The sequence below is a fragment of the Chenopodium quinoa genome, unplaced genomic scaffold (genome assembly GCF_001683475.1).
Source record: "Chenopodium quinoa cultivar QQ74 unplaced genomic scaffold, ASM168347v1, whole genome shotgun sequence".
Taxonomy (NCBI): domain Eukaryota; kingdom Viridiplantae; phylum Streptophyta; class Magnoliopsida; order Caryophyllales; family Amaranthaceae; genus Chenopodium; species Chenopodium quinoa.
Window position 1 is genome coordinate 566343 of NW_018742523.1, and position 62226 is coordinate 628568.

The 62226-nt window shown below is 40.8% G+C and overlaps 1 protein-coding gene across 5 annotated transcripts; it reads left to right on the top strand.

The window, feature by feature from the left end:
- Positions 1–48129: 48129 nt before the first annotated feature.
- On the top strand, positions 48130–60558 carry LOC110719949. Of its 5 annotated transcripts, none has more exons than XM_021898932.1 (10): positions 48130–48449; positions 50746–50834; positions 50952–51818; positions 51890–52019; positions 52130–52255; positions 53267–54043; positions 54167–56846; positions 59241–59434; positions 59524–59583; positions 59775–60558. In XM_021898932.1, the coding sequence occupies exons 1-10, from the start codon at positions 48389–48391 to the stop codon at positions 60158–60160; spliced, it is 5370 nt and encodes a 1789-aa protein (XP_021754624.1). In that variant the 5' UTR covers positions 48130–48388; the 3' UTR covers positions 60161–60558. The 5 variants fall into 5 exon arrangements, with proteins under 5 accessions (XP_021754624.1, XP_021754625.1, XP_021754627.1 ...); XM_021898933.1 differs by having other exon boundaries at positions 48131–48449; positions 53270–54043; XM_021898935.1 differs by having other exon boundaries at positions 48131–48449; positions 52130–52177; positions 53270–54043.
- Positions 60559–62226: the final 1668 nt, after the last annotated feature.

The following is a 62226-nucleotide window of genomic DNA, read 5'->3' on the forward strand; positions in this document are numbered from 1 at the left end:
TTGCCCCGGCCGGATGCTGCGGCCGCAGGCTTGACGTCCGAGAGATAACACTCTTGAGCCGTCTTTTGGTCCCCATTAAGGGAACCAACTGTTCCATCATCCTTCTCATACTTGAGTAGCATGAGAGCAGGGATGATGACAGCCTTACACTCATTAAGAGTGGGTCGGCCAAAGATGAGGTTGTAAGCCGTGAGCTCTTCAACCACTAGGAAACGGATGGTCATGTGCCGACTGTCTCCCCTGCTTCCGAAGCGGACAGGTAGGTCAATTCGTCCGACTAGGTGCACAAGTCCTCCCCAAAACCCAACTAAGGTGTGGGTGACCTCCATCATGCTATTCGGTTTGTACTTGAGATTGGACAAGCATTTGAGGCTGATGAGGTCAGAGGAACTTTCTGTGTCAATCAGAATTCGGCCAACCAGCTGGTTGGAGACTTTACACTCAATGACAACAGGGTCATCATGCGGCCGACGGACTTTGCCTCTGTCCTGTTCGGTGATGACAACTTTAGGGAAGGTGGATGTGCTAGTTGTATCCCCCTCCTCAACAGAATTGACCATCTTTCTTAGATGGTCCTTGGTACCCCGAATGGTTGGGCCACCACCGGCAAATCCGCTTGCTATGGTGTACACCGGTTCTTCATCAGTTTCGGCACTCACAGCAGGCTGGGGAGTCTTTTTCTTGGACTGCCCTGGATTTGCTTTTGAAGTCACTTTGGACTTCACATAGGACTTCAGCTGTCCTTTGTCGGCCAGACGGTCGAGCTCCCGCTTGAGACTAAAGCAGTCGTTCGTGTCATGGCCAACATCCTCATGGAAATGGCAATGCTTGTTCTTGTTCCGATTTTCAGCGGAACCTTTCATAGTAGTCGGCTTTTCAAGAGTTAGCCGATCCTTAATTTCCAAAAGGATGGAGCAGCAGTCCTTGTGGAATTCGTTCCTCGGGACGTACGATTTCCACTCTTTTTTCTTCTTCTGGGCTGGTTGATCAGAGTTATCAATGGCCCAAACTTGCTTTTTCTTTTTACTCTCTTCTGACTTAGGAGCCGGCGGAGCAGGCTGACTCTCTTTCTGCCGGTCGGACTTCTTATGGTCCGACTGCTTATTAAAGGAGCAGAGTTCGGTCGCCTGTATGTAGGCTTCCGCCTCTCGCAAGGCTCCTTGTAGGGTAAAGATTTGTTTGCGGACGAGTTCTTACTTAAAAGTAGACCCATCCTTCAAACCCTTAAAGAAGTCTGTGAAGGCAACCTCATCAGACAGCCCATGAATCTGGATTCGGACCAGATTGAACCGCCTGACGTAGGATCGCAAACCTTCTCTATCTCCCTGCTGTACATTTCCCAAGTCAAGACTTGTCTTTTTGGCAGGGATGTTCATAGAGAAGTTTGATGCAAACAAGAACGCAAGCGTCTTGAAGCTATTTATGCAGCCAGCCGGCAGGTTGCCAAACCACTGCTGGGCTATTCCCTTCAGGTTGGCTGGAAAGCAACGACACCATGCGGCATCATCCAACCCCTGTAAATACATGAGGTGGGTGTATGCCAACAGGTGGTCCTCTGGGTTGGAGGTCCCGCCATAGGCTCCAACCAGAACGTTTTTAACTTTAGCCGGCTGCACAGCTTCAGTTATTTCTCTGGAGAAAGCAGAGGGTTAATCTCCAAGGTGTTGCAGCCTAAGCTGCCAGTCCATCGGCTGATAGCCGTATGCCGCCTGTCCTCCATAGAGGGTAGGTTGCATGTAAGGTACGACTGGCGCCTGGTACAATGGTTGTGCCATGTACTGGGCGGACTGAATCACATGCGGCCCAGACTGAACCCTTTGGCTGCTTGCTGGGGTCTCATGTACAAACTGGGAACACTTCACAGAGGTATTCCGAAAGCTATCAGGATAAGTCCACGTTGAAGCCGACTCTGATTGCTGGGTTCTCCTCTCCTTAATGTATTGCCGAGCGTCAGAGAACGTTTTCTTGCTACCATCCGGCTGTATGTGCCGGATGGGTTTTCTTGCGCCCGTTTCTGGAAAACGGAGCCGGCTAAGGTCAAATTGGGGCCTGGCCTTCTCCTTAGGAACAGGATGAGGAGTCGGCTGACGGTCCCTGACCGACTTCTGTTTGCCAGCTTGGGCTGGCTTCTTGGCCGACTGCTCCTTTCTAGGAGTAGGCGACTTCTTTGAGGCGAGCTGCTTGATTTCACCCCTGAGGCTGCTCAGGAGTGACATTAGCTCATCCCGAGTGACGGGAGTTGATCCTGCCGCCTAGGAAGGATCAACCGGCCGCCCCGAGGGCTTCTTTGGCTGACCAGCAGTTTTGCTTGGTCCTGCCTTAACATGGGGACGCTCTCGCCGTTCCTTACTACGGATGCATTTAGAGATGAGGAATCCATTTGGATGCGTGGTCGTGGGTTCGATCCCCACAGATGGCGCCAAATTTTTCGGGGTTTTTGTCCCTCGGGAGAGTTACAACACTGAAACTGGATTCAACTGAGGACGCTTGTACCTGCAAAGCAAACGGACCTCCGGATGGTTGGGGGTCCGCCTTCGAAGATTAAGTCAGTAAACGTTCGAAAATAAAACGTGCGGAAGTAAAGTTATCTGCTTGGATTCCAAGCTCAGGTAAAGTGAGATAAGTGACGTATTGTCTCGTATTGTGTGTCAAAAATTCTCCTTCTGTCATAAATGACATAATGTCCCTATTTATAGGGTCCTTTTGAAAAGTGTGCCTTCCTAGGATCTGGTGACCTAATAATTAGGTCACGCCGTTTTGCGGCGCCTCGAGATTTGGGCCTTAGAAGGCCGCCATCCCAGGGCCAATGCCTGAGTGACACGTGTCACTGTGCCCAAAGGATTTTGAAGCACTTTTTGTGTGACACGTGTCGCCACCTGAATGGTCCCTGCTGGACCTTCAGTCCACGTAGGACGGAGAAGAGTCCACCCTCCACGTGTCATCATTCCATAGGTCCAAATGGCACCTATACGGAGGACACGTGGCACTTTCTGATTGGGCCACCTGGTCGGGTATTAAATACCCAAATCAAAACCCGCCTTGAAGAGCTCTCCATTTCTCATCTCGAAGCTTGTTGCTCGCTTCTTCATGACGGCTGCCTCTTGTGGTGAATCAGGAAGCGTGTCGTCTGTTAAATATGCCAGGATGCCATCCATCCAGGTAGAGCTTCAGTCCAGGATTCCAATGGGCTCTTCATATATACTTCTTTTTTCCAGAACTTCCCAAAAGACTGACCGAGGCGTATCACAGCAGGCGAAGATGCTAATTTGGACAATGCATCCGCTTGGTTGTTATCTGACCTGGGCACTTGACTCAGACGGAATTCTTCAAGTGCCCCGGCCTCTTCTTTGACTGCCTGAGATACTTGATCATAGGCGGATGAGTTGCCTCATATTTTCCCTCTACTAGCTTACGACCAACTACGAATCAGAGTAGGCGTCAATTTTTGTTGCCCCTACTGCCTTACACATGCGGATTCCGGCTAGCAGGGCTTCATATTCCGCCTCGTTATTTGAGGTTTGAAACTTAAACCGCGGTGCATATACAAATATGTCCCCCTCAGGGAACTCATATATAATTCCTGCACCGTAGCCGTTCTTTGTCGAGCTCCCGTCTACATACACTTTCCAAACCTGATCAATGTTATCCAGAGGAATCGGTCGTGTCATTTCAACAATGAAGTCGGAAAACGCCTGACCCTTCACTGCCTTTTTAGGTTCAAAAGTGATTTCAAGGCTTTGCATTTCAATAGCCTATTTCAGCATCTATCGGATGACTACAAGGTAGAAATTGGCTGCTTGAGAGGTTGATCGATGTAAATTACAACCGGATCTGCCAGAAAGTACGGCTTCAAGTTCTTGAATGCCATGTATAGAGAAAGGCTAAATTTTTCAACCATGGGGTACCGTAGTTCAGCATTTTTTAGCACATGACTAATAAAATAGACCGAGAGTTGGATGTCGTCTCTCTCAGCAAGGAAAACAGCACTAAGGGCATGGTCCAAGATGGCTAGGTACATGTATAACGTCTCTTTGGGAAGAGGGCTAACAAGCCTTGGCAAAGAGTGCAAATTCCCTTTCAGCTTTTGAAAGGCCGCCTCAGCATCATCCCCCTATTCAAATCTGGTCTTCTTCCTGATTTCTTGGAAGAAGTAAAGGCATTCTTCACCTGACCAGCTGAGGAACTTCCCTAGTGCCGCTAGACAACCGGTTAGTCTCTGTACTTCCTTGACGGTGCGGGGTGACTTCATGTCAATTACCGCCTGTATCTTCTCGAGGTTAGCCTCTATCCCCCTTTGATCAATCAGTAATCCGAGAAACTTTCCAGACTCAACACCAAAGACGCATTTATTAGGGTTTAACATGACCTTATGCCGCCTGAGTGTGGTGAAGATTTCTCGAAGATCAGCAAGGTGATCCGCCTGCTGCTTGGATTTGACTATCATGTCATCAATGTACGCCTCCACATTCCTCCCAATTTGATTAATGAAGACCGTATTAATCATCCGTTGGAATGTAGCCGACACATTTTTCACGCAAAACGACATCACAGTGTAACAGAATAACCCCTGATCAGTGACGAAGGCCGTCTTCTCTTGATCTTTTTTCCACAGGGGTATCTGATGGAAGCCAAAGTAGGCATCCATAAAACTCGTCAAGGCATGCTCGACTGTTGAATCGACCAGACTGTCGATCTTTAGAAGCGGATAACTGTCTTTGGAACATGCCTTGTTGAGGTCTGTGTAATCAACACACATACGCCAGGTACCATTCGGCTACTTTACAATCACAACATTTGCCACCAATCGGGGAAATTGCATGGCTGAATGAACCCGGCATCCAGCGGCTTTTTTACTTCGGCAGCTGCCGCTTGACTTCCTTCCTCACCGTGATTTCTTTGTTGGGGTTTGGTAAGTCCAACTTACCGCGGAAACGACCCCGACCCAAAGAACCACTCGTAATTAATAAAACCATAAAGCATAACAAATAAACATAAAAGGATAAAATCGGAATTTACCTTTAACGCGTGCTTCGCCCGACCTAATTGGCTCTTACTTGAAAGCTTTAGCTCCGAAAATACCGAGCCTCCAACGGTATCCACCCACAAAGGACGAACACCGACTTTTTAGGTCCGCTACCTTGGAATTAGCAAGGTCCGACCAAAACCCGAGTGATTAAATGAGTTCAAAGGTTTTCACAATGGTGATGCCTTTTTCAACTCTCACTCAAGTGATTTTCCCAATACCCCAACTTGGGTATTTATAGGGAAAACGAGTGAAAAAGCTCTCCCATCAACGTGGGAGATTTTGATTTTTCCATTTTATTTTAAAGCTTAAATAAAATAAATAATCAAACTAGTAATAAATCAACAAGTGGCAAGCTCATGAGAGAGGTTAGGTGAGGACCATTTGGAGGAGGGGGGACCAAACTTGCTCCCCACTCCCTCTCCAAAAACAAGCCAACTCAACCCTCAAGCTTCCTCTTACAATGCGCTACATAGCACCACACTTAAGCACCAAGGCACCCAAGGTGGGCTGCCATGTGCGGCTGCCAGCAGGCCCGGCAAAAGCGTGCGGGCTACTAGGCGCTGCTGGCCAGCAAGCCCAGCATGGCTTGTGCGGGCTGCTCGTGCACTCGGCAAGCAAGCCGCGCATCAAGGATGCGGGCTGTTGCTGAGTGCCGATGCTCCTTGCGTGTGTTAGCCAGCGCTGCTAGCATGCGATGCTAGCATTGGTGCGCCAGTACGCACCAACCAGCCTAGGCTCGGCTTGGTGCGCATGCTAGCCACCCTGCTATACCAAATGCCCCTAGCACTCGATTTGCTCGGGGCATTCTGATGCTAGGGGTATTTTGGTCTTATTGATTTATTATTATTTTCATGTCTCGTCTTTTATTATTTTGAATCGACTTCCGACGCTCGGTTTCGACGCTCTAAGCTCGAATTTCCGACGTCTAAATATTAAATACTCGGGCGACGAATTAATTTCTTCCGAATTAATTCGTCGAGTCGGTTCATATATTTGCTAGGGTGTGACCTGAAGGGTTCAGTCAAGATTAAGATGTAATATTAATTATACATTAATATTACTGATCGGAAGCGGCCTCCACCCATGCATTCCAGTCACTTGACCTTGTTGAATATATTATCTTTCTAATAATTCTGAACCTGCTATCAAAATAATACACTTGTTCGAAGGACACCATTCCTTTCAATCTCCCACTTATCCTTCTAGACAAGTGAGCATTTAGTGTATCGCCTTTTTCCTATGTCTCTTCATGTCTTCTTCATGAACTATAAGGTAAGATTATTTCGTCATACTTATTACGTCCAGAAGTGTTTGTCGATTCCAAGTCCGACTGTCAATAAACAGATGATTTCTAAAATCCATCCGAGCACGGCCATGCATTTTTACAGTCTCGCTCTACGAGAGGCCTTGTATAAAACAAAGACATCTTCCCTATTTTAGTAGGGGGACATTCCCAGTCTTGTAATGTAGCTCCTTTTACTTAGAGGACTTAGCCGCCCGAGTGTTGCTGTTATAATCCCCTATTACGGCAGACGTTTGACAACATTAAAATGGACTAGTACTCAAACAAGAGAACTCACAATACTCATGGTCAAGGAAATAGGTTCCAATAGCCATGATGAGTATACTTTATGACGATTTTTAATCTCTTAAAGTATTCTCATAGGTCGATCCAGTATGGTTCTAAACCAAAACCTGTGCAAATGATTTATGACAATCATGTCCTCGTAGCACAAGAAACAGTGCTATAAATCAAACTACACACTAATCTCAATTGGTCATTAATCGTCCATCGTTTAAATGACCTCGATTATGGACAATTTTCGATTATAATATTCAATGTTCACTTAATAGGTGTTTCTTTATCAAGACTGGTCTTGATACCCTATTTCAAATATTCCAAAAATCAAATGGACTGATTATTTAATCCTAAACCACAATTAAATAGCAAACGGAGTAATAAAATATTGCATGAAATTTATATTACTCCAAAACTTGAATGATTTTTCTTAGTGTCTTACATTAAATGTTCAAAATTTTAACTAAGACACTAAACAGGGAAATCAAAGCCAGTCTCCTACATGCCTGATTCCCATTGCCTTAACGTTCTTATTGTGTTTCACTTGAGGCAAAGGTTTAGTAAGTGGATCGGCTACGTTGTCATCCGCTCCAACTTTGCAAATTCTGATTTCACCTTCTGATTTCCATTCTCGAATCATGTGAAACTGTCGTTTGACATGTTTAACTTTCTGATGTTCCCTCGGCTCTCTGGCCTGAGCAATAGCTCCATTGTTTTCACAATAGAGGGCTATTAGACCCTTTATGGAGGGTACAACATCAAGTTCACCAATGAACTTACGAATCCAAAAAACCTCCTTAGCCGCTTCAGCAGCTGCTAAGTACTCGGCTTCAGTTGTAGAATCTGCAGTTGTACTCTGCTTGGCACTCTTCCAACTGAACGCTCCTCCATTTAGACAGGACACATATCCAGATTGTGATTTGAAATCGTCTCTGTCTATCTGGAAGCTTGCGTCGGTATAACCTTCAACTACTAATTCTTCTGAACCACCATATACCAGGAATTTATCCTTGTTCCTTTTCTGGTACTTTAGGATATTCTTGGCCGCAGTCCAATAGGCCTCTCCTGAATCTGATTGGTAACGGCTCGTAGCACTCAAGGCATACGATACGTCTGGCCTAGTACATATCATGGCATACATGATCGATCCAATAAGCGAAGCATATGGAATCAGATTCATTCTTTCCCGCTCATCAGGTGTCTGTGGACACTGCTTCTTGCTCAGGGTTATGCCATGTGACATCGGCAGGTGACCTCTCTTGGCCCTTTCCATGCCAAATCGAGCAAGTACCTTATCAATATATTTGACTCAATCCAATCATCCTTTTTTATCTATCCCTATAGATCTTGATGCCTAGTATGTACTGAGCCTCTCCTAAGTCTTTCATTGAGAAACATTTTCCAAGCTAGGCCTTTATAGACTCTAACAACGAAATGTTGTTTCCAATGAGCAATATGTCATCGACATATAAGACTAAGAAGGTGATGTCACTCCCACTGACCTTCTTGTAAACACAAGATTCATCTGGATTCTTGATAAAACCAAACTTACCGATGGCTTCTTCGAACTGCAAATTCCAACTTCTGCTAGCTTGATTTAGTCCATAAATGGACTTCTTAAGCTTACAAAAATTCCCAGCATTGTTTTGGTCGACAAAACCTTCTGGCTGTGTCATGTACACATTTTCTTCCAAAATACCATTTAAGAAAGTGTGTGTCCCCAGAAAGAGATAGGAAGATCACTAAGACCCATTGTTGATCGTACCATGTCCAACAAGGTTCGATTTCTCCTTTCGGATACTCCGTTCCATTGAGGAGTTCCTGGAGGTGTCAATTCTGAAAGTATACCTTTTTCTTTCAGATGGTCATCGAATTCTTGGCTCAAGTATTCACCACCTCGATCCGATCGAAGGGTTCTTGCCAAGATGATTTTCAACTTCACTCTGAAATTCTTTGAACTTTTCAAACGATTCAGATTTATGTGACATTAGGTAGACATAACCATATCTACTATATTCATCTATGAAGGTGATAAAATATCAGTGTCCATTTCTTGTGGTTGAGCTCATTGGTCCACATACATCAATATGTATTAGACCTAATAAGTCTCCTGCCCTTTCTCCTAGCTTAGAGAATGGCTGCTTAATCATCTTTCCTAATAAACCTCCCTCGCAATTCTCAAACGATTCTAAATCGAAAGAGTCAAGAACACCTTCTTGTAGAAGTCTCTTGATGTGTTTAATGTTAATGTGGCCAAGAAGACAATGCCACAAGTAAGTTTAGTTTGACTCCATGGTCTTAGCTCTTTTCGTAGTATCATAAACAATTTAGTCTAAACACACAAAAGGTGTAATTTCCATAAATATAAACAAGACATTTAAATAAAAGGTCTTGTGATCAAGGTTTAAAATGACGCCCAACGTCGCAAGATCAAAGTATGGTAGATAAAACTTAAAAAGTTTTAGACAAAATACATGAGATTACAAGCTTTCTTTGGATAGACTTTCTTCATCTTCCACTTGTGTACTCATGACCACTTGAAAAACATCGCTCATTTCGTTCCTGAAATAAGAGCATAAAATGAGTCAATTTTTTTGTATCTAATACCTTATAAATTGCTTATTTTCAAGTGTGTGGATGATACCTGAGATTGAGGATATCTTTCCTCTTGCCTCATCTTCCAGATACTCGCTACATTCTCTTTTGTAGTGGCCTTGCTTAATACAATAGAAGCAGCGCATCTTTGCCTGGTTTTTGAACTCCTTTTTCTTGAGCCTCAAAGCAAACATAGCCGCCTTGCAAGAATAGGTTTTCTGCAGCTCTTGGACAACTTCCTTGTAGGACAGTTTATTCCGATTGTTGGTAAGTCGCATCTTAATTGCAACATACCCCGAGTGGAGTGAGCTTAAAAGCATATGAGCCGCTTGCTCTTCCTCCACCGGTTTACCAATCAGTTCCAGATGGTTAAATAACCTTGTCATCTTTTGCACATGGGCTTGAAGTGGCATCCCGGGTCTAAGTCTTGCACTATAGACCCTAGCCCATACTTCTTGCCTTTCTTTGCTAAGACATCCATCTTGCGGTGTCTTGATCCTCATGTTAGACAATAACCTAGTCACTTCTTCCACAAGTCCATCATAGTTGCCCTTGTCGCTCTTTGTTACCCTCAAATTGACCACATCTTCTAGAGGCTTGAGAAGTACATCCAGAAGGTAGTTGGAGAATTTCTTCTCCTACTGTTCCGGAATGGAGTTTGCCATGAGTCGAGAGACTCTCTTGCAATCATAACTCCACTCCTCATGAGCCATATCACTCATAATCCCTTTTGAGTAGAAACTCTGGATGGGAGTATCCAAGATATGCTCTAGGTAGCAATTGCGGAGGGTTAAACGGAGTTCCTCTTCCCATTCCTTGAAGTTTACCAAATTCAAGATTAAGATAACTTCTCGGGAAGTTCTGGGAACATAAGATTGTTGTCGATAGTTGAAGACATAATTCTACATTTGAAATAATTTTGAAATGAAAAACCATTCATAAAATTTAAATAAGATTGAATTCATGCATTTTAATCAAACTTATAGAAAACGCCTTATTCACACATTTAAAGTTGTCCCCAATTTGGTGAGAATAAGTCGATTCCAAGATCCGAAGAAACAAAGAGTGGTTAAGCATGCTTTGGCTTGTCTCAACACTCAATCTCCTAAGGTAAGCAACGCTTTGCTAATGGCTCCAAGCCACTCTTGGTTGAATAAATCGTCGCATCTAATGCTCTCTAAACAATTTATTCACTTTGCCACGACATGTTAGGACTCCATCACTCATATCGTTGAGTACAACCAAAACCAACTTACATACCCGGTACGCCTTACTTCCGAGGAGAGGTAGTGATGCCTCGCTTTGGCATAGCCCACCATTACCCTCGTTCGGCCGGTAAGTGTTGTTTTGGAATGGCAAGTTTTTACTCAATATTTAGGTACCTAGGGTTTCTATGTTGGTTGATTTAAGTTAACTTAATTAATCATCACAACATTCGAAATCCTAAACATGCATCTAACATATAATTCATATACATAAACATATATATATATACATATACATATATATATATATATATATATATATCGAAAAACATAAATATAGATGCATTTGGCAACTAGCATGACCCCTTGAGATCTTCAAATCTTCAAAAGGTCTTCATTTGCAACTTCATGGCTACATCTTCCAAGAAACTCCATCTTCAAGACGTGACCATAATTAAATGCAACTACTAGTATCTACGATTAGGACTAATCTAAATATTAAGGTACAAAAATACTCAACGGTACGCATACCGTATTTAGATTTACAAAAATACATCACGGATCGCAGTCTGTATATTCTATCCTAATCGGGCCCCACTAGTTGCCATTTCATAAAACCTGTGAGAGAATATACATTCTATTCATCCATTCACTATCTGTGAATGGCCCATGCATTTTACAACGATAAACAAGTAACAATGAAAAAACACGCGTGAACTAGTAATTAATCTAGGTGGTTAATCCAATTAACACGCCTAATTAAAACTAGCAAAGTTGTTTTAACCAGTTATGTAAATAAGCGCAATTTAACATTTGAAACTCCCACTAAATTCTGCATCCAACTTAATTAATCCAATTAATCAAGCCGGTAATTCCCAATATTTGTCAAAATAATTTTTGCCAATGCCGCTCAAAACCGAGGCCTAGCCTTTAAAATTTATTAAAATAATTAAAACAAATTAGATTAATAAAATAATTAAAATAAATTAGATTAATAAAATAATTAAAACGACAATTATTAAGCAAAAATACGTAGTCCAAAATGTATAAGTGCCTAACACTAAGACATTAAGACACGGAGTGCTCACATTTCGCACAACCGTTAGATGCTCAATGAACGTGGGAGTGGGCCCGATGTCGCTAAGCGTTACACCGCCCACATTAGCGAACTTTCACACATCAAAAACGCGGCCCTTGATGGCCCATGTTGAACGAATTCACTGCACTACATTGCTTCGCAAGCAACGTCTACGCATACCCCTAATTACACGATGCATGCACCAAGTCCCAAACGATGAACCATGTCTCGTGCTCCACATAACCGCGCCACAGCAGCCCCAAGTACATGCAACACAGCACACACGCACGCACGCACATGGCAGCGTGCTGCGTAGCTTGTGTTGGTGCTTGCGGCCGTGCGCACCAGCCACGCAATGGCTACACGCACAGGGCATGGCAGCCACATGCGGGCTGCTATGCCGCCCGACTAGCCAAGTGCGCTCATGCCTTGTTTTTGCGTGCCATTAGCTTCGGAATTTGATCCCAAAATTTAGTGTGACTTATACAATTAATTCTAAATTAATTTTAGAACTAATTTAATGAGCAAAATTAAAAAATTTAAACAAGTCTAATTTAAATAAAATTTTTAAAGTGCATGTAACCAAAATAATTCCCAAGAACCATTCTTTAATTAAATTGGTTTAACTTGGTGAAACAAAATTAATAGGACAAATACTCACTATTAATTTAATTAATTTAAATTAACTGAGTTTTTGACAAAATAAGAGAAAGTTGGAAAAATGAACATAAACTCAATAAAGATTCCAACTTTAATACTTGTGAATCCTTGAAAAATTATATCTTCCAATATGAAGATAAACAATTTTTCTATCACAAAGTTTCAAACTTTATGATTCCAATCAACTAAAAAATGGTTAAATCAATAAAGTTTAACAAAAATTCATAGAATTTAGTAATATAAAGTTTCGATCACTTAACATAATTTAAGATTGAATCTTTAATACTTGGAAGCCTCAAAGAATAACAATTTCACACTTAATGCAATTAGTTAGCAATTATGTGAAAAAATAAAACCAAGCATTCAAGCACAAATTACTACAAAGTAACCATGCCTAAAGAGGTTTAAAATTGCATATAATATATGTATTGAACCAATTACATAACCACCATCAATATGCAATCAATTTTCAAGGTTAGAAAGACTTAAGAAATTTTGTAAAAACGAAAAAAAACCCTCGAAAATAGCATTTCTGGTCGTTTTTTGGCTAAAGACCGCCCCCTGGAAGAATAAAACCATTTCCATAACATATTTTCCACCCAAAATTCACTATTTTTGGGTCGAAATCTGGGTTCGGGGCTGAAGGTAGCTTAAATACGAGGTTAAAATAGATAACACGAGCTACTAATCTAATTAGCAACTTAAACCAGAAAAATTAAGCCATAAATATCACTTTGAAAATATTATGATTTTAAAAATAAATGAGCGTGGCTCCGATACCGCTATTGGGGTTTGGTAAGCCCAACTTACCGCGGAAACGACCCCGACCCAAAGAACCACTCGCAATTAATAAAACCATAAAGCATAACAAATAAACATAAAAGGATAAAATCGGAATTTACCTTTGACGCGTGCTTCGCCCGACCTAATGGGCTCTTACTTGAAAGCTTTAGCTCCGAAAATACCGAGCGTCCAACGGTATCCACCCACAAAGGACGAACACCGACTTTTTAGGTCCGCTACCTTGGAGTTAGCAAGGTGATATACGTGTTTTATACAATGGTTTTCCCCGGTTTTACTTAGTAATTTTATATGGTTTTGAGCTCTACGGAGCCATTTCTTGCTAACAATCTCTTCTTTAGTGTATTCGATTGTTTTAGTAAGCTTTTCAGGAATATGAAGCGTTTCTAGGCAATTGGACGTGTTTTTAGTAGATTCGGAAGAGTTGATAGCCAAGAACTGCAATTTATGTGGAGTGCCCGACCGGGCATGGCTTGCCCGGGCAGACCGGGCAATGAAGAGTTCACAGGAAGAAGCCCAATTCTGAACGGTGCAACGCGCGCCCGATCGGGCAGGCTTCGCCCGGTCAGACCGGGCGATGAAGAAGTCAAGTTATGAAGATGCAATTCTGGAAACGTGTTACGCGCGCCCGACCGGGCGAGGTTCGCCCGGTCTGACCGGGCAAAGAAGGAAAACTGTCGTATTTTACGCAGCCTTCCTCCGCCCGATCGGGCGAGGTTTGCCCGGTCTGACCGGGCGATGTTCAAGATTGCGCGATTTCAGCTATTTCCGAATTTCTATCTTTTGAGGGTATAAATACCCTTTTGTAATTAACTTTTAAAGAGAGTTTTTCATTAGTTTTTCTCCTTAAGCCCTAGAAAACTCTCAAGAACCCTAGTTTTATTTCCTTTAAGCAATTTCAATCTTTTAATCCCAGATTAATCAATTGTTCATCAACAATTTGAGTTCTTTCAATTGGAGTAATTGGTATTTATCTTACTTCACTCTTTTCTGATATTCACTGTTCTCTAAATATGTTTTCTTTACTGTTTCTTGTTTTTGAACTTGATTTTGATTTTATTATGATGTGTGAGTAGTTTCCTTAATCCGGGATCTTGCTAAGCCCGATTATGATTGATGTATAAAGTAGATCTTTAAATTCCCCAATAATAATCCCAATTGACATGCTTAATTGATTGTGTTTATGCCAATACTAGATTAGGAATAATTAGTATTGTTATCATCCCTTTGTTCTTATTGCAACGGAAGTTGGGTATTAACGGGATTAGGTTATTCCAATTAAGGGTTTGAAGATCATCACGGAAGTAGATGATTGAATAATTAGGAATCTAGGCATGGTGTTTAATGTCCCTTATTCGCTTGATTCCACGGAAGTAGGCTTGATAGTTAATTTGGGAAGCCATTGATAACTTGGAAGAGACCTTTGGTATTATTATTAGGGATTGCTTTTCTTCTTGTCAATTGATTTATATATTGGGGGTAGATTTATTAGTTTATCAATCATAATCGTGGTAATGCTTGATCTTGGATGCTTTAGTTTATTGATTAATATTTCCTCTAGTTAATTGTGTTATTTAATATATTAGTTGATTATTATCATCCATTATTGATTGGTGACGTGCTTAGTGATTAATTGAGTCTGATTAATTGAATGAACCATAGTCTCTTGGGATTCGATCCTTACTTGCCCTACTACACAGTTAGAAGGAATAGTTAGGTTATTTTTGTTAGGTACGCGATAAGCCTATCAAATTTTGGCGCCGTTGCCGGGGACTAACGGTTTCATATTGATTTTCCGTGATTCGTTTTTACTAAGCGTTGTTTGTTGCTTCGGCTATTGCCTCCTGTGTTTTTGATGTTCTTTGCCTAGTTCTTTGTTGTATGCAAACACGTCGCTCAGGGTCAGACGACTTAGTGCCTCTCGATTCAGAAATTGAAGCGACTGCAAGAAGACGAAGAAGTAGAAGAAGAGCAGGTAACAGAAATATGGAAGACCAAGCAACAAAGTCTCTTTTGGAGTACGGTATCCCTGACACAACAACCGGACTCCTTTCTAGCATTGTTAGACCACCTATCACCGCTCAGAATTTTGAATTGAAACCGCAGTTTATTCAATTCATATCCAATGATTCATTTACTGGCACACCTCTTGATTGCCCAGTGAATCATATAGATGGTTTCTTGGAAAAGTGTGACACTATGAAGCTGAATGGTGTTACAGATGATGCTCTTAGACTTCGCCTTTTTCCATTCTCATTACGGGATAGGGCGAAGGAATGGTTAAGAGATGAGGGTTCTGGTTCCTTTGATACATGGGATAAACTAGTAAAAGCTTTTCTGGTCAAGTTCTTGGGACAAGAAAAGACTGCAAGATTAAGGAACGAGCTATCCACTTTCAGGCAATCAGATGAAGAATCCTTATATGACGCATGGAGGAGATTCAAGAGATTACAGAGACAGTGCCCTCATCATGGCATACCTGAATGGATGTTAATCCAAACCTTTTATAACGGTCTAACCCATGAATTCCGGATCTATATCGACGCCGCATCTGGAGGCTCCCTTTTAACTAAAAATCCAACCGAAGCAAAGGAGCTGGTTGAGAAGATGTCAGCCAATGACAACTATCACCCAGGCGGCCGAAATAGTGTCAAGAAAGGAGGTAAATTAGATGTTGATGCTCTAACTCTTTTAACTAGTTCTGTGCAGGCACTTTCAAGCAAGTTCGATAGATTACAAACTGGATCTTCTAATAATGTGCTAGAAACTTGTCAAATGTGTAATACTCAAGGTCACATCGCACCTAATTGCCCACGAAATTCGAATGAGGTATCAATTGAGGAAGCCAATGCCTTCTACAATTCCAACCCTAAAAGACCATACGATCCCCATTCTAATACTTATAATGAAGGTTGGAAGAATCACCCAAATTTCTCATACAAAAACACCCAGGCTCAGCAAAATCCACCTCCGCCCCCACCTCGAAACAACAATTATAATCCACCTGGTTTTCAACCAAGACCACCCCTAGTACAACAACCCATGCAACCTATGCAACCACTCCCTCAAAAATCCAATCTCGAACTAATGATGGAGAACTTCATCAACACCACAAATAATTCCATCCAACAGTTACAAGCCCAGAATAAGCTCATGGAAAATCAAATAAGCCAACTTGCTCATCAAGTCGGCCAATCTTCAAAAACACCAGGTACGTTTCCTGGCCAAACAGAGCAACCACAAAAGGGGCACATGAATGCTGTAATTTTAAGGAGTGGAAAACAGTTGGAAGACCTTCCCGTAAGGGAACCATCAACGATAGATATTTAGGGAATGAGTGAAAAACAGGGGATTTTGCAAAATTCTTCTTCGCCCGGTCAGACCGGGCAATGTCCGCCCGATCGGGCGCGAGAAGCAGTCGACGAAAAACAGGGGACTGTGCGAATTTCTTCTTCGCCCGGTCAGACCGGGCAAGGTCCGCCCGATCGGGCGCAAGAAGAAATTCCAGACAAACAGAAGAACATAAGCAGCTCTTCTTCGCCCGGTCAGACCGGGCAATCACTGCCCGACCGGGCGGGAGATCCAGACAGCCTAATTCCAAGGAATGATGTTCAAGAAAAGCCACGGGAACCGATCCCACCTCTCGCCCCATACATGCCAAGAGTCCCTTTCCCACAGAGGTTAGCCCAGGCTAAGTTAGAGAAAAAGTACGGTAAATTTCTAGACATCCTTAAGAAACTTCACATTAATATACCGTTCTTGGATGCAATTTCTGAAATGCCTTCTTATGCAAAGTTTTTGAAAGACATGCTATCTAACAAGAAGAAGCTTGCAGAGAATGCTACTGTTTCTCTAACTGCAGAATGTAGTGCCATTCTGCAAAACACTCTTCCTAAGAAACTAGGTGATCCAGGCAGCTATTCAATCCCAGTGAAGCTCGGAGATATAGAGATCAATAGAGCGCTATGCGATCTTGGTGCAAGTGTAAGCCTTATGCCGCTCTCCATCTGCGAAAAGCTTCAAATGGGTGAGCTAAAGCCTACAAGGATATCTCTGCAACTTGCAGACAGGTCAGTTAAATTTCCCCTCGGTATACTTGAAGATGTTCCATTGCGAGTTGGTAAATTCTTTATTCCATGTGATTTTGTTGTTATGGAAATGGAAGAAGATGCCCATGTCCCTATTATTCTTGGTAGACCATTCTTAGCTACTGCAGGTGCAATTATTGACATGAAGAATGGGAAAATAACATTTGAAGTAGGGGATGAGAAAATGGAGTATTCATTACTGAATGCTATGGGAAATCCGTCTATGGGTGAGACTATTTGTCAAGTGGATGTCCTCGATGATCTACAACAAGAACAACTTCCCCTGATCAAAAAGGAAGATGCTCTTGAAACGGTGTTGATAGGGAGTATCCATGATGAAGATTGGGAAGTAAGGGAGTACACGAGGCTACTAGAAGACGCAAAAGCTAATCCAATCATCGCTCCAGTCAAGGAAGTCCTTAGTACATCGAGTGTTGGGGAGAGTTCGACGCCTCCCGAGGTAGAGTTGAAACCCCTTCCATCTAATCTTAAATATGCATATCTTGGTCCTAAAAATACATACCCTGTTATTGTTAATGCTGAGCTTAATAACATTGAATTAGAGAAACTTCTCGCTGTTTTAAGAAAATATAGAAATGTTATTGGGTATACCATTGATGATATCAAGGGTATTAATCCCTCTTTTTGTATGCATAAGATCATTCTTGAGGACGATCATGCCTCCTCTAGAGAACCTCAAAGAAGGCTAAATCCAACTATGATGGAGGTAGTCAAGAAAGAGGTTCTCAAATTGCTTGCTGCAGGAATAATCTACCCTATCTCAGATAGTAAGTGGGTTAGTCCTGTACAAGTAGTACCAAAGAAAGGAGGTATGACAGTTGTCAAGAATGACAAAGGCGAGCCTGTTGCCACAAGAACTGTTACAGGGTGGCGGATGTGCATTGATTACAGACAATTAAATAAAGCCACCCGTAAAGATCATTTCCCCTTGCCTTTCATTGATCAAATGCTCGAACGATTGGCTAACCATTCCTTTTTCTGTTACTTGGATGGATATTCCGGTTTTTTTCAAATCCCCATCCGCCCTTGTGATCAGGAAAAGACTACATTCACATGTCCATATGGCACCTTCGCATATCGCAGAATGCCATTCGGACTGTGTAATGCCCCAGCCACGTTCCAACGGTGTATGATGGCTATTTTCTCAGGTCTCATAGAAAATTCTATGGAAGTTTTTATGGATGATTTTTCTGTTTATGGTTCATCTTTCGATATTTGCCTTGATAATCTAACAAAGGTGCTCCATAGATGCCAGGATGTCAATCTGATATTGAACTGGGAGAAGTGCCATTTTATGGTACAACAGGGAATCGTTTTAGGCCATGTAGTTTCAAACAAAGGGATTGAGGTGGACAAAGCCAAAGTAGAGGTAATAGAGAAACTTCCCCCTCCAAATTCTGTGAAAGAAGGAGAGCAAGTCCTTCTATTCAATTCAAGGTTGAAACTATTTCCAGGGAAACTCAGGTCAAGATGGTCGGGCCCTTTCACGGTCTACAAAGCATATCCTTATGGCACCATTGAATTATGGAACAACACCGGGGGCACCTTCAAAGTCAATGGACAAAGGGTGAAGCACTATCGAGCGGGAGATCCTATTGAAGAAAAGTCAGATATCACATTCTCTTCCTCACCACAAACTCAATGAGGATGAATACGGTCAAGCTAATGACCTTCTAAACAAGCGCTTGCGGGAGGCAACCCGATTCTTTTTGAGGAGCCGTCGAGATTCCTATGCTCTCCTTAAGCTGCAATGAGGCCATTGCCGCATTTAGCTTGGGGGAGTTGCTTCGTACATGTGGTATTCTCTCTCCTTATCTCTCTTATCTTTCTTGTTTTATTTTAGTGTAGTTATTTTAGTTTTTTTTTTTTTTTAAAAAAAAAAAAAAAAAAAAAACATACAAAAAATACGATCCAATGAATAATAAATCATGCTTCCCTGTGCCCCATTCATGAAAATTGTTTTAATTCTTGGTATATGATGACGAGTATTGTGGATAGGTTAGCCATGATTTGATGTTTGATTACTTGGATGTCTTAACATGAGTCAATTTTGCCCAACTACTTGTGAATATAGTGCTTGACTAGTTGATTTGGTTAGGAATGTGTGTTAGTTCCTGGTATGTCAATGAAGTTGAGTATTGGTTTATAACTTTGAGTAATGTTTGCATGACTCATTAATATGCACATTGAGGAGGACGAAGGCATTTGTTCCTCTAGGTGGCTTTCAGACGATATTAGATACATTTGTTCCCTTCTTGCTACCCATGTTGTTGCTTGTGCCCTTTTATTGTTTATTTTGCCACATTACAAGCCTATTTAAGCCCCATTGGTTACTAGTCCCAAGCTTGGCTTGGGGGAGCTAATAGTGAGTGAGGTGAGGGAGTTGTAGTGTGCATGTAATCTGCACAATTTTGGGTGGATTTGAGAAGTTTTTATTTGTTCTTATTGTTGTGGATTGAAAAAATTGAAAATTTATTGTGCAAAGAAAAAATTCCAATGTGAGATGAAAAAAAGGGAAAAGAAAGAGCAAAAGAAAAAATTGTTTCAATGTTCAAGTGTTCTAATTGAAGGCTGCTCAAGAAAAAAAAGGAGAGTTCAAAGTTTGTTTGTTCACTCAAGTTCTATAATTTTATATTTTGTATATATGAGTGAAATTTTAAGTGTTGGAAATTTTTAATATAATTGGATGTTTGGTGAATTTTTGGTAGAGTTGAGTTGTGTTGGAGATGATTTGGTCATTAATTCATTTTGACCTTGGTTTTATTTATTAGGATTTTGGCTCCCTTAAGCATAGCTTTACTCTTACATTTTCCCAAATATTTCCTACCTTTTATCCTAGCCTTACATTACAAGCTTTGAAGACCTTCTGACCTTTGTGCATAGAGTTGTGTGAATGTGAAATTAGTTGTTTTCCAATGCAAAGAATGATTTGATATATTTCGAGTCGACTGCTAGGTTGAGTGCTTGTTTTCTTTAAACACACGAGTGCGTGAGTTTGGGAGGGCATTGTTCACATTTAAAGGAGTTGGATGGAGAGCGATCGAGTATATCTTTTACTCGCCACATAAATGAGAGTTGAGTGTGTGAACACTAGTCTTGAATTCTATATGCTCTTGTGGTTTGCTCTATTTGACTATTGTCAGACAGGATGAGTAGTCAGATGGATTTGATTGGTTGACTTTGATGCATAACTGTCGAGTTTACCTTTAATCGTATTTATTGATTTGAATTGCTTTTGGGGTGAAGTATTGATTTATTTATTCATTGCTTTGCTTAGGGACAAGCAAAGGTTTAGCTTGGGGGAATTTGATATACGTGTTTTATACAATGGTTTTCCCCGGTTTTACTTAGTAATTTTATATGGTTTTGAGCTCTACGGAGCCATTTCTTGTTAACAATCTCTTCTTTAGTGTATTCGATTGTTTTAGTAAGCTTTTCAGGAATATGAAGCGTTTCTAGGCAATTGGACGTGTTTTTAGTAGATTCGGAAGAGTTGATAGCCAAGAACTGCAATTTATGTGGAGTGCCCGACCGGGCATGGCTTGCCCGGGCAGACCGGGCAATGAAGAGTTCACAGGAAGAAGCCCAATTCTGAACGGTGCAACGCGCGCCCGATCGGGCAGGCTTCGCCCGGTCAGACCGGGCGATGAAGAAGTCAAGTTATGAAGATGCAATTCTGGAAACGTGTTACGCGCGCCCGACCGGGCGAGGTTCGCCCGGTCTGACCGGGCAAAGAAGGAAAACTGTCGTATTTTACGCAGCCTTCCTCCGCCCGATCGGGCGAGGTTTGCCCGGTCTGACCGGGCGATGTTCAAGATTGCGCGATTTCAGCTATTTCCGAATTTCTATCTTTTGAGGGTATAAATACCCTTTTGTAATTAACTTTTAAAGAGAGTTTTTCATTAGTTTTTCTCCTTAAGCCCTAGAAAACTCTCAAGAACCCTAGTTTTATTTCCTTTAAGCAATTTCAATCTTTTAATCCCAGATTAATCAATTGTTCATCAACAATTTGAGTTCTTTCAATTGGAGTAATTGGTATTTATCTTACTTCACTCTTTTCTGATATTCACTGTTCTCTAAATATGTTTTCTTTACTGTTTCTTGTTTTTGAACTTGATTTTGATTTTATTATGATGTGTGAGTAGTTTCCTTAATCCGGGATCTTGCTAAGCCCGATTATGATTGATGTATAAAGTAGATCTTTAAATTCCCCAATAATAATCCCAATTGACATGCTTAATTGATTGTGTTTATGCCAATACTAGATTAGGAATAATTAGTATTGTTATCATCCCTTTGTTCTTATTGCAACGGAAGTTGGGTATTAACGGGATTAGGTTATTCCAATTAAGGGTTTGAAGATCATCACGGAAGTAGATGATTGAATAATTAGGAATCTAGGCATGGTGTTTAATGTCCCTTATTCGCTTGATTCCACGGAAGTAGGCTTGATAGTTAATTTGGGAAGCCATTGATAACTTGGAAGAGACCTTTGGTATTATTATTAGGGATTGCTTTTCTTCTTGTCAATTGATTTATATATTGGGGGTAGATTTATTAGTTTATCAATCATAATCGTGGTAATGCTTGATCTTGGATGCTTTAGTTTATTGATTAATATTTCCTCTAGTTAATTGTGTTATTTAATATATTAGTTGATTATTATCATCCATTATTGATTGGTGACGTGCTTAGTGATTAATTGAGTCTGATTAATTGAATGAACCATAGTCTCTTGGGATTCGATCCTTACTTGCCCTACTACACAGTTAGAAGGAATAGTTAGGTTATTTTTGTTAGGTACGCGATAAGCCTATCACAAGGTCCGACCAAAACCCGAGTGATTAAATGAGCTCAAAGGTTTTCACAATGGTGATGCCTTTATCAACTCTCACTCAAGTGATTTTCCCAATACCCCAACTTGGGTATTTATAGGGAAAACAAGAGAGTGAAAAAGCTCTCCCATCACTGTGGGAGAATTTGATTTTTCTAGTTTATTTTAAAGCTAAAATAAAATAAATAATCAAACTAGTAATAAATCAACAAGTGGCAAGCTCATGAGAGAGGTTAGGTGAGGACCATTTGGAGGAGGGGGGACCAAACTTGCTCCCCACTCCCTCTCCAAAAACCGGCCAACTCAACCCTCAAGCTTCCTCTTACAATACGCCACATGGCACCACACTTGGGCTGCCATGTGCAGCTGCCAGCAGGCCCAGCACAAGCGCGTGGGCTGCTAGGCGCTGCTGGCCAGCAAGCCCGCCACGGCTTGTGTGGGTTGCTCGTGCACTCGGCCAGCAAACCGCGCATCAAGGATGCGGGCTGCTGCTGAGTGCCGATGCTCCTTGCGCGCGTTGGCCAGCTATGCTAGCATTGGTGCGCTAGCACGCACCAGCCAGCCTAGGCTTGGCTTGGTGTGCATGCTAGCCACCATGCTATACCAAATGCCCCTAGCACTCGGTTTGCTCGGGGCATTCCGATGCTAGGGGTATTTTGGTCTTGTTGATTTATTATTTTTGTGTCTCATCTTTTATTATTTTGACCCGACTTCCGAGCTCGGTTTCGACGCTCTAAGCTCGAATTTCTGACGTCTAAATATTTAATACTCGGGCGACGAATTAATTTCTTCCGAATTAATTCATCGAGTCGGTTCGTATATTTACTAGGGTGTGACCGGAAGGGTTCAGTCAAGATTAAGCTCTAATATTAATTATACATTAATATTACTGATCGGAAGCGGCCTTCACCCAGACATTCCGATCACTTGACCTTGCTGAATATATTAGCTTTCTAATAATTCTGAACCCGCTATCAGAATAATACACTTGTTCGAAGGACACCATTCCTTTCATTCTTTTCTTTTGAGAAAGTAGATGTTATAAATGATTGAATGTGTCCCCAAAATGGGGAAATATCTCCCTATTTATAGGGTCATTAGTAGGAGTGCCCCTATCTAGGTCACTTGACTCAGATTTTAGTGGGCTGCGCCGAATTACGGCGCTTCTTGGGATTTGGGCCCTTGAAGGCCGCCATTTCTGAAGCTTATCTGAAGGGGACACGTGTCAAGAGGCTATTATGCCACTTGGGCCATCCTGACCTTGACAGGTGGCCTTCTCTCATTGGTCCACATGTCTAGGGTATTTTACCCTAAACACAAACCTTCATTAATCACTTTAATCTCAACAATCAATCAACACAATTCCCAAATTAATCACAATCAATCAATTATACAAGTTTCACCCAATTCCTAGCCAAACAACTACTCAAGAATCATCATCAATCAATAAACAACTAAGGAAATCAAGAATCGACAAAATATCAAGAACAATTACACTATCAAGAATCAAACATCAAAATTAAACCAAACAAACATGAAATTGAAAAAAGCAATAAAGATGAGATAGAGTGAGAAATGCTCATTGATTGATTAAGAAGATCTTCAATACAATTGTCACCAATGAATCTTCAATCTCTCAAACCACCATTGAAATCCCTCACTTTCTCTCTCTAAAACTACTCCTAAATTATCCCTAAAACTAGAGAGAGAAGCTCTCAACCTAACTTAAGATATGAGAGAGAAAGTCCCAAAGCAAATCTAAAATTCGTCTTCTAAAATAGAAATGACAAGGCTAATATATATTAAAACGAGCGAAGGAAAATAGGGCAAGCCGTGCGCACGCACCACCTCTCTGTGCGCACGCACAGCAGGCCACAGAAGATCTGTGCGCATGCACCACCAAGCTGCGCGCGCGCAAAGCTGGGTCTGCGCGCACGCACCACCTATGTCGCGCGCGCACCCTTGCTTAGTGCTCATGGCCTTGCTTTCCTCGCTTGCTCGAACAATCTCTGCGCTCTTGAGCATCCCTATCATTGGTGCACTCCAGGCGATGGTCGTGAGAAGGCCAGCTCCTTTATCTTCCAAGCACTTGAACATTCCAAGCCAAAGCATTGCTTCCAAAGTCGTTGTGCTTGCGAAGCTAGCTTGAATTACATGTTTGGATCCCCGAACTTAGGTCCATCAACCTCCTTGAATGCGCTTGAGCTTCTTCCTTGATAATAAAATCCTGGGAAACTCGACACACCTACAAAACAAGTCAAAGAAACGGAGAAGCGAGAGAAATAACCGAGAAATGATTAAAATAATAAGAAAACCATTAAAAGCACGTATTTCTCTAAACTAACACGCAAATCAAGCATTATTCCCTAAAAACACGACATAAAAGACTAAAAGTGATCATAAAAATAAGAAGAAAACCTAGCCTAAGAGTGATTTAAATGGCACACATCAAGTTCCCCCAAGCTAGACTTTTGCTCGTCCTCGAGCAAAACAAAAATCAAACTTACAAGGAAAATGCTAAAATTATTCAAGCAAAGAAAGAAACAAGAAAGAGAAAGGATGGGAATATACACTAACTCACTTTCGTAGGAATCACTGTCAATTTTAGCAACTAAAGACAAGCCATTTAAACCCCTAGATCGCCTTTGAGGACGAGTGATGCTCTCGTAAAGGTTTCCTAAGAGATTAACCTATAACTCTCATAAAAAAAACAAACAAGGCAAAGCATGAGAAGGAAATCAAAAGAAAAGAAAAGCAAACACATGTTCATGAAAGGACTTTTTAAATGTACAAGCACAAATGAATGCAAATATTTCTAAACAAGTAAGGGAGTGCACGTTCCAAGATACTCAAGGTTGATTGAAACATAAATATGCTAAGCATAGGAACTAGTTTTCGCAATCCACTTTCATCCCAAACGGTCTTACCACGTTCTCCCTACTAGTCTAATATCTTCCCCTAGTGAGCATCTCAAAAGTTCCACGAAGGAACCGGAAAAGAGAATATTTTGGGCTACTCGACGTCTTGACTATGCATCCCCTCTCCTTAGGGTATGACTCATAATTCCCTCCCCCGATAGGTGACTCAACCTCTAGGTCAAAAGGACTTTCAAAGGTTGTAACATAAGGCAAAATGGGTAATGGGTAGGCTAAAATTTAGTGGTTTTCCTAATTAGTGAAGCAAAGGATGATCAATCCTCAACACCATAATCAAGTAAGCACCAAACAAAAGCACCAACACTCCCAAGCTTATTCAAAGCTAACATCATAAACATATACACAAAAAGCGTGAGAACGCTTCCCCCCAAGCTTAAATGGAGCATTGTCCTCAATGCTCTAAATAGGGAGAAGGATACTCACATCAAAATATTTTTGCATTTTTTTCATTTTTCACTTTTTTTTTCTCTCCTTTTTTTTATTTTTATTATTAGTACTTTGTCCTCGCCTCTTTTAACTTTGGACGGCTTTTTCAACTTTGCACTTGCTTTGTCCTTGCCTTTTTTTAACTTTGGACGGCTTTTTCATTTATTCATTTGCCATTATTCACACAAATATACAAAACACAAGCTTGCTTACAAATATGAACCAATATCCAAACTCATACACCACAAACTCCAATAAAATGATCGTATGCTTCACAAAAACCAAAAATGGAACAAAAATGATATAAAGGCTCAAAATTCTAAAGATGTGAGTTGAAAAGAAGGGAAAAGGCTCAAATGGTTAGCAAGTAGGAAAATGTAAACCCAAAAACAAAAAATAAGAAACTATCCTAGAAAAGAAAAATTACCACCCCGAAAAAATGCCTTTGTCCTCCCTAAATGGTTTGGTCTCGTGTTTGAGAATTATGAGTCAAGATTCAAGATTAGGTCCGCAATAGTCAAGGATCCATGCCGCTCATGCAATTATATGTTGAAGGCTTGAAAAATAATGAACCTCACATGGATGTAGCAAAAACTCACTATTGGTGTCAAATCGACTATAGGAAGCAACTAGCATCATGCCACAAACAAGTAGAATCCAGTTTCATGGTCCCACTAGTTCTAACCAACTTCCTTAGCAGGCTTTATCCTAGAACCAACCAAGCATACTCTCAAATCGTGCACACCATTACCATTTAAGAAGAAAAGCATTCAACTATACAAATCCAAAAGTATTATGTCCAAAGCAAGAACAAAACAAAACACAATGCAAATTTGCCTTGATAGAAACAAAAAAACTTTTTTTTGGAGTTTTTCAAAATAAAGGAACATGGAAAAGCATATACAAAGGTGCATAACATATATGAATCAATATCCCACCAAACATGATAGAATACCCTCCCCCAAGCTTGAATGAGACATACACTCAAACATAAATCAAATAATCCATGGGAGGGGAAAACAAGGAGATCAAACCAACATATGTCCAACAAGTCATCATCCACTCGAGAAAGAGCAAGGAAGGATATTACCGGATATTAGGTGGGTGTAAATACCCACAAATGACCTAATTAAACCTTTCAAAGCTAATTTCCTCAAAAATTGAAACTTGCCTTCCACATGCTAGCAAAAATAGGAGTCAAACTTCCTTGATTCTTAATTCAAATCGAAACACCAAAGTATATCAAGTCATGTACCTAGCAAAAGGCACACAACATTTCCATGAGAGAAAATTTATTCTAAAAAGAAAAGAAAATGAAAGCAATAAAACATGGTACTTCCCGGGAAAGGCTTGGTTAAGGTCCAAGCTTGACCGCTCTAGTAAAATAGTATTGCAACGATCGCAAGAGCTTGTCAAATGCACTACTACACATTTCATATGATAACAAGTAGGCAAATGATATAAGAAGGGCATGCAACAAGATTAGTGCACGCAAAATAAAATGAAGGAGTTGCCAAGAAGAAGAAAAATCTAAAGAAAATTTAAGAAATTAAGAAGAAGAATAGAAAGGCAAACTCTCTTCACAAAAATCTTTTTGGGTGGCAAAATCACCCTTTTCCTCAATAGGGGACAAATGAGGCACAAATGAATCATCATAGACAAGGGGGTCCCCAATAGGCTCATAAACAAAGGAAGGGAAGGATATAGGAGTGTAGGGGATATGGTTGAAATATCTTGAAAAAGGGACATGAGAGGAGGGAATAAGGGCTATGGTCTCACTAATGAACTCTTCCTCACCACCATGCCTCAAATCACCATTAAGAGCATGAAAATCAATCATAGAATCCTCAAAAGAAGAACACTCATGATCATCATCTCCTTCAAACATCCAACTTCCAAGAGGAACTACATAATCCCCTTCACTACAATCATGAATAACAACTCCCTCAACTTCTTTAAAGCCTAAAGTCCCAAAGCCATGCATGAATGGATGCAAATTCATTTCAAACTCATCTCTCTCCCATGAAGCATTCTTAATGAACTCACTCAAAAGACTATGGGTTTTCATTTGACACTCAAAGAAGACATTGGTCATAACCTCAATCGAGTCCAAATACTCATGGATAGAAGAATCACCATCATGCATAAGAGACTCGTTAAGATGGGAAGTAGAGTTGAGGTTATCAAAATCAACACTCTCTTCATTCTCAACTCTTTCACCATCACTCAAATGCTCACCAATAGGATCCTCACACTCTCTTGGTTGCTCAAAATCATCATCATCATCATCATCCTCAACACACACATTAGATTGGGGTTTTTTCGCGTACAAGAATAAAGGATGACTATTGCTTTCTAACTCATCTCCTCTTCTCTTTTCCTCCTCAATACGCTTCTCATTCTTTTTCATCATCTCTAATTGACTTCTCATAGAATTAAGAATTGACTCCTTACTAGGCCCAAGCTCATTACTAAGCTCAATATGCCCAATTTGAGTTTCAAAAATAGCAACAAGAGATTCAAAAGGTGTAGATGATTGAGGTTCAACAAAAGAAGAAAAAGTACAACAAAGATTGGAAGAATCAACATTAAGATCATGAGCATATACATCACATTGGGGAGTGGGGGCACAATCAAACACATGAGATTCATCATTAAGGGAACGAAGCTCATCACAAGAAGGCATGGTAAATAATGAAGAATATTGAAACACACCATTAGCATCAACTTGAGCATGTACCTCATCATCATGAGCAAAAGCGGGAATAGAGTTGAAATCGTGTGTTCTAGGTTCACTTAAGGGATCATGTAACAAATCATGGGAAATTATGCTAACATTAGAAGAATCAAGACATTGCACATTAACATTAGAATCATGATTACCCCTATTATAAACATCCCTAGCAAACCAAACATAAAATCCCAAGCATCATTAATTGACAATGCTCTAAATTCACCATCATGCATGCATTCAACTTCATTCCTAGTTTGCTCCTTCAAACCAAAATAACAAATCTCACAAGCCTCCCAAATATTACAACAATTATAGTCTAAGAATCCCTCAAGTTTAATGAAATATTTACAAAAAAGGCTCATTGTCATATTGAGAAAATGATAGACATGCCATTTTTTTCACAAAACAAACAAAAATCAAATAAAAGAAAAGTATATACAAAGACCTAGACTCAAGCAATAAAAAACACTCGAACATAGACACCGTTCCCCGGCAACGGCGCCATTTTGACAAGGAAAAAACTAGGTCGTTATCTAATCTTCCCTCGGTCAAACTAAATTTACAAACACTTAACAAACCTAAATACGAGTATAGAGGCAAGTCAAGGGTCGAACCTAAAGGAACGGTAATGTTCAAGCACTTTCAATTACGTGCCTAAGCTAGGTCAAAATCGAAGGTAAGAAGTTACACTAACAACTAACAAAACAAACAACCAAACTAACGAAAAACTAGGAACGGGAATTAACAAGTAATCATGACAATTGCAACAACTTGGGAAGAGAATGCCAATCAAAGGTTATGAAGACTAATGATAAGAGCTATAATTGGAATCAAAGAGCTATCTCCTAATCGTTAAGCTAGGGTTCACTATGAATAACAACTAAGAGAATCACAATCCAAACCAATCAATAATTGCAATTCCTAAATCAATTGGTCGTGTCATTAGCAATTACGACAATGCAATCTAGCATAATTCTCAAGGCCTAAACGAATTACACACATGCAAACCTTCATTAATCACTTTAATCTCAAAAATCAATCAACACAATTCCCAAATTAATCACAGTAAATCAATCATACAAGTTTCACACAATTCCTAGCCAAACAACTACTCAAGAATCATCATCTATCAACAACAACTAAGGAAATCAAGAATCAATAAAATATCAAGAATAATTACACTATCAAGAATCAAACATCAAAATTAAAATAAACAAACATGAAACTGAACAAAGCAATAAAGATGAGATAGAGTGAGAAATGCTCATTGATTGATTAAGAAGATCTTCAATACAATTGTCACCATTGAATCTTCAATCTCTCAAACCACCATTGAAATCCCTCACTTTCTCACTCTAAAACTACTCCTAAACTATCCCTAAAACTAGAGAGAGAAGCTCTCAACCTAACCTAAGATATGAGAGAGAAAGTCCCCAAGCAAATCTAAAAATCGTCCTCTAAAATAGAAATGACAAGGTTAATTTATAAAAAAAAGAGCGAAGGAAAACAGGGCAAGCCGTGCGCACGCACCACTTCTCTGTGCGCACGCACAGTAGGCCACAGAAGATCTGTGTGCACGCACAACCTATGCCGCGCGCGCGCACCCCTGCTTGCTGCTCGTAGCCTTGCTTCCTTCACTTGCTCGAACAATCTCTGCGCTCCCGAGCATCCCTATCATTGGTGCACTCTAGGCGATGCTCGTGAGAAGGGCAACTCCTTTATCTTCCAAGCACTTGAACATTCCAAGACAAAGCATTGCTTCCAAAGTCCTTGTGCTTGCGGAGCTAGCTTGAATTGCATGTTTGAATCCCCAAACTTAGCTCCATCAATCTCCTTGAATGCGCTCAAGCTTCCTCCTTGATAATTAAATCCCAGGAAACTCGACACACCTACAAAATAAGTCAAAGAAACGGAGAAGCGAGAGAAATAGCTGAGAAATGAATAAAATAATTAAAAAAATCATTAAAAGCACGCATTTCTCTATACTAACACGACATAAAAGACTAAAAGCGATCATAAAAATAAGAAGAAAACCTAGCCTAACAGTGCCATAAATGGCACGTATCACCTTGTCAGCCAGACGGTCCAACGTCCACTTGAGATTGTAGCAGTCGGTGTCATGGCCCATTTCCTAATGGAAATGACAAAATTTATTCTTGTTTTGTGACTGAATGGAACTCTTCATAGGATTCGGCTTCTCAATAGTCAGCTGGTCCTTCACCTTTGTAAAGATGGTGTAACAGTCTTTATTGGACTCATACCGTAGACCATACGGTTTAAATTCTTTCTTTTTCTTTTTGGACAGTTAATCAGGTTCCTCAACCGCCCAAACTTCTTTTCTCTTTTTGCTCTCTTCAACTGAGCAGACCGACTCTCCTTTTGCTTGTCGAACTTCTTGGAGTCCGACTGATGGCTGGACAAGCAGAGGTTGGTGGCTTGAATAAAGCTCTTCGCCTCTATTAGCGCCTCTTGAAGGGTGAATACCCTCTTTAGGACAAGTTCAAATTAAAGGTCAACCCATCTTTCAGACCCTTAAAGAAGTCTGCATAAGCTACCTCATCAAACAACCCTTGGATTTGAATTCTCATTAGGTTGTACCACCTGACATAGGAGCGTAGACCTTCTCTATCTCCTTGTCGGATGGTGCTCAAGTCGAGACTTATTTTCATAGCAGGGATGTTAATGGAGAAGTTGGAGGCAAACAGGAAGGCAAGCTTTCTAAAGCTGTCAATGCGTCCGGCTAGGAGGTTGCCAAACCATTGTTGGGTAATGCCCTTCAATGTAGCTCGGGAAGCACCGGCACCACATAGCATCCTCCAACCCCTGCATGTGCATGAGGTTGGAGTAGGCCATGAGGTGGTCCTCCAAGTTGGTGGTACCGTCATAGGCACCCACCAACACATTCTTAACCTTGGCCAGTTGTGCGGCCTCGGTTATCTCCTTAGTAAACGCAGAAGTTTGTTCAACAAGTTTGAGTAGATGGAGCTGCTAGCCCAAAGGTTGGACATTATATGCCGCCTGACCCCCAAAGAGGGTCTGCTGCATGAAATGAGGAGAATACAGACCGTAGACCATAGGGGGTACGTATGGTGCATTCCCAATCATCTGAGGGCCAGAATGGACGGTATTACCGCCTGTATGGATCTCATGCAAGGATTGAATATTCCCTGCAGATGTATTCTTGAAGCTGTCTGGAAAGCTCGAAGTAGAGGCTGACTCAGACAGCTACTGACTTCTCCTACGCTTGATGATTTGTCGAGCGTTAAGGGTAGATTTTTTGTTACCCACCGATTGATCCTCCCGACGGGAATTTCTTGGACCCTTCTAGGGCAGAAGGATCTTGGACCAGTCAAGGGTTGCGGCTACCTTGTCTTTGGTGACTGGTGCGGATTTGTTTGCCGTTTGGGTTTCCCCTTCCGGCTAACCAGTGGGCCTGCTTGTACCCACCTGAATTTCACCCCGTTCTAGAGTGCCTCTGAGACAGATACGTTTAGTGATGAGTGAGCCATCTTTGGCTATGTATGTTTCGACCTCCGGCTAATTAGCCTTAGGATTAGGAGGCAATACAGACTCTTGAACCATCCTTGAGGTACTCTCCCCACAGACGACGCCAAATGTTTTGGGTGTTTTTGTCCCTCGGAGAGTTACAGCTCAGAGACTGGTTGCGCGCGACATATACCTTCAAAACAACGGAGACTTTAGTTGTTGGAGCTCCGCCCTTTGACGATCAAGTTAGTACTTGAGTATGAATAGGAGAAAGTGCGAAAAAAGAGATTAAATCTTCTCGGATTTTGAGATCAGGTGTTTCTCTGATGTAAGGGAATGTAGGGTATGCTGTAATAAATTGTAGATGCCCCAAAAATGGGGGGAATCTCCCTATTTATAAGGTCATTGGGAAACGTGCCCCTAATTAGGTCATTCTAACCTAATTCTACAAGGCTGCACCGTATTTTGGCTTTCTCGAGATTTAGGCCCTTGAAGGCCGCCTTTTTCTCCCAAATTACGGGAAGGACACGTGTCAAATGGAGATTGGTCCAATTTGGACTAATCAGAGTATGACATGTGTCAGGACATGATGAGCTCACGTGGCATGGGTAAAATTATCCAAAATAAAGAGGGCACGGAGTTCTAATTTTAGGGAGGTTGCGCCACATCCACCCAGTGTAAAAGAGACTTATGGCATCGAGTTTACCAAGCAAGAGCATTGGGATAATCGTCTTTCATCTAGGAAGCTTCTATCAACTCGATTCTATGATGCATTGGCAATAACATCATTAGGAATTGATGAAGATGTGAGATTCTTGGCTCAGAATTTGGGGTTGGAAGAATTCATTGGTCTTAATGCTCCGACCTATGCCCGCATCACCTTCGAGTTTCTTTCATCTTTGGAAGAACATGAGGAGAAGTTGAATGGTGTGTCTACTCAAACGCTTACTTTTCAAGTTTTCAATAATGACCACTTGGTCCCTCTCTCCTACTTTAACGAAGCCTTTAAGTTTCCTTTGCCAATGGAAGGTGCTCCCTACAACAACCCAACCTTTGAGGTTTTACAACGAGATCATAATTATAGAGAACATCGTTTGTGGAGACACATATCGGTTGAAGATAGTTATCGTCCTCAATATTCCAAGTCGGCTTCCATCACCCACCCGGCTTTGAGATACTTTAGTTCCACACTTATGCATTTTTCTCTAAAGAGTCTCTTAGAGCTATTTCTAGGGAAGAACTAAGTTGGCTTTTGCTGACGGACAAACTGTTTTGGGTGTTTTTGTCCCTCGGGAGCATTACGTCTCAAAGATTGGTCCAGCTCGAGCTGCACCTGAAAAATAACGGAGACTCCGGTTATTGGAGCTCCGCCTCCGAAGATCAAGCTAATAACTTGAAAAAGAATAAAGAGTACGCAAATTTAGGTGGGAATCTACTTAGATTCCAAGCTCAGGTGTTTCTCTGATGAGAGAGAAAGTAGGTGAAATAAATGATTGAATGTGTCCCCAAAAGGGGGAAATATCTCCCTATTTATAGGGTCGTTAGTAGGTGTGCCCTTATCTAGGTCACTTGACGAAGATTTTAGTGGGCTGCGCTGAATTACGGCGCTTCTTGGGATTTGGGCCCTTGAAGGCTGCCATTTCAGAAGCTATCTGAAGGGGACACATGTCAGGTGGCTATTGGGCCAGCCTGAACTTGACACGTGGCCTTCTCTTATTTGTCCACATGTGTAGGGTATTTTTACCCTAAACATTTGCCCCTCACACGGGTCACGTGGATGTCACGTGACGCCTGTGACACGTGTCCACCTATGAAAGGTGAACAGTACTAACAACTAGTAAATTTTAAAGTACGACGGGGATGCCCCCGTTTCACCCTTCAATAATTAGAAATTTACCCCCCCCTCCCTTCTCTCACTATTTCATTTTATTTGACTTTATAGAGAGAGAAAGAGAGATTTTTACAGAGAGATTCTCTAGTTCCCTCTGCATCAGATTCTCAAGATTTCCATGTACTAACCTTGCAACACCCGTTCACCGTCTGTAGCAGTTTTCAGAATTTCCAGAGTTAACGTAAGGTAACCGCCTGTACCATTTTTTAGCTTTTCCTTCTTTTCAAATTGTATACATTCTTTTTTCCATCTGTATACCTAGTCTTTAAAAATAAAATGAGCTCTCAATCCACATACACGACACTGCCTAGGACATTCATCCGTCTCCCGGAACGGCTAAATCTAGAACAGGGGGTGCCTTTTTTGGACTGTCGGAACTGCTGTGCTCATCCCCGAATTTCTCCCTCTCTGTGTCTGTGCAGGAAACAATGGCTAGAGTAAAACAGACAGCCAAAATTCTAATAGCCGGCGCGCTATGAAAGTGCCCGCCGACGAGGTTGTTCCGGATGGGGAACATTAGGATTCGGAGGAGAGAAGCAATTCTGACGATGAGACTCCCTCTTCCTCCGGGAGCTCAAATGTAAGAGAGGTAGACGCTGAAGAGGTCGCCTCCTCTAATGGATCCGGGGAAGAGCCAGGCGGCAATGAAGCCGCCGAAAGATCGGGAGCCGAGGCCTCTGGCTCCGATCAAGATAATTTTGCGGCTGACTATCACCAGCCGCCAAAGGTTTCTGACAACCCTGACCTAAAGAAGATTAGAATGCTTCCGGGTGACATAGCCTTGCCGAAGGTCTTCAGGGCTTTCAAAGAAAAGCACTCCTTTGGAAAGGGGTGGGATATCATCGTTCTGCCTGAGGACGCAGCTATGGCATGGGAGGACAACATAGAAAATGAAGACAACTATTTTGTCTGTTATGAGGGAGTAATAAAAGCCGGCCTCCGGTTCCCCCTCCACACTAGGATTAGGAAAATCCTGAAGGGGTATGATCTGGGTGTCTGGCAGCTCACCCCAAACTCATGGGTGAATATTCTGAGTTATATTGCCGCATGTGAGCTCCAGAATATTGCCACCAGCTTCTCTACCTTTGCTCATATGCACTATTGGAGCAAGGCCCCAGGCGGTCATGGGGCATGGTATACTCTTACCACTCTGCCCCATTACTTGATGACTTTGGATAAGGTGTCCAAATGGTCCTGGTGGAAGGAGAAATTTTATTTGGTCTCCTCACCAACTCTGAGACACAACAGGACGCTGCGTCGGTATAATAAGGAACCGGTTCTCCTAGGTAGAAAATGTCCTCTCCCAGCGCTCTTTTCTAGGGCCCGGGAGCAAATAATAGAGTCGGGTTTCTTTGAAACCACAACTGAACCCTTGGGGGATGGGACTCATATCATTGTGCCAAAGAACTAGATCCCCTACCCGGACTATTTCAAGGATGAAAGATTCCTGTCCGCCTGTGGGTTAAGCACCAAATTTCCCAAGGGTAGATCCACTTTGCATCCGGCTTTTCTGCTGTTTTTCATTTTTGTGCTTCCAACTCTTTATTATTTTTCTCTAACTTTTTATTTTATCCTTGCAGCCGACGCCTTGAACATGGTTGATCCGACAAAGACTCCGGCTAAGTCTGCTGCGCAATTGCGCAAAGAGAGAACGCTCTCTAAGAGAGCAGCCGTTGAGGCCAAGGAGGCCAAGAAAGGCGGGGTAAGACCGCCTGACCTGTCTAGTTTCCTTTAAATTTCTTCCAAGGATTTTTGCCGGCCGGTAACATTTGGTTCTTAATTTGCAGGATGCCACTAAACGTGTTCCACGCTCCATCTCCAAGCTTTTCAAAAGACAAGGGGAGGAGCTGGACAAAACCCCGGCTGCCAAGACCGTCGGGAAGAACCCTTCCCGGTCAACTTCTACTGCCAATCCGGATCGTCCCACGACTAGTGGCAAATCACCTTTCGCCATGAAGATTCTAAGTGAAAGCTCAGAACGCTCGGGGAAGAAAGCGCTGGATGCCTCTACGTACGATATCGAAGGGTGGCCAGCCACCCAATGTTGCAGCCGGTGCGGCAACAACTGGGAGGAGGATACCTCTAAGCCCCATCCTCAAACCCAAGGTAAGAATAAGATTGAACTACCTTGGGCGCTTGACTTTATGAGAGTCAAGACTAAGGTTGACCCTTCAAGGGGTTCAGTCAGCAGCCGACAACAAATGAATGCCAACTACGCTACATCACTCTCACCAAGTACTTCTTTTGGTGCAAATCTTACATCCAACGAGTGAGGACCCTCACCCGGTCTAAGAAGAATTCCATACCTGATCTACAGGTAGTGGACTTTGACCGGATAATGGGTAAACTGGCTGAGGTAAACGATTCTTCAACTTGATTCTAATATTTTTCTTCTATTTTCACCAAGTATTTCATAATCCGGCTACCCTTTCTCAGGTTATGCTGACGGTGGATGGGCTCCGGGGCCTCTTTAGGCGGAAATAAGAAGAGGTAAATGACGCCAAACGGAAGGGCCACTAAAAACCTCAACTCTGCTGAATATGCTAATCACTCCCTCCGTTTTCAAATACTTGCTCCATTTCTATTTTTTGCACTATTCATTTGTCCTACATTGACTTATGTTTGTGATTTATACATAAGAAAAATTTTAGTCTTATGGGTACTTGTTTGAATCATCTCAATGAATAGATTATTAATTTTCAATTGTTAGAATTTATACTAATTGATAATTAAAGATATTAGTGATCAAAGATTATCATCGGCATGCGTGTCCAAGAGAAATGGAGCAAGTATTTAAAAACGGAGGGAGTATATGTGTGATTTAAAGATTAAAGCAGTAGAGTTGAAACAGGAGGAGCTGATCCAGAGTTTGACGGCTGGTAACGATGAAGCCAACAGTCAGGCTAATGACCTTGATAAAAAACTGACAGATGCTAAAGCTGAGCTCAAGGCATTAGAAGACGCTGACAAGGAGAACACAAAGGTCCGAGCAAACGTCGCCCGACTGGGGTTGGAGATTGCCAAGGAGCAGACCAGGCTGATGGAGGAGAATGAGTGAGACAATGCAGCCCGCCTGAAGATAACTTGGGGGCTCCTCTATCCGGATATAGACTTTGAAGTCTACAAACTTAGGTATGACTACGCCACTACAGTGTATGATGCCCAAGTGTTGGGAGAGGCAGCTCCGCCTCGCTTCAAAGACTGGGCTGCAGAGCTGGGATATGAAGTCTCAGACAATGAAGAGGAGCCGGCGGAGGATGAGCAAAATGAAGGCAGCCAGCCTCAAGCAGCTGATAATCAATCAGAAACCCTCCCAACCGGTCAAAACCAGTCGGGTCAGAAGCCTCCACCTCAGCCTTAAACCAGCCTCCCCAAATTCTGCGGTAGTATGCCAATTATCTTTCTTTTCCAGCTTGTATGCCGAGTATGTATTTTTACCAACTGTGGAGTAGGGTTAACAATTTGTTTCTTTTGCTTCTTCACTGGATGTGATTTCGGTTAACAATTATTCTGGCCTTTAAGCCATTTTCAATTTTAATGTGAAGTATTCCGACTTAGTCGGTTTTTTATACATGTTTGCGTTTGAATTTTTTTAATTGGATTTTGCGTATATACTGCAATTCTTTAATATTTTGCCTAACTTATAAAAAGCATGCGACGGATTGTAATCCGGCTGTTCTTGCCCCTAGACGGCTGTGTGGTTGGTTTCATTTCAAATTGATTTATTGGCTTGGAAACATTTGATACTTGGAGAAGTATGAGATGTTTTTAAGCTAATCAATCACAATGATGATTGCCCCAAACCAAGTGCACAGCCGGCCATTAAAACAAGTGCTTCAAGCCTCTTACCCAAGCTGTAATAGTCCGTCTAGGTTTATTGCTTAGCCATTACACAATACTCTTTTGCCCCAATTGGGAGAGAGAGTGCAATTTTGGAATAAATAGTCTAAGTAAGAACATCGGTCAAAAACCGACTGATGCCTCAGGGCATCCGGTATTTCGAAAACTTAATCGTTCTGTAGACCATTCTAGTCAGACGGCTATGAGTTGACCAATTTGGTCGTTCGATCGTTGTCATCTGCATAGATACATAGAGCTAACAATGAGTCTGCTCTCTGCGACGATTGCACCCGGAGGGGTGTCGCCGGACGCCATTGTCCATGTTAGGACAGACGGTTTTATAAAATAAGCAACCATCCGACCATTGGCCTTTGGTCTTGTTTGAGATCGGTTATATAGCTACTAAGCGTTTTTGTGCCTAGTTTTTCAATCTGGCCATTGGCCGCGTGTTATTTGAACGTTGAATTCACCACTAAGTATCGAACTTAGTTGGTTTAGCAAATAATCCATCTGAGTATTGCCCAGACGGAATAGTAATTATAAAGATAACTGTAGACAGCCATTTTTGTCTCCCCAAAACCAAACCCAATGATGAGTACCTTTCACATCGAATCATAATCGAATGAAGTGAAAGTGTGGAAAGTCTAGTGTTGCGGATAATTTTTAATTCTTTTCTTTCTCTCTATTTTTGAAAACCTATTTTAAGATAATAGCCCATCCAGTTTGGCTTGGTCCATGGCAAGGGTCCAATAATAGTGTAGATGGATGGGGCTTGAAAAGAGCTTTCCAACGATATATTATAAGCTCAATTCTTATGAATAATGAGGAAGTTATGGCCAAATTACTAAACTGGGCCTGTTTTGATAGTTATGTGCGGCCCAATGATCTAGAGGAGGGCCTAATAATGATTTATCATTCCTAATGCAATTAGAATTGATTTTAATCTTCTAGATTCTTCTAGAAAGTTCTTTTCATTCCTAAGTTAATTAGCATTGATAAATTGACTTTAGTTGACTTTTTAGAGTTTTAATCAGAATGAAAAAGTGTTTTTAAGGAAAATACGATTTTGCCCTTCTGTACGGCTAAATTTTATCAAAATTAATAAAACGCGTGAAATTAGTTTCTAGCGCTTGACGACAGGATTAGCGCCTGGCGCTAATGCTTGGCGCCTAGCGCTAACCTTCAGCGCCTAGCGCTAATGTCCAGCGTCTTGCGCTAATCTGTTTTATTCTCTTCGAAACTCTGATTTGTTTTTCTATCCGTCCGGCTGATTTTCTCTATAAATAGCCTCCAAAAACCTCCGTTTTCAATCATCAATTTCCATCAATTCTTCTCACCAACTCTCATCAAGAATATCTTGATTATTTTCTCTCTCTTTCTAAACCAACCCTTTTACAAACATAATTCCTCATACATTAGCACTAGACACACCTAGCCAAGTTTGAACTTGCCTTCGCCCTAGACGTGAAAGGTTTAAATTTCTGAGGGTTTGGTCCCAAATCTTTCTTTCAAATATTTAATTTAATTGTTTTGATTATTATTTTCCTTAAAGTTACTAACGTGTGTATTTTGTTATTAGAAAGAAGTACGAAGCATCCAAGTGCTTTAATTAATTTTATTGATATTATGATATAGAAATCATGTCTAGGTTGTTATTATGATTCCTAGTATCATGTTAGGATGCTTGATGTTTTGAATGACAACAATGATTCCTAGTATTATGTTTAGGGAAAAGGTTATAATAACAAATATGCTTATTATGATTTCTATGATGCTTCCTATTCTTTCCTAATATTCATGTTAGTGTCATGTTAGGGCTAAAGCTTTGATTTTTAATGTTTAGTGACATGCTAGGGTTTGTTATTAATCTTGTTAGTATCATGCCTAGGATCTTGCTATTATGCTTTAATATGATTATTGATTATAATAATTATTATTATTATGCTTATGATTGTTATGATTATTATTATTATGTTGCTTGATATTTATTGTTATTGCTTGATCACGCCTTTTATGCATGTTTAAAGGGAATTGGTACTTGTAATCACGCTTAATAAGATAATTAATAATCTTGTTTAGGTTAATTTGATTATAATTCAAGTGATCGCCAATAATAGTTTTATTTGTGCAGTAATATTCAAACAACATAGATAAACATGTTTAAGGTAATCCTATTGATTGCATGTTAGTCAGAAAGCGCATATGAATACGATCAGAATAAAGTAGAGGCCTATTACTAGGGCAGGTTCAATCTCTTTTAGGTTGGATTTGTACCTTCATTCCCGAACTACCAGTCATGGTTCCAGACCTATTGGAGTTGACGATCTCCTGGATCGTTAAGGGGTGTAACCTTCACCTTGTGAACGGTTTATAAGTTCCTAAAACTTGTTGGCGACTCTTTTGCTCTATCTTCTTTCCCTTTGGACACCACTGTACTTTAGTGTATGATCACAGTGGGGTTCAAGCTAGGCATAATGCTTGAAATATTCCCTACAATAACAAAATAATTTGAAAACAAAGCCTGGTTTCTCTTTAATAGACTTTTTGTTTAAAAAAATTTACAATTCTCATAAGTAGTACTTTTTTAAGATATCTACATTCCAAGTTCTAGGCAAGCGTCTGCCGTCTGGGGTTTCCAGGCGGTAGGTGTCATCCCTAAATTCTTCATAAATCCGGTAGGGGCCTTCCCAATTGGGGGTTAGCTTTCCAAGCTCATTGGCCCTACCAGTTGCCTCCATTTTTCGTAACACAAAGTCACCAACTTTCAAAGGGCGCTTGTGTACTTTCTTGTTGTAGGTTCTCGTCATTCTCAGACGGTATATCTCATGACGTAGGGCAGCATTGCTCCTGCGTTCCAGGAGGGAGTCCAATGTCAGTCGCATGGGCTCCCAATTTGCCTCTTCGTCATAAAGCATGACTCTGAGAGTCGGCTCGTAATGTTCAATGGGCAAGACGGCTTCAGCACCGTACACCATGAGAAATGGGGTTTCATCGGTTGCCCTTTTGGCGGTTGTCCAAATGGCCCATAGGACATGAATCAGTTCTTCTACCCATAAGCCACTGGCTCTTTCAATTTTCTTTTTAATGCCATCTGAGATAAGCTTGCTGAAGGCTTCAACTAGGCCGTTTGCTTGGGGTCGGCCGACTGATGCAAGATAATGTGAGATCCCTTGATCTCCCAACCAAGTTTTGAGGTGAGGCGTTTCAAACTAACGGCCATTATCGAACACCATAGACATAGGTACCCCAAACCGGATGATGATGTTCTTCCAAATGAAAGAGATGACATCCTTTGTCTTGATGTTTTTTACCGGCTCAGCCTCTACCCATTTGGTGAAGTAATCCACAGCCACCAAAATATAACGCTTTTCTCCTGGTGCAGGCGTATAAGGACCCAAGATATCCATGCCCCACTTAGCAAACGGGACCGAGCTGTGGATTACCGTCAGATTAGTAGACGAGCGGTGAATAAGCTTGCCAAACCTCTGGAATTTATCAGACCTCTTCACCAACTCTTTAGCATCTGCTTCAAGAGTAGGCCAAAAATAGTGACGCTTGGCTCTGACGGCTAGGGACCTACCGCCTATATGGGAGGCGCAGTATCCCGCATGCAATTCTTTGAGAACTTCTTTACCCTTTTCTGGGGTAACACACTTTAATAAAGGTTTAAGAAAACCCGCCTTGAAGAGCTCTCCATTTCTCGTCTTGAAGTTTGCTGCTCATTTCTTCATGACGGCTGCCTCCTGTGGTAAATCAGGAAGTGTGTCGTTTGTTAAATATGCCCGGATGCCATCCATCCAGGTGGAGCTTTGGTCTAGGATTCCAATAGGCTCTTCATATATACTTCTTTTTTCTAGAACTTCCCAAAAGACTGACCGAGGCGTATCATAGCAGGCGGAGGATGCCAGTTTGGACAATGCATCCGCCTGGTTGTTATCTGACCTGGGCACTTGACTCACACGGAATTCTTCAAGTGCCCCAGCCTCTTCTTTGACTGCCTGAAGATACTTGATCATAGCCGGGTGAGTTGCCTCATATTTTCCCTCGTACTGGCTTACGACCAACTGCGAATCAGAGTAGGCGTCAATTTTTGTTGCCCCTGCCGCCTTACACATGCGGATTTCGGCTAACAGGGCTTCGTATTCCTCCTCGTTATTAGAGGCTTGAAACTTAAACCGAAGTGCATATTCAAATCTGTCCCCCTCAGGGGACTCACATATAATTCCTGCACCACAGCCGTTCTTTGTCGAGCTCCCGTCTACATACACTTTCCAAACTTGATCAATGTTATCCGGAGGACCCGGTCGTGTCATTTCAACAATGAAGTCGGCAAACGTCTGACCCTTCACTGCCTTTCTGGGTTCAAAAGTGATTTCAAGACTTTGCATTTCAATAGCCCATTTCAACATTCTGCCGGATGACTCCAAGGTAGACATTGGATGCTTGAGGGGCTGATCGGTGTAAATTACAACCGGATGTGCCAGAAAGTACGGCTTCAGCTTCTTGAATGCCAAATACAAAGCAAGGCCAAATTTTTCAACCATGGGGTACTGGAGTTCAGCATTTTTTAGCACATGGCTAATGAAATAGACTAGGAGCTGGATGTCGTCTCTCTCAGCAAGGAGAACAGCACTGAGAGCATGATCTGAGACGGCTAGGTACATGTATTACGTCTCTTTGGGCAGAGGGCTAACAAGCCTTGGCAAAGAGTGCAAGTGTTCTTTCAGCTTTTGAAAGGCCTTCTTAGCATCATCCCCCCATTCAAATCTAGTCTTCTTCCTGATTGCTTGGAAGAAGTAAAGGCATTTGTCACCTGACCGCTTAGGAACCTCCCCAATGTCGCTAGGCAACCGGTTAGTCTCTGTACTTCCTTAACAGTGCGGGGTGACTTCATGTCAATCACCGTCTGTATCTTCTCAAGGTTAGTCTCTATCCCCCTTTGATCAATCAGGAATCCGAGAAACTTCCCAGACTCAACACCAAAGACGCATTTCTCGGAGATCAGCAAGGTGATCCGTCTGTTGCTAGGATTTGACTATCATGTCATCAATGTACGCCTCCACATTCCTCCCAATTTGATTAATGAAGACTATATTAATCATTCGTTGGAATGTAGTCGGCGCATTTTTCAAGCCAAACGGCATCACAGTATAACAGAATAACCCCTGATCAGTAACGAAGGTCGTCTTCTCTTGGTCTTTTTTCCATAAGGGTACCTATGGAAGCCGGAGTAGGCATCCATAAAACTCATCAAGGCATGCCCGGCTCTAGAATCGACCATACTGTCGATCTTTGGGAGCGGATAGTTGTCCTTTGGACATGCCTTGTTGAGGTTCGTGTAATCAACAGACATATGCTAGGTGTCATTCGGCTTCTTTACAAGCACAAAATTCGCCACCCAGTTAGGGAAATTACATGGCTGAATTAACCCAGCATCCAGCCGCTTTTTTACTTCGGCAGTTGCCGCCTGACTTCTTTCCTCGCCGTGATTTCTTTTCTTTTGCCGGATGGGCTTTTTTTGGATCCACGGCGAGTTTGTGGACAACGAGATCCGGGCTGACGCCTGGCATCTCTTCCACTTCAAAGGCAAAAATGTCTTTGAATTCATTCAGCAATAGGTGCAGATCTGCACCCAGCTTAGCATAAGCAGTCGTCCCAACTTTAACAGTACGCTATGGACGGCTGTCGTCCAGAAGTATATCAATATGTTCTCCAGCTGGTTGGGGACGGAGCTCATATGACCGTTCCCCAGTCGTTGATTGCTATTTTTTCTCTTTCTTCACCTCCACCAGCTGATGAGCCTTTTTTTTCTTCTCGGCTACTGGTGGGGCTGGGTTGGCATCCTTAACATTGTCAAGGTCTATTGGTTCCTGTCCTTGGCTATCTGGAGCCATAATATCTTTGACGGCTGAGAGGTAGCACTCCCGGGCCGTCTTTTGGTCCCCATTCAAGGAACCAACAGAGCATGAGAGAAGGGATGATTACAACCTTGGTTTCGTTGAGGGTTGGACGGCCTAGGATAATGTTATCGGCGGTCAGTTCCTCAACGACCAGGAATTTAACTACCAGGTGTCGTCCTTTTCCTTTTTCACCCAGTCGGATAGGTAAGTCAATCCTACCGACTTGGTAAACCATCCCACCCCCAAAACCAACCAAGGGGTGGGTAACCGAATGCATGCTGCTGAGGTTGTATTTCAGCTTTTGCAGGCACCGGAGACTAATGATGTTCGACGAGCTGCTGGTGTCAATAAGGATTCGCCTAACCAGCTGGTTGGCGACCTTACATTCAATGACGACCGGATCATCATGCAGACGATGGACAGTGCCCCTGTCCTTCTCAGTAATCAGAACATCTGGGAAGGAGGAGCTAGATGACGCCTGCTCACCATCATCATCATTGTCTATCTTTCGAAGATGGCTCTTGGTGCCTCGGATGGTAGGGCCACCGCATAGAACCCGTCTGCTATGGTGTAGACCGGCTCCTTATCGGTGTCCGAACTACTAGCAGGTTGGGGTGTCTTAGATGACTGCCCCGAATTCTTCGTATTAGTCCCTTTGGACTTAGAAATGTAGGACTTTAACATCTTCTTACGGTCCAATGCCTGTTGAAGGCTTAAACAGTCGTTGGTGTCATGGCCAACTTCCTCATGGTATTGGCAGAATTTATTTTTGTTCCTTGATTGAATGGAACTTTTCATTGGATTCGGCTTCTCTAGAGACAGCCGGTCCTTGATCTCCATGAGGATGGAGTTGCAGTCCTTATTAAACTCGTACTTGGGGACGTACGGTTTAAATTCTTTCTTTTACTTCTGGGACGGCTGGTTAGAATCACTCACCGCCTAGACTTCTTTTCTCTTCTTGCTCTCATCTTTTTTCTTCACCGGCTGAGCAGGCTGGCTGTCTTTTTACCTATCAGACTTCTTGGAGTCCGACTGGCTTCCAAGTGAGCAGAGGTCGGTTGCTTGAATATAGCTTTCCGCCTCCCTCTGGGCCACCTGCAAGGTAAAAGCCCCTTTTCTAACAAGGTCGAACTTAAAGGTCGACCCGTCTTTCAGACCCTTAAAGAAGTCTGTAAAAGCTACTTCGTCAGACAGTCCCTGAATCAGAATTCTAGTCAGATTGAACCGCCTGACGTAGGAGCATAATCCTTCTCCTCTCCCTGCTTAATGGTGCTCAAGTCAAGACTTGTTTTCTTCGCAGGGATGTTCATTGAGAAGTTGGAAGAAGACAAGAAGGCAAGCTTCTTGAAAATATCGATGGAACTAACTAGCAAGTTGCCAAACCATTGTTGGGCAATGCCCTTCAATGTAGCCGGAAAACATCGACACCAAGTGGCATCATCCAACCCCTCTAAATGCATGAGGTTGGTGTAAGCCATGAGGTGATCTTCCGGGTTGGAGGTACCACCATAAGTACCTACCAACACATTTTTAACCTTGGCCGGCTGTGCCGCCTCGGTTATTTCCTAGGTGAATGTAGAAGGTTGTTCACCTAGGCGGAGTAGACGAAGCTTCCAGTACAGTGGCTGGACATGGCTGTATGCCGCCTAACCTCCGAAGAAGGCTGGCTTCATGAAATGGGGAGAATAAGGGTCGTAGACCATAGGCGCTACGTATGATGCATTCCCAATCATCTAAGGACCTGAATGGACGGTATAACTGCCTGTATGGCTCTCACGCAAGGATTGCACATTCCCCGCAGATGTATTCTTAAAGTTGTCTAGAAAGCTTGAAGTAGAAGCTGACTTAGACTACTGTTGATTCCTCTTGCGGGTGATGATCTCTAAGGCATCAAGAGTTGATTTTTTTTTCCCACCGGATGTTCACTCCGACGGGTATTGTTGGTATTCCTCTTAGGCAGAAGAATCTTGGACCAGTCAATGGTCCCGGATGCTTTCTCCTTTGGATGCGGAGTTGGCTGCCTATCTCTGACTGACTTCCCCTTCTCTAGAGGAATCTTCCTTGCTGACTGACCCCTGCTTGGGCTAGCCCGGCTCTTGGTGATCAGATCCTTAATTTCACCCTTGAACTAGTCATGAATTTCATGAGTTCTTCTCGAGTGACTTGAGCAGATTCACCGGCCGTATGGGTTTCCCCTTTCGGCTGTCTAGGGGGTCGATTTGTACCTGCCTGGCTTGTACCCCGCTCTAGAGTGTCCCTGGGCCGGATGCGCTTGGATATCAAAGAGCCATCATTGGTTATATAGGTTTCGACCTGAGGATCATCATCCTCTTGGTCAGTAAAGACCTCCGGCTGGTCTACCGGACGCTCAGGAGGTGGTACAGACTCTTGAACCATCCTTGAGGTACTCTCCCCACAGACGGTGCCAAATGTTTTGGGTGTTTTTGTTCCTCGGGAGAATTACGTCACAAAGATTGGTCCGGCTCGAGTTGCACCTGCAAAATAATGGAGACTCCGGTTGTTGGAGCTCTGCCTCTGAAGATCAAGTTAGTAACTTGAAAAAGAATAAAGAGTACGAAAATTTAGGTGGGTATCTGCTTGGATTCCAAGCTCAGGTGTTTCTCTGATGAGAGAGAAAGTAGGTGTAATAAATGATTAAATGTGTCCCCAAAATGGGGAAATATCTCCCTATTTATAGGGTCGTTGGTAGGTGTGCCCCTATCTAGGTCACTTGACCTAGATTTTAGTGGGCTACGCTGAATTACGGCGCTTCTTGGGATTTGGGCCTTGAAGGCCGCCATTTCAGAAGCTATCTGAAGGGGACACGTGTCAGGTGGCTATTGGGCCACTTGGGTCAGCCTGAACTTGACACATGACCTTCTCTTATTTGTCCACATGTCTAGGGTATTTTTACCCTAAACTCAAACCTCTTGAAGATGAGGTCGAGATCCTTTATTTTGCGTCCCATTTGATTGATCGTTTCCTCAATATTCGTGATGATGTCTTTCTCTCAGAAAGCATTCAATTGGGAGGAATGATCACTATCTTGACCCTCTCTCTCAACAAGAAATATGGGAAGATGCTTGAGTCCCTTGAGCCTATTCGTGATAAACGAGAGAAAACTCCATCCCATCTACTTAGTATCTATGCTGTGATCAATCAAAGGTTTTTGGAGCGTACTTCTCAAGAAGACTTGTTTATTTGGAAAGTTTCAAGGACAATTGATTTGTGCCTCATCCCTCATCCGGAGGCTACCGCTCGATGCTTGGACACCGTTCTTCCTTGGCGGCCAAACAAGTGGTCGATCGACCAATCTCTCAAGAAGCCTCCTTTGCCAAATCTTCGCCTCAATCCATATGTCCCGATCACTCTCTTGCTCTTGCTTTGCCCCCAGTGTCTCGGGGAGGTACACCATTGATTCCTTCTTCTTCATCTTCTTTCTCTACTTGTGATTTGTCTATTTTGCATGCAAAGATCGATTCCATTGCAACTGTTTTGAATTGTTCACCTTTAGGGAATGACTTTGTTTTTATGATTACCATGCTAGACAAGTTTATGATATGCATGTAATGAGGGGGGAGATTGAGCCTTATGTTAACTACCCTAATCTTTCGGTTCAATAGGGACCCATATCTCAATGGGCCCCGTATGACCCAACCCTTTGACCTAGATTATGCTATCCCTATTGGGAGGGGCCCCATGTGCCCCCCATGCGATTAAGGGGACCTCTCCGACCTCTTACGACTATAAGAGGTCCGGAGGATATGAATTTGCTTATGACCCGGCTAACCCTAACCCATTCCTTAATCTTGAGACTTTGGCCGATGGGGCTCTCGGGTGAGCCGGTTTTAGATGATTGGTGGTCCCACTATTTTGCTAGGGACAAAGCCATGAGGGAGAGTCGGTTGAAGGGTAAGGGTCAATTGGATTTGGATGATGTCTTTAGCCATGTTTTTTCTGAGGTTGGTGAGGGGAGTACCCATTCTACCCCTTACCACAGTGCTGAGTTATGCCATTTTGGCTACCCTCCCTTCTATGCTCGTTTGCTTTTGTGTTGTTATTTTGCCAGCTTGTTGCTAGGTTTTGGCTTGGGGGGGGGGGTAGCTCATATTAGGCTTGGGGGAGTATTCTTATGTTTGTTGTGTTGCGTTGGTTTCCCCCTTGCTTTTTTGGTTCACTATGGCTCTATCTTCGATTTTGTGTCTCTTTTTGATGATGGTTTATGAAGGTTTCTGTTTGTTGAGATTGTTTTATGATGATGATGACATGATGTTGGTCTGTCGGTTAATACTTGATTCTCTGATTGCCTTATTGCTTTCTTGATGGATGAATTTTTCCTCTACTTTATGATTTCACTTCTCTAGTTCTATGATCATGATTTTCCTTAAGGATCAAATAATAATAACAAATCTAGAGTTAGCTTTTGATTTAGATTTTTAATTTTTTTTAATACAATATAGTGTTGCATAAGCAATTACTCGTTAGAGGACGATAATATTGTAGCATAAGAGTTTCAATGACATTATAATTCCAAACCTTTTCAATATAAATACTTTATAATTTAAATTAAACTCTTTTGTTTTACTATTGATAAAATATACCCAAAAAAAAGAAAAAAAAAAATTCTACGGTCATAACGGGTTACGGAATTACGGATTATAAACGGTTCGGTTATAACCGATTACGGGTTGTAAACGGTTCGATCATAACTTATTACGGGTTATAAACGGTTCAATCCTAACCAGTTACAGATTGTAAACGATTTGGGTTTATCAGGTTTTTGTCGGATTTAAACGGTTTCGGTTTACAATGGGTCGGGTTGCTATCGGGTTCAAAAGTACTCGGTTCGGGTTGTTCTCGGTTTCGTGTTGTATCAATTCGGCTTGATATTGGGTACGATTCATTAACAGTTCTTAAACATTCGGATCGGTTCAGTTTTAAGTGTTTAAAAATCGGGACGGGTCGGTTTAAGATTTTAAAATAACAGATTTTTAGCGGTTCGGTTCCTTTTCGGGACAGTTTAAAATGATTTAGATTCACCAATTCAGATCGGTTTTTGACAGCTGTAGATGGGGGGTATATTTGAAAAACTAACTCTTGTCTGCCCAATTTTGATATTCCTTCCCGTCGAACTACTTTGCTTTGGTTGCTTCCTTCCTGTTATTACTCATTCACTCTCTTTTTAAGGGTTTTTATTTTGCGCCTTCCTCCTCCACTTCGACTCTCCTCTCATCTGTGGAACCCTCTTTTTCTCTCTCCTCTTCGATTTCCTCCATTTTCGATCATCAATGGCTTCCTCCGACTCTCGCAATCGCATCACTGTTACTCCTCCCAACCAGATCGCCAAAGGTATTTCCTTTTTCTTCTTCTTCACTCCTTTTTTCTCTCCCCTCTTTTCCCCATTTCGAGTTTCTAGGGTTTTCACCATTCTTCGTCTATTTTAATACTTTAATGGAGTTTAATTGCTACTAATGGGGTTCCTTTTTTGTATTTTCGTTTGTTTTCTTATGTAAATTAGTAAAACCCTAATTTTCTTTTGAACATTTTTGGGCTTTTTCTTCAATTAGGTTTATTTATTTATTTATTTTTTTAATTGGATTTTTTTGTAGAAATTCGGTTGCAATAATATCTTATTTGCTTAAATGCGAAAACTTTCTGCCATTCTCTTTAAATTAGCACAAAGTTTTAAACATTTTAGCAAGACAAGGATTTGATTCTGCCGCCATTGGTTTTGTAGTATAAAACTTTCTTAAATAGTCAGGGTTTTTGGATGTTGACCTCGTAAGTTAGTTTTTGTTTCATTTTTCTGAGTGTTTTGCATTATAATATTTCTGGGGTTTAACTTCTAAGTTGATGTATTTTCCCCTAATTGCTTTTTTCTGTGAAAGTGGGATGTGATTAGCCGTTTTTTAAAAAAGAGTAATATATGAGGTTTTGGTTAAAATGAGGCTAGTGACCGCTTGATTATTATTTACTAAAATAACAATGTAGACGAGTATAAGAATGTAATTTTCATCATCCTGGAAATGGGGCCTAGGTATGTTTGCAACATTATCTTAAATCATAGGATTGTGACAGGGTTTTTGTAAACCTGTTACTTCCTTTTAAACCATTGGATATGTGCTAGCTGAAAAATATGGATTTACGAATGTTTTAAAAGGATTCAGTGGAGTGTAAAATGGAGATTATCGTTTTGTTTATGTGTACACAATGGTTAAAATGATAGGAAGGGTGTTGAGAGGTGTCGGAAATAGTAATTATTGTTTTGTTTTTATGTACACAATGGTTTAAATGATAGGAAAAGTGTTTATATTATTAGTGTCTTTGTTATTAGGGTGGTAGTAGGGAAAGTGAGAGAGTGTTAGGAGTGATGGCGGAGGAGATGGAAAAAGGGCGGTAATGTTATCGTAAAAGGTGCTAGGTTGGTGTTTGATGGTGAGGGTGAGTGATGATGAGTGAGAAAGAAATCAATAGTAAGTTTGGAAATTTTTGGTGTTACCCACATTAGATTATTTTATTTGAACTGTGTAGTTTGAGTGCTTCACTTTTTTATGTTTGTACGCTATTATGGAATATGGATGGTGTTAGTGGTAAGCTGGAGATTTTGTGATTTAAAAAATTAAAATAAAATAAGTCATTGCATTTGGGATCATACACAGGAATCTCTAGTTCAACATTTAAGTGCTGGATTTGAAAGAGTATATTTGGAGGTTCCTGTGCTCAACACTAGAATGTAAATGTTATCTGGAGATACACAGTAATCTCTAGCTCAACATTTAAGTACTGGATTTGAAAGAGTATTTTTGGAGGTTCCTGTGCACAACACTAGGATGTAAATGTTATCTGGAGAACTTAAAACCTCAATTTATTCAATTAAAGTGGTTGTCTGGTTGATTTTTTTTTTGTTAGATAGGTGTCCATAAACTTTACTACGTAAGTACGTATGGGATAAATGGAAAGAAAGTGGGATCCCTTGAGGCCCATAATTTATGCCATTATCACAATAATTCAGCAAATTTATTGTTAGAATAAGCAGAAAAACCTTAAATTATACCTAACTTACAAATGGTCCAACATTAGTAAAGACGCCAACATATAAATTATACCTAATGATCTGTCAGTATTCGTATCTTCATATGAATGAGTCTCAGTTCTCCTTTAGTAATAATTTTTTTTAAGTAAAAGCTACTATAGTTGACTTTAGCATACGCACCAAATGAGTACCCAGACCAAAGTTTTGATCTTTCTATCTCTCTTGCTCTCCTTTGGTATTATCTTTGCTTTTCTATGTGCTTATGGTGCATAGACATATCCAATAAATTAAGGTTAGGCTCCACTTTTGCCATGAAATGATAGGATGTGTAATTTCGTATATGCGTCAGCTGAGGTTGAGGAGGCTAGATACTCTGTTGTAGTGTACGTCTTTTTATGGTATAATGAGCTTTTGTTGAATGCAATACATTCTCACATTTTAAATTGCTAGACTAGAATATGTAGTTAACATCTTAGAAACTGTTCATCTTAAACAATTTTCTGCCTCTGGTGGAGAATGGTAGATCTTAAAGAATAAAACTGCTTCTTAGTAATAAGCTTGTCTACATTTTTACTTTTTACCTTATTTTAAATTTATTTATTTATTTTGCAGATTTCCCTGGGCTAGACAATCCTATCCCGCTTTCACCTCAATGGCTCCTCCCTAAGCCAGGGGAGACTAAGACTGGGATGTCACAAGGGGTTTGTATAATTATCTTTACTTTTGTGGGTAGATGTTATGCAATTGATTATCTTTTGTAATGAACTTAAGATTAACCTTGCTTTGTATCTTGCATGATGATTTTTATATTTGTACAGGGAAATCGCCCAAGTCCTTATCCTGGATACGGTGATGGCCCAGATGTCATCAAGCCTCCAGGACATGGTGAGGAGATGCATGATAGCCAGAAGAAAAAAGATGTTTTCAGACCAACTTATCTTGATCAAGAATCTGGGCGTCGTGATCGCTGGCGTGATGAAGAAAGGGACACTAACCCATTAGGTCGTAGAGACCGTTGGAGGGAGGGAGAAAAAGAGATTGGTGACGGTCGGAAGACTGACCGGTGGATTGATAACCCGTCCAGTAAGAACTTTGGAGAAGCACGTCGAGTTCCAGCTGACAGATGGGCTGATCCTAGTAGGGAGAATAACTATGATCAGCGCCGTGAGAGTAAGTGGAACACACGCTGGGGTCCCGATGATAAAGAGATGCCTCAAGATAAAGGGCAGTCACTTACAGCTGCTAGTCATGGGAAGGATGAGAGGGATGGTGATCATCATCGGCCATGGAGGCCTAGCTCTTTGCAAAATCGTGCAAAAGCAGAACCACCACATCACCAGCCTCAAATGACTAGCAAAGAAGGTCCTACATTTGGCCATGGGAGAGGTCGTGGGGATAATGCAACTTTTTCTGTTGGTCGTGGAAGGGCTACTTTTGGTGCTGGGAGCATCAGTAACTATTCTGTTCATTCTCATTCCTCAGGTTTTAATTCTGAAAGAGGTGATAATGGTCATGAAGAACCTTCTCCTTTCAGTTATAATAGGACAAAGTTGCTTGATATTTATCGGCTGACCGAGATAAAATCTTCAAATAAGATATTGGATGGAATGAAGCAAGTTTCCTCTCTTACTCAGGAAGAACCTCTGGAGCCTCTGGCACTATGTGCACCTACTTCAGAAGAATCCGTAAGTTAAATATATGTTATTATGGTGTGATTTTCAGTTTTATCATTCTCATGTTTGGTTATACTACTTAGGTTATTATGAAGGGAATTGACAGGGGGGAAATAGTTAGCAGTGGTGCACCCCAGAATTCTAAGGATGGATCTGCTGGACGAAGCTCAAATGATTTTGCTCAATCAAGGCGAATAAAACATGGTACCAATTGTGTGTGTTGTTTCATTTAACAATGTTGTTTTATATTCCTTTCATTAGTAGTTTATGATACACTTTTTTTTAATGCAGTTACTCAAATTTAATTCTTGTCTTTTTGACAGGGAGCAGAGATGATGTATCTCTACCTCCCGATGAAGCCCATGATAAAGGTACATATGGCTCAAATGTCACGATGGATGGCAGTGAAAGTCATCAGATGTATGCTGAGAATAGATATAGAGTTCCAGGTAATACCTTTTGTCAATATTTTGTTAGCTTGTTTATAGATGTTTCTAATTTCCTCATGGGGTATGATGACTAGGGCTTGCTGATTAAATTTACAGGGCTATGCACTAATTTTTTTTGTCCTCATTGTTTAAATTTAGTTGAAAATTTTCTTACCAATCTTTTAACTTAATTTGAATTTAGTTTGATTAGATCATCATTACTGTTGTGTGTGATTTAAGTTTGACTAATATTATTATAATGTATTGTCAATTAATGAACCATATGAATCATATCTAAATAGTTTGATGATTAAAAAGTAAAAACTGGAACAGTTTTACATTCTTCTTCATAATTTTTATATTTTCGCATAGCACACTTTTTACTGGTGACTTGGAGAGATTATGGAAGCTAAATGGACAATTGAACTGATATCACATCACCAATAACCAAACATTTTCTTCTTATCATTGTTCAAGTCTTTTAGCTATTTCTATTCTTCTCACTAATGTGTGTCAATGGGATGTTCCGATAAAGAAAATGAAGCATGGTCTTACCCATTATTTAAACTGTAATCTTGATTTGAGATTTCTTCACTTTGTACAAAAATAAGTCTGAGAATTTTTATATGTAATTTAGATCTTAGAATGCCCTGCTTCAGTTTTGTCAGTTAAGTGGTTATGGATGTGGGTTCAGTTTCATCATTAACTTGGATTATGTGAGGGGTGATAGGAGGAATGCTTGCTTTGATTTTTAGGTATTGCTTATGGGTGGATAGAATCTAGTGACAGCTACTATGGAGTTGCATTATTCTATTTGCATCCTTTTGGCAACTTGATTCTCTTTTCAGTTTGTTTTGAAGTCATAATAGGGGAATGAAAAAAAATAAAAGTAAAAAAATCTTTGGTGTATGATTTGGACTAATGGTGTGTGCTATTTGATAATGTGAATTGAGCTGCATTTATGACTTTATGTGTCTTTTATTTTGTTTGTCGCTAGCTCATCATCTAGATGTATATTTCTTTGCTTGAAAGCAGCTGCAAGAGATGATGATTCTTCTTTAAAGAAGGGTGATGAAGTCACGGATGACAAAGATTCTGGCATCAAGGGACGTGTTTATCCTCAGTCGGGAACTCCCTGGAGATCACCTTCGCTGGAAGAGCATGCTCACTCATGTGATTGGTTTAATAGTCCAACTGGTGTTCTCTCTAGAAGCTCTGACATTAGCTGGACACAAGCACCAAAAGATAGCTCTAATGTTTTACCTGATTCATCTTATGTTCACAATGAACTCAAATGGCAAGCTGGTGAAGATTCTGCTGTCAGAAAACATCCTGATATGACAGCTGATCTGGAGCAAGAAACAAGGAAACTCTTACAACCTTCCCCGGAGGACATGCTTCTTTATTATAAAGATCCACAAGGTCAAGTTCAGGGTCCCTTTTCAGGTAGTGATATAATTGGGTGGTTTGAGGCTGGGTATTTTGGCATAGACTTGCGAGTTCGGCCAGTAAATGCTCCAATTGACTCTGCATTCTTCTTACTTGGTGACGTGATGCCCCACTTACGAGCTAAGGCAAGGCCACCACCTGGGTTTAATACAGCAAAGCAGAATGAGGTAGCAGATGTATCTAGCATTCCTGGTTTAAGTGGATTTGGGAAGCCCCTTCCTGTTCCTACTGGGGCTGATTTGCTTGGAAATGAGCATAGGCTTACCCGTGGAACTTCAACAGAAGCAGAGAACAAATTTCTGGAGTCATTGATGGCTGGAGATGTCAGCAGTTCTCACATGGAGAGATTTGTCTCAAAAGGTTGCTACCATGGCTAGTTATTGATAGAATAATGTTATTATTTATCTGCAATTTGTTTTGGGGATTTGCTAATATTTCATAATGTTATTTAATTTAATTTATTATTTTTGCTATGATATGCAGGACTGCAAGGATTTGTAGGACAGACTTCGAGTGGTATGCCTCCCCCGGGAGCTGAAAGTGCAGATGCCCTCAACCTCTTGGCCCAAAGAATCAACCTAGAACGACAAAAATCATTGAATCAATCTTATCTGTACTGGCCGAATAGAGATGGAGCCCCTGTAGTTCCAAGCCCTGACATTGTTATGAACTCTTCTGTGCCACAGGCAAATCTCCATTCAACAATTGGTGATATTCCCCTACAATCTCTTCCTCAGAATGTTGAGATGATGTCCATTCTTCAAGGATTGTCTGATAGGCCTTCTAGTGGGGTGAACAATGGATTAAGTGGTTGGCCAAATTTCTCTGTACAAGGTGGCATTGATCCATTTAAAGATAAAATTGACTTGCATCACGGACAGAATTTTCCTCAAGTGCCATATGGAATGCAACAGCATAAGCTGCAGCCACAAAATCATCCATCCATGACAAATTTACTTGCCCAGTCTCTGGACAACCCTACCATTGTGCCTGACAAGCTACTCTCAGCTGGTCTTATGCAGGACCCTCAAGCATTAAATATGTTACAGCAGCAGTATCTGCTGCAATTACAATCTCAACAGGCCGTCCCAGGACAGCTGTCATTGCTGGATAAGATTCTACTGCTTAAACAGCAACAAAAACATGAGGAGCAGCAACAGTTATTGCGACAGCAACAACTGTTGCTTTCTCAGGTTCTGTCTGAGCAGCAGCTTGTTCAACGCTTTGGTGATCCAGCTTTTGGACAATTACAAACATCTGCATCACCTATTGGAAATACACCTGGTGACCAATCTTTGGCTCAGCTCTCACCATCAATGTTCCAAATTAACTCTCAAGTTCCTGTTTCTGGTGTGCCAGATGATAGGAATATCAGCATTGCCAATATGCCTCCAAAACTTTCTCAGGATTTGGGTCATCAAGTACCTGCAGAGGGCTCTTCTTTGCACCTACCTCATCAGATGTTAGGAATGCCTCAGAATAACTGGCCGTCTATGTCAACATATGCCGATAGCAATAAGAACCACTCTTTATCATCAGGATCAGAAATAATGGAAAATATTGCCCCCTCTGAAGCAATGGAGAAACCTTTGAGTGCTGCTGCAATTGAACATTCCAATTCTGATTTAAGTGCACCGTCTTTTTCGGACCAGGTGGTGGAGAGCAATTTAAAAACAGCCCCACTTCCTACTTTGGCTGCAGACACAGGGATGAGTTTGTCAACTGCTGATTTTGTACCTTCAGAGTTTTCTGAATCATCTGCTAGCAGATCCTCTGTGGACCCTCAGGGAAATGAGATAAAGCTTACATCTGCCAGTGCTCCTGAGGAAAACTCTGTCAAAGAGAGTCGTGAAGAGCTATCAGCTTTAAAAGAAGTAAAGAACGTTGAAGCACGTGAGGTTAAGAAAACTTCTGATAAGAAATCAAGAAAGCTCAAGTCTTCCAAGGCACAACCATCTCATGACCAGGTGAAGGGGGCTTCCAAAGTGTCTAATTTGCAGAAATCTAAGCAATCTGAAGCTGAAGGAGCACTTAGTGCAAACAAGTCGGATGTGTCTGTCACTGCCAAAGGTGCATTAGATGGAACGCTTATGGAGATGGCTAGGGAAATAGAGAACACACCAGAAATTGAGCTTTCTACTTCACCTAATCATACTGGCAGTGCTTTTGAATCTATGGAGGGCAAAGGTGAACAGAAACAGAGTGATTCTACTACACAGAGAAGTGCTCAGGTGAATTCTGCTCAGAGGGCTTGGAAACCAGCTGTTTCTGTGAAGCCGAAGTCACTTTTAGAAATTCAACAAGAAGAGCAGAAGAGAGCACAAATGGAGATCCCTGCTTCTACTGTCTCTGCCTCTGTTAGTCCTATGAGTTTCTCCTCTCCTTGGGGTGGAGTGGTTGCTCATGTGGAACCGAAAGTGGGTAAAGAAATTCACCCAGATAGTAATATTAGTGAGCATATAGGTAAAATGGAGTTACCAAAGAGCAAGAAGAGTGGGTTACATGATCTTTTGGCTGCAGAAGTTTTAGCAAAGTCTAGCAACAGAAGTACTGTGACTGACAATTCTATAAGTCTCCCTCCTTTACCAACAATGTCTAGTCAGCCAGATGTGGTTGATGATGATAATTTTATTGAGGCTAAAGATACCAAGAAGAGTCGCAAGAAAGCTGCAAAGGCTAAAGTTGCTGGTGGAAAGGTTTCAGCATCAGTGTCTTCTGCTGATGTGGCTGTTTCATCCAGTCCTGTTGAGAAAGTAAAAAGTACTAAGCATATACAAGCTGTAAAGGAAGTATTGCCTGTACCACCATCTGGTCCATCTCTGGGAGACTTTGTTCTATGGAAGGGTGAATCAACTAGCCCTTCTCCAGCTCCTGCATGGTCATCAGATTCTGGTAAATTTCCCAAGCCCACATCACTGAGGGATATTTTGAAAGAACAGGGGAAGAAAGGAACCCCAGCTCAGCAGTACGCACCAACATCAACTCCGCCAAAACTTAATACCACTCAGACGCGACCAGGCTCCTGGTCAGTTTCAGCTTTATCCCCATCAAAAGCTGTATCTCCTATTCAGGGCAATTCCCAACTCTCTACACAATCCAAGTATAAAGGAGAAGATGATCTGTTTTGGGGTCCACCGGATCAATCAAAGCAAGAAGCCAAACAGTAAGTCTTTCTCAACATACATTTGTCCTACATTCCTTTTCAGCTATTTTATTTTCCCTGGCAGTATTAATGGACAGTGGCTTTTCATGGGATTATATTTTGTTGCTATTACTCATAACTGAGTAGTTTTCTTATGTGAAGTATGCAACTGACTCTTGCATTAGCTAATAAGTCATATTGGGTAATACTATTGTGTTAATAAATTTTCATTACTGATGATTGAAGACATGCAATGGTGTATAAGTGCATGTGGGAGCACTAGATGAGATTGATGTGAATGCTTTTAGCTCAAGCAATTGGTTCTCTATGCTTCCTTTTTTTCGTTTTCTTTTAAATTTAAGTTGTACCATGTTCAGTTTTAGAAATCTTTTTACTCCTGTCCCCAATTGAAATTCGCATTTAATCTACCCCCCCCTTTTTTTTTCAGTAAACACAATGGAAGACCCAAGTTTTTTGTTCATTAAATTAAGTATTATTTCTATCTCATTTACCTTGCAAGTGACCAAAATTCAATAACTCCATAGTTGCCTGAAAATTTTAGTCATTCTTTTCTTCCTTATATATATTCTTATTCCAATCCCATTATGCCCAAAGTCATTCTTCTCTCTTCTATGGTGTATAAGTGCATGTGGGAGCACTATTTATACATTTCTCTTTAACCATTTTTGGTGTTTAATGCATAAGAAAAGATAATGTGGGATCTTATTAGATTTATCTTTTTTTTTGTTCTCCCAATATCATATTTCTATAATTTTCACTAAAAGCCAGTTAAAGGACAAAGTTTTACATTGGCAAGCTTGAAATTCTTAATGGTGCAAAAAGATGGAGGAAGTGTTATTTAATCGTCTCTCTCCTCACGACCAAAGCTATGACCAGTGGCTTGCCTTGCTCTGATAATAACTGAAAACCCCACTCTCAAGTTCACCTTTAGGTAGCCAAGCTCCACTTTGTTATTTTTTTATTCACCTTCTTAACATGTGTGCTAGAGGATTTGGGAATGGGAGTAAACTTAAACTAAAAGCATTGAAGGAAGTAGGTGGAAGATTGCTATTTAATTAAAAGCTTAAGGTTAAGTGATTTTTATAGAATTAGTTATTGAAGTTCGATAGTAAAAGAAAAATAGGGGAAGGTCATTGAAGATGTAGCCAAAGCTGGTCATTTGATGGTGGAAAACTCTTGCGAAACCATCTTATCTAGAGTGGCATCTACTATTTTTTTCTTTCATTGGTAGATTGCTATTAAAGGTCTAGACTCTAACCATGCATTGGATTTTTGGATTTGGGGCTGAGGTGAATTCAAATTGGGGTAGCAATTTATTTGAAATAGACAATTTTTTTTAATTGTATGTGACTGCCCAAATTAAAGTGAACCCAAGTTCAAATGTGTTCCCTCCATTCCTTATGAAAATACATTAGGGTAATGTACACATTTATAGGAATTTTAATGCAATGCATTGGTTTTGAAGCAATCAATAAATATGGTAATGATATTCAAACTAACAATTGATATTTTAATGTTAAACAATATTGCATACATTAAGCTATGTGACCAAGATAGTCAAAAGTAGGCAGTATAATGAATCACAATGAGCATGTTGTTTTTAATTTTTATTTTTTTAATGATATTGTATGTTTTTGGGTGAGAGTTAGAAGTGGGGCTAGTTCCTTTTTACACTTTTCATTTTGTTGTTAGTGTAGGGACAACATTAACAAGGATTTTAAAGTTATACCATGTTTTCTATTCAGTATCCGTGCTTACTTGAGAAATACTATGATATCTTAATTTAGTGATTTTTTTGCTGGATGCATGTTAAATTATGCGACCAACATTCGCCTCTTTGAAAGATTTTATGTACAAGTTGAAAGTTTCATAATTATAGGCATGTTGCAAATATTGCATTAAACACTGGAATATCTTGTGTAAGCTCCCTTGAGAATTTGGGAGTGGCCATTGCGACTCCTTAATTTGCTATCTAGGATATATATATTAAACTTTCTTATTTTTTCTAGATATAGAAGTCAGTGAATGAGTACAAAAGGGCTGTTTTTCTGTAATCCATTGATTATTATCATTGCACTTCAAATTTTGAACTGGTCAGCAGCATGTTGTGTGTAACTAAATGAGAAAAAAATAAATAAATCAAAGGCTTCTAAAAGAGTTTGAACTTCTCCTGTAGACCACATTGTATTCTGGTAGGCGTGGTAGCTTTATTTGTTCAATCTTCTATAATAATATAATGTTTGATCTTTTTATGTGTTAGAGCTTCAGCATGATGTTTTTTTGATTTATACTTTTCTGAGACAACAAAGCACCTGCTGATTGATATTTTTGAAACGATCAGCTGCTAAAAAGAGATTTTAACTTGTTTTCCTTAATGATGTTCTGTGTGAGTAGGTCAGTCTTTCCTCAACTTGGCAACCAAGGGAGTTTGGTAGCCAAAAGCACCCCTGTAAAAGGAACTCCTGCAGCTTCTATCAGCCGACAAAAGTCCACTGGTAGCAGGGCTGTGGAGCACAGTATTACATCTTCACCTGTCTCTTCTCAGGTTTCTGGGAAAGGGAAACGAGATGGAAGTACTAAGCACTTGGGTGAGTATTAACCTTTCTAAACTGAGATTGAATTAAACTTCTTTTCTATCTTTAGCATGCCCTTACCTTTTCTGTATACCGGTGTATAGAGGCAATGGACTTCAGACATTGGTGTGAGACTGAATCAGTTCGGCTTACTGGAAGCAAGGGTATGAAATGCTGCATTTACTGCATGTCTTTTATATTTTCTCTGTTTTTGGATCACCTATGTTAATATTAGCTTCATTCAATTATGGTTGATTTTTCTAGCAGTGGATTTACATTTTGATCATATCAGTGATACATCTATGCAATTTGGAATGCCATTTTTGCTTACGCAAAAATATTTCACTCTTTTCAGACACGAGTTTCCTAGAATTTTGCTTGAAGCAGTCCAGATCTGAGGCTGAGACGCTTCTTGTAGAAAATCTTGGATCTTTTGATCCAAATCATGAATTTATTGAGAAGTTTTTGAATTACATGGAGATGCTGTCAGCGGATGTGCTGGAGCTTGCCTTTCAAAGTCGGAATGATCTGAAGGCCTACAACAATGGTGCCAGAGACATGAATTTCGACTATTCACGTGGAAGAGACTTAGATAGAGACGGTGTAGTGAGTGCTGATGGGTCGACTAAAGGAGGGAAAAAGAAGGGAAAGAAAGGAAAGAAGGTGAGCCCCGCTGTATTGGGGTTCAATGTCGTGAGCAACCGCATCATGATGGGTGAAATCCAGACCTTGGAAGATTAAAAGAGGTGCCCGTTTTGTAAATACATTTGTCTGGACTTTTTGTAAATGGTTTTCCTTTTTAGGCCTTCTATTCCTCTCCATTATAGAGCAACGTAAGCAGTAACCAGTCTGTCCGCCGCTTAAGCCAATTTTGTGTACTTGTATCTTGTAAGGGCCCTTTGTTTTGTGGCTTCACATAGAACTAACAAGCTTTGGTAAACCTTTTTTGACCTTTTGGCCGCTTTGTTTTTCTTTTTCAAAATATTTTGAAATTTGTATTAATAGAGATAGCACAGCCAATAGTCTTGTAGCCATGACATAGTGTACGTAGATGGACTGAAATTCATGTTGACTTGTATGCTTTTCATGAAATATTAATAGGCTAATGTTAGTGACTAACTGTGCAGTTTTAAATTTGTTATATTTTTATACTTGCTATTTATTTTATATTTTGTTATGTGTGAGCTTTTGTTCGTTCCTAAATAACTGAGTAGCCAAATTTGAAACACATGTAAATGTACTAGTTTGATTTTAGATATCTGTAATTAAATATTGTTTAAAAAATATAAAAAAGGGTTTATATTTTGTAAAATTTGTTAGAAAAACCTTTTAAAAGGCTCATTTTGCAAGAAAAAACCCTTTAAAGCATTCTTTGTTGAAAAAAACAGCCACGATTACTTTTTTTTGTTTAATGAAACCTAGACCCTCTTTTTCGGCGTTGACCAAGACTTTCCGGCGTTGACTCCCTTATTTTCCTACTTGTAGACTACAACAACTATCTTTTTCCTCCATTTTTTTTAGCTCCCTTATTTCCCCTCTGTATATACCAAAGAAAGCCCTTCCCAAGTCACTTAATTCCAAATTAGGGCAACTTTTACCCCAAAATCAGATCAATTAGTAGGTAAATTAGGGTTCTTCATCATTTCTTTTACAGTTGTAGTCTTCAAATCTCAATTCCAAAAAAAAAAAAAATTCCAGAAATTCAACAATCTAGGGCAACAATTTCACAATTCCAATCAAAATTTTCAGCAATCAAAACAAGTTTGCATGTATCATTTAAGCCATCACAATTCAAAATCAACAAACAAAGAACAACAATTAGGTAAATTTTGTTTGATTTATGTCTATTTTTGTTGAAAAAACCTAACAATTTAAATCCAAATTGAGCAAACAAAGAACATATCTGAATTTGTACTTCACTACGTAATTGGAAACGTCAATTTGCGTCCAAGCATCTTCTTCCTTCGTCCTTTACCCATTGAAAACATAAAAAAAAAATGGGCAAGTTTGATTATCTTGAACATGCAGTAAAACCCCAATTTTTTTGGGCGATTTTCAAGCTGAGTTTAATAGTGATTACTTTATACTTACCTCAATTTATTGATCAAGTATTAAGGGTGAGATGAGACAGAGAGAGAAACCCAATTTGATGTGATATGTAGAGCATTCATGGAGGAGAGGAGATAGAGAATACAGAGGAAAAAGTTTGGAGGGAAAATGAGGGAAAGAAATAAAATGGGGAGTGCAATTAACATAACAAAGGGCAACAAATAGGAAAATAAGGGAGCCAATGCCTGAAAATCTTGGTCAATGCCGGAAAAGAGGGCCCAGGTTTCATTTAACAAATAAAGTTATCGTGGTGGTTTTTTATAACAAAGAATGCTTTGAAAGGTTTTTTTCTTCAAAATAAGCTTTTTAAAAGGTTTTTTCTGACAAATTTTCCTTATATTTTTAAAAATTTTATCAATACATATTTTATATTATGTATCATGATAAATTAATTTTTATAATTTACTTAAGAACGACCATCAAATTTGCACATGAATTGTGAAAAAAGTCCAAACATATCAGTTATGTAAAAACGGAGGAAGTATTCCGTTATTCTTTTTTCTTTGTTTGGCTATTATGTGCAACATCAACTAAAAACTTTTTTCTTTGTTTGGCTATTATACAACTTCAACCAAAAATGAAAGACTGACATTATGTGTAACATTATCAAATCTTTTCATTTTTTAGGAAAATTTTTATAGTGATATTAAGATACCCTCAATTAGAATTTCATAACCTTAATTAAATAGTTAAAACAA

Bases quoted from the DNA above. Each gene is read 5' to 3' on its own strand.
- LOC110719949 (XM_021898932.1), top strand. From the start codon at position 48,389: ATGGCTTCCTCCGACTCTCGCAATCGCATCACTGTTACTCCTCCCAAC. The intron at 51,819-51,889 runs GTAAGTTAAATA...TATACTACTTAG, and splicing joins CACCTACTTCAGAAGAATCC to GTTATTATGAAGGGAATTGA. The intron at 54,044-54,166 runs GTTGCTACCATG...TATGATATGCAG, and splicing joins GGAGAGATTTGTCTCAAAAG to GACTGCAAGGATTTGTAGGA.